This window comes from Pseudophryne corroboree, chromosome 9, assembly GCF_028390025.1.
Source record: "Pseudophryne corroboree isolate aPseCor3 chromosome 9, aPseCor3.hap2, whole genome shotgun sequence".
Classification (NCBI taxonomy): Eukaryota; Metazoa; Chordata; class Amphibia; order Anura; family Myobatrachidae; genus Pseudophryne; species Pseudophryne corroboree.
Window position 1 is genome coordinate 196,069,781 of NC_086452.1, and position 72,089 is coordinate 196,141,869.

General features: G+C 45.0%; 2 protein-coding genes and 2 pseudogenes across 3 annotated transcripts in view; 2 read left to right on the forward strand and 2 right to left on the reverse strand.

Annotated features, from left to right (window-relative positions):
- Positions 1 to 6,956: 6,956 nt before the first annotated feature.
- LOC134964487 (5S ribosomal RNA) lies at positions 6,957 to 7,075 on the reverse strand (annotated as a pseudogene).
- Positions 7,076 to 17,424: 10,349 nt separating this feature from the next.
- Positions 17,425 to 17,542, forward strand: LOC134958908 (5S ribosomal RNA; annotated as a pseudogene).
- A 22,960-nt stretch (positions 17,543 to 40,502) lies between these two features.
- On the reverse strand, positions 40,503 to 47,975 carry LOC134957846 (uncharacterized). Of its 2 annotated transcripts, none has more exons than XM_063940062.1 (2): positions 44,641 to 47,975; positions 40,503 to 43,412 (listed from the first exon to the last, which is right to left on the reverse strand). In XM_063940062.1, exon 1 carries the CDS (start codon positions 47,590 to 47,592, stop codon positions 46,372 to 46,374), a length of 1,221 nt encoding a protein of 406 aa, XP_063796132.1. In that variant the 5' UTR covers positions 47,593 to 47,975; the 3' UTR covers positions 40,503 to 43,412; positions 44,641 to 46,371. The 2 variants fall into 2 exon arrangements, with proteins under 2 accessions (XP_063796132.1, XP_063796131.1); XM_063940061.1 differs by having other exon boundaries at positions 44,641 to 45,449.
- An 18,707-nt stretch (positions 47,976 to 66,682) lies between these two features.
- SLC35A3 (solute carrier family 35 member A3) overlaps positions 66,683 to 72,089 on the forward strand; it is a 213,672-nt gene continuing 208,265 nt past the window's right edge. Inside the window, exon 1 of the mRNA XM_063940064.1 lies at positions 66,683 to 66,893. The gene's annotated coding sequence lies outside the window, so the exon portion shown is untranslated. The remainder of the gene's footprint in view (positions 66,894 to 72,089) is intronic.

Consider the following 72,089-nt stretch of genomic DNA (forward strand, 5'->3'; position numbering starts at 1 on the left):
GTTGCCCTACTTGTTAATGGCCATCAGAGAGTTCCTCAGTCCTCTACGGGGTTTTTCCATTTGATTTGATGTATGGTAGACACCCCAGAGGGCTGTTGGACATTGCCAAAGAGAAGTGGAAAGGACAGCCCACTCCTTATAGAAGCGTTGTTGAACATGTAACACAAATGCAGGATAGGATTGCAGCCGTGGTACCTATTGTCAGAGAGCACATGGAACGGGCCCAAAGTGCTCAACAGAGGGTATATAACCGGAGTGCCAAGTTACGGGAATTTGCTCCTGGAGATAGAGTTGTTGTTTTGGTACCCACTGTGGAAAGCAAGTTCTTAGCTAAATGGCAGGGTCCATTTGAGATTAGGGAAAAAGTGAATGAGGTTAATTACAAAGTATACCAAGCGGGAAAGAGAAAACCTGAACAAATCTACCATGTTAACTTAATCAAACCCTGGAAAGATAGGTTGTCTCTGAGCCTTGCCCTTCGGTGTCTTCACCTCGGTTGCTTCCCGCAGTAAAGGTGTCAGAGACATTGTCAGCTGATCAGAACAATCAGGTTAAAGAATTTCTCATCCAAAATTGGGAGATATTTTCAGAGTTGCCTGGCCGAACGACCATAATAAAACATGACATTGTCACAGAACCAGGGGTCAGGGTCCATTTAAAGCCATATAGGATTCCTGAAGCTCAGCGAGAAGCTGTTTCTAAAGAAGTTAAAACCATGTTAGAACTTGGAGTCATAGAGGAATCTAACAGTGAGTGGTCCAGTCCCATAGTTCTCATCCCGAAGCCAGACGGTAGCCTCCGCTTCTGTAATGACTTTCGTAAGTTAAATGAGGTGTCCAAGTTTGACGCATACCCCATGCCCCGTGTGGATGAGCTTATAGAAAGGCTGGGAACAGCCAGGTTTCTCACCACGTTGGACCTGACCAAAGGTTACTGGCAAATACCTTTATCTGATAGCGCAAAAGAAAAAACAGCCTTTTCGGTTCCGGAGGGGCTGTACCAGTATAAGATGTTACCCTTTGGGTTGCATGGGGCTCCAGCAACTTTTCAACGGGCGATGGATAAAATTTTGAGGCCCCATAGAAAATATGCAGCTGCCTATTTGGATGATGTGGTAATTCACAGTACAGACTGGGGGTCCCATTTGGTTAAAGTACAAACAGTACTGGACTCAATCAGAGAGGCAGGGTTAACTGCTAACCCAAAGAAGTGCTGCCTCGCAATGGAGGAGGTCATATACTTGGGCTTCACCATAGGCAGAGGTCTGATTATGCCCCAATTGAATAAAATTGATGCTATTCAAAACTGGCCTCGTCCAGTGAATAAAAAAGAGGTAAGGGCTTTTTGGGGAATAACTGGGTACTATATACGGTTTATTCCCAATTTTGCGACTACAGCAGTGCCGTTGTCAGACCTTACCAAAGGGAAGCAGTCAAATATGGTGAAATGGAACCCTGATGCAGAAAAAGCGTTCCAAGCGTTAAAACAGGCTTTGTGTTCACAACCTGTATTGATAACACCAGATTTTTCAAAAGAATTTGTGGTACAGACAGATGCCTCAGAGGTAGGGATAGGGGCTGTGCTGTCCCAAACCAGAGATGGGGACGAACACCCTATCATTTATTTGAGTAGGAAACTCAATAAGCATGAAAAAAGGTATGCCATTGTGGAAAAGGAGGCTTTGGCCCTTAAGTGGGCACTAGATACCTTGAGATATTACCTGTTGGGTAGACAATTCAGACTAGTGACAGATCATGCCCCTTTAAAATGGATGTATGTAAATAGAGGCAAGAATGCTCGTGTAACTAGATGGTTTCTAGCATTGCAGGATTTTAAGTTTACTGTCGAACATAGACCGGGTACACAATTGGCCAATGCAGATGCATTGTCCAGCATCTTCTGTTTGGGGGCTACAAGTGTTCCGGCCCCTAGGTCGAAACAGGGGAGGGGGATATGTGACAAGAACACTGGAATAGTGTTTGAGGGCTGGTATGTTTGTCCCAGGTTCTTGTCTTACATGTATTAGGAAAATGTTTTGTTTTGTTAGAACCTTTTCAGTTTATTGGAAAAGCTGGATAAGGGCCCTGAAAGAGAGATAGGGCAAGTTCCAGACATTGGGCCCAGTTTGGGTCTTTGTCCTCACAGAGGCCTAATAAGGGTTTCAGCTGTGTAAGTGGCTTATAGAGCTGCTGGCCTGATTAGTGTGTGCAGACTGCCTGGGAAGACTGCAGGATCTCTGTGAGAGAAACACGCTTCCTTACACAAGTGAGCCATACAGTGTTGGTTGGAAAACTCTGTGTTTTTTGTTTAGAGACAGTTAGGAACGTCTTATGTTTAGTTAGTGCCGGACAGGCAAGGTATTTTCTTTTGATGTTTGTTTGGTTTTCTGTTTAATAAAACTGGTCGTGGCCAGTTGCACCACACACTGGACTTGTGTGATTCCTCAGCTGCTGCATAGCTGCCATTTACCCCACGAAACAGCACCTTGTTCCCTTACAGTGTTACAACTTTTTTTATATATATATATATATATATATATAGACATTTTGTTACCGATACCATGCTTCTCTAATAGTTACCAATATAATATGGGGAAACTAATAAATGGTTTTGACCGCTAAAACCCTGAAGATGGTTCTCTGCCAGAGTGAACCTTTATAGAATAGCAATAGAACAAATGTATCAACAGGGGCGTCTAATAATGGTTACAACATACAGTAGTTTATAGATGGTTGTGCATACCTCATTTAATAGGTATTGGTCCTAATAACAGGTAAACCTTGGTATAGATTTATATGTTTCAGTACAACCAAATATCACTGAAATATATAAAAACAATTTATTAAAAAATACTTCTTTTAAAAGACATTAGACTTTAAACGCATTAGACTTTACAGGCACTACATTACATTGATACAAATCTTTCCTTAGTTCATAAGTGATGCCCTAATTAGGGCGAAGCTCTTAGATAGCTTCAGCGCTCTCAAATTGCATGTCAACCAACGCGTTTCGTCAATAGCAACTTCATCAGGGGTGTTTAAATATAAAAGATCAATCAGTTCCTGTTGATTTCTTCTAGTAAAGCTGACTTTTTGGAGCCATTAGTCCAGGATTAATTTGTACTTCCTAATGTTCTCACTTTCAATTGGGAAATTCAAATGCCTTTATTTTCTATAACATCACTTTCTATTAGACTACAGGACTGGAAGAATCAGGAGAGAAAACTTCTGCACTAAGGAGTCACTCCATTTGGATGTGTTAAGAAACCAAAGAAAGCCCTCCAAGCGCTATGATATCAGATATTGACACTTCTACTTAAAGTAATGATCATACATTTTTATGAGGAATATTTTATTTAAAATATATAGGCACAAAAAGATACACATTTATTTAATTAATATCTACAAAAAGTGAGTCCTAATACCGGTATACTACATATAAACAATGCAACATAAAACATATATTGGAGGGTGAAATGCCTCCGCAAATCTTTCACCTTAGAGGATAATTAATCCTTTATGACGTGCAGTATGATAAGTCCCAAGATCTTGCAGTGTCCTTATTAGGAACTTACTATCAAATAAAATTCATAAAAAGTCCATAAATTCTTCAAGGGCATTCATAAACATGAATTGAAAGTCACTTCTAGATGTTGGGAATCCCCGCAACTTACTTGTAAATCCGTAAGTGTCAAAGAAAGCAAAGCATCAGATGTCCGCCGGCAGACGTGGTATGGTGCTCTAGCATCAACTAGTTTCGCCTGTCTAGCAGGCTTCGTCAGGATAACTGAGTGAATCCCATGGAGACGCATCACTTCCGTCCTCATTCTTCCCATATGTTGTTTACCGTTGTCACGGCTACCATGCGTCCAGCGGAGGAGGACCTTATGAAAGAAGGGCGGAAGCTGTAAGCAGTGAAGGCGACACACAAAGCTGGAGTAAGGGCGGAAGCTATGATAAAAGTGAGACGAGGGGCGGAAGTGTCTATCCATCTCCATGGGAACCGCTATCAGAGGGGCGGAAGTGTCTATCCGTCTCCATGGGAACCGCTATCAGAGGGAGCTATAAAAGCAGGACAGAGGGTGCACTCAGTTATCCTGACGAAGCCTGCTAGATAGGACAGGACAGCTGCTCCATTCATTAGGTATTCCCAGCAGCTGCGAGGAGCGGCACTGGGGTTACACAGAGGACAGCTGATTCATTCATTAGGTATCCACAGCAGCTGCGAGGAGTGGCACTGGTGTTACACAGAGGACAGCTGCTTCATTCATTAGGTTTCCCCAGCAGATGCAAGAAGCAATGCTGGGATTACACAGAGAGCAGCCGCACCATTCATTAGATTTCCTTGGGGTCTGTGAGGAGCAGTGTTGGGTACACATGGGGGAAGAGGGGGTGTCAGTGGCTGCAGTGATTACATTTCCCCAGCAGCTGCGAGGGGCAGCACCAGGTACAGGGGAGGGGGGGTGCAGTAGCTGCAGTAATTAGATTTCTCCTGCGGCTGCGAGGAGCAGCACTGCGTACACAGGAGAGGGGGCAGTGGCTGTAGTCAATGTCAGATTTCCCACTAAACACGTGAGGCAAGTGCCTAGGGATGGGACCTGGTGGGGGCAGCACAGCAGCTCCTCCCCATCCACCCCTTATTTGGGTATTCTTTTTAATGTTGTTCATTAATGGTGGCCCGAAACCCCTCTACAATAGAGTCGCAAACCCCCTGCCACGCACAGGTCATGGAGGGTCCCGACTTGTGGGTAGGGTGTTTACAGGCTGTGTGGGGGGGGGGAGATGCGGGTCACAGATTGGGGGGTTCACGGGTTGTGGGCTGCAGGTGTGGGGGATCAAAGGCCACGGCTGGGGGAAAGTTGCAGGTCTTAGGCCACCCCCTTCCTGTTTACAGCATGTGGCTGGTGTTGCCTGCAGGGGGGCGGCCAATGTTATGGTGCCTAGGGGCAGCCTGACTCCCAAATCCACCTCTGGCTACAGTGATTACATTTGGTGGCTGCGAGGAGCAATGCCAGGTACAGGGGGAGGAAGGCTGCTGGAGTTTCTTTTTCAACAGCACACCCACAAGGTATTTCTGACTGGTTGCATCAAATGTGACCATGTCAGAGAAAGCCCAGCCTGGTGTGGTCACATCTGACCATGCCAGGCTAGAGGTTAAAATGCAACTACACAAATGCTTTCACTCTACCCAATGATATAAAAGGAGATTTATGGTAAGAACTTACTCTTTCTGCGAGGTACACTGGATTCCACAGGGAATAACATTGAGTGTAGAGTAGGATCTTGATCCGAGGCACCAACAGGCTAAAAGCTTTGACTGTTCCCCAGGATACATAGGGCTGTTTCCTTTATATCCCTGCCTCTAGGCACTGGAGCTCAATTTTGTTAACCAGTCCAATGCAGTAGCAGGTAAAAGAGACAACAACATTTAGTAGCCACAAACATCACATTCTCACGACAGGAGAAGGTATCAGCGGCTAATGCCATACCAACCCAAAGAAGCTAAGTGCGTCAGGGTGGGCGCCCTGTGGAATCCAGTGTAACTCGCAGAAAGAGATTTAGCAAGGGTAAGTTCTTACCATAAATATCCGTTTCTGCAGTGGTACACTGGTATTCCACAGGGAATAACATCGGGGATGTCCTAAAGCAGTTCCTCATGGGAGGGGATGCACTGTAGTGGGCACAAGAACCCGGCGTCCAAAGGAAGCATCCTGGGAGGCGGAACTATCGAAGGCATAGAACCTTATGAAAGTGTTCACTGAGGACCACGTAGCCCACTTGCACAATTGCTCAAGGGTCGCACCATGGCGGGCCACCCAAGAAGGTCCAACAGACCGAGTAGAATGGGCTTTGATGGTAGCAGGAGCTGGAAGAACAGCCTGTACATAAGCTTGTGCAATCACCATTCTAATCCATCTGGCCAGGGTCTGCTTATTCGCCGGCCAGCCATGTTTGTGAAAACAAAAAGTACAAAGAGAGAATCAGACTTCCAAATGGAGGCTGTCCTCTTCACATAGATACGGCGAGCCTGTACCACATCCAAAGACTGCTCTTTGGAGGACAAATCAGGAGAGATAAGGGCCAGAACCACAATCTATTGGTTAAGGTGGAAAGAAGACACCACCTTAGGTATATAACCAGGGTGCGTTCTAAGAACTGCCCGGTCACGGTGAAAAATCAGAAGGGAGACCTACAGGATAAGGCACCCAAGTCTGAAACCTGTCTAGCAGAGGCAATAGCCAGTAAAAACAAGACCTTAAACGTAAGCCATTTGAGGTCCACAGACTCAAGAGGTTCAAACGGAGACTCTTGTAGGGCATAGAAAAGAAGGGTTTTTGATCCTGCACCGACCTAGATTCTAACTACGTGATTAATACAACAATAGCCAGAAGTGGACAATGTGTATGAAAATTCCTATTTGTCCGTATGGCGGTGCGCCCAGAGTCAAAGAAAACCGTTGTATATACACAAGAAGAGAAAGTATGACTCTTGTTTGGGCGCACTCTTATCTCAAAATTAAAATGTTCGTTGTTGGGTAATATGCCCAACCTGGGTACAGTAGTCTTTTATTCTTGTTCTCTAGGATACACACAAATTCGTCCGGACATGTACACCATCATTAATAGTAAGTAAATCCTTTAGATTATGGCTACTTCAATTTTGTGGCTACTCCAAATTTATGGGATGTTCAGATCTTAATTATGCCTGGATAACCGCATATAGGAAGATAGCCACATAAAAGGCTACTTCCGTCTGCTACAGATCAGTACAAACTGTGTTTGTATTAATGAGCCCGGATTGGGTTAGATATATCGGTGGAAAAACCCACACATGGATAAACAGTTACATTTGCCGGCCAATATCATAAAGAGGTCATAACGGCTAGAGGTTCAAGTAGTAGGAATGAGTGTAAGTGGTGATACTGCTGTTGGTATTGAGTCTATAGGGAAGATAGTCTTCCTACTTCACTGGGTATTCTCTAGAAGTCGCCCATCTAGGTACTGACCCAGCCCACCTCCGTTTAGCTTCCAAGATCGGACGAGATTGGGCGTGGACGTAGGGGTATGGTCGTAGGAAGGTTGGACCCTACAGTACCAATGAGAGTGCACCGAAATGGAGGGATGGAGACCTCCGAAGGAGTGATTAAGACTGGGTAAGGAGGGAAGATAGCAGATGTTTGGATAGGTGTGAATCTGCTGTCCACGTTAGACTGAAGAGACGTGTCCCCTGAGGGGGCACACTCCCCAGAATCGTGGATGAGAGTTCACAGAAGAAAGCCAAGTTAAGAAAATGCAGAGTAAGAAGATATCTGCAGGGTAATACCAATAGTAAGTACACCTCTTGGATTATATTAAATGAATCTCTAAATATTTAAGTATCACTTATGGTAGTGGTCTAAGTTAGAGATGAGCGGGTTCGGTTTCTCTGAAACCGAACCCGCACGAACTTCATGTTTTTTTCACGGGTCCGAGCAGACTCGGATCCTCCCGCCTTGCTCGGTTAACCCGAGCGCGCCCGAACGTCATCATGACGCTGTCGGATTCTCGCGAGACTCGGATTCTATATAAGGAGCCGCGCGTCGCCGCCATTTTCACACGTGCATTGAGATTGATAGGGAGAGGACGTGGCTGGCGTCCTCTCCATTAGAAATTAGATTAGAAGAGAGAGAGAGATTGTGCAGAGTCAGACAGAGTTTACCACAGTGACCAGTGCAGTTGTTGTTAGTTAACTTTTATTTATTTTAATATATATCCGTTCTCTGCTATATCCGTTCTCTGCCTGAAAAAAAACGATACACAGCAGCAGCCAGTCACACAGTGTGACTCAGTCTGTGTGCACTCAGCTCAGCCCAGTGTGCTGCACATCAATGTATAAAAGGCAAAGCTTATAATAATTGTGGGGGAGACTGGGGAGCACTGCAGGTTGTTATAGCAGGAGCCCCCAGGAGTACATAATATTATATTAATTTAAAATTAAACAGTGCACACTTTTGCTGCAGGAGTGCCACTGCCAGTGTGACTAGTGGTGACCACAGTGCCTGACCACCAGTATAGTAGTATATTCATTGTTGTATGTATTGTATACTATCTCTTTATCAACCAGTCTATATTAGCAGCAGACACAGTACAGTGCGGTAGTTCACGGCTGTGGCTACCTCTGTGTCGGCAGTCGGAACTCGGCAGGCAGTCCGTCCATCCATAATTGTATTACAATATATACCACCTAACCGTGGTATTTTTTTTTCTTTCTTTATACCGTCATAGTGTCATACTAGTTGTTACGAGTATACTACTATCTCTTTATCAACCAGTGTACAGTGCGGTAGTTCACGGCTGTGGCTACCTCTGTGTCGGCAGTCGGCAGGCAGTCCGTCCATCCATAATTGTATTATTATTATAATATATACCACCTAACCGTGGTTTTTTTTCCATTCTTTATACCGTCGTCATAGTGTCATACTAGTTGTTACGAGTATACTACTATCTCTTTATCAACCAGTGTACAGTGCGGTAGTTCACGGCTGTGGCTACCTCTGTGTCGGCAGTCGGCAGGCAGTCCGTCCATCCATAATTGTATTATTATTATAATATATACCACCTAACCGTGGTTTTTTTTCCATTCTTTATACCGTCGTCATAGTGTCATACTAGTTGTTACGAGTATACTACTATCTCTTTATCAACCAGTGTACAGTGCGGTAGTTCACGGCTGTGGCTACCTCTGTGTCGGCAGTCGGCAGGCAGTCCGTCCATCCATAATTGTATTATTATTATAATATATACCACCTAACCGTGGTTTTTTTTCCATTCTTTATACCGTCGTCATAGTGTCATACTAGTTGTTACGAGTATACTACTATCTCTTTATCAACCAGTGTACAGTGCGGTAGTTCACGGCTGTGGCTACCTCTGTGTCGGCAGTCGGCAGGCAGTCCGTCCATCCATAATTGTATTATTATTATAATATATACCACCTAACCGTGGTTTTTTTTCCATTCTTTATACCGTCGTCATAGTGTCATACTAGTTGTTACGAGTATACTACTATCTCTTTATCAACCAGTGTACAGTGCGGTAGTTCACGGCTGTGGCTACCTCTGTGTCGGCAGTCGGCAGGCAGTCCGTCCATCCATAATTGTATTATTATTATAATATATACCACCTAACCGTGGTTTTTTTTCCATTCTTTATACCGTCGTCATAGTGTCATACTAGTTGTTACGAGTATACTACTATCTCTTTATCAACCAGTGTACAGTGCGGTAGTTCACGGCTGTGGCTACCTCTGTGTCGGCAGTCGGCAGGCAGTCCGTCCATCCATAATTGTATTATTATTATAATATATACCACCTAACCGTGGTTTTTTTTTCATTCTTTATACCGTCGTCATAGTGTCATACTAGTTGTTACGAGTATACTACTATCTCTTTATCAACCAGTGTACAGTGCGGTAGTTCACGGCTGTGGCTACCTCTGTGTCGGCAGTCAGCAGGCAGTCCGTCCATCCATAATTGTATTATTATTATAATATATACCACCTAACCGTGGTTTTTTTTCCATTCTTTATACCGTCGTCATAGTGTCATACTAGTTGTTACGAGTATACTACTATCTCTTTATCAACCAGTGTACAGTGCGGTAGTTCACGGCTGTGGCTACCTCTGTGTCGGCAGTCGGCAGGCAGTCCGTCCATCCATAATTGTATTATTATTATAATATATACCACCTAACCGTGGTTTTTTTTCCATTCTTTATACCGTCGTCATAGTGTCATACTAGTTGTTACGAGTATACTACTATCTCTTTATCAACCAGTGTACAGTGCGGTAGTTCACGGCTGTGGCTACCTCTGTGTCGGCAGTCGGCAGGCAGTCCGTCCATCCATAATTGTATTATTATTATAATATATACCACCTAACCGTGGTTTTTTTTCCATTCTTTATACCGTCGTCATAGTGTCATACTAGTTGTTACGAGTATACTACTATCTCTTTATCAACCAGTGTACAGTGCGGTAGTTCACGGCTGTGGCTACCTCTGTGTCGGCAGTCGGCAGGCAGTCCGTCCATCCATAATTGTATTATTATTATAATATATACCACCTAACCGTGGTTTTTTTATACCACCTAACCGTGGCAGTCCGTCCATAATTGTATACTAGTAAACTATCCAATCCATCCATCTCCATTGTTTACCTGAGGTGCCTTTTAGTTCTGCCTATAAAATATGGAGAACAAAAAAGTTGAGGTTCCAAAATTAGGGAAAGATCAAGATCCACTTCCACCTCGTGCTGAAGCTGCTGCCACTAGTCATGGCCGAGACGATGAAATGCCAGCAACGTCGTCTGCCAAGGCCGATGCCCAATGTCATAGTACAGAGCATGTCAAATCCAAAACACCAAATATCAGAAAAAAAAGGACTCCAAAACCTAAAATAAAATTGTCGGAGGAGAAGCGTAAACTTGCCAATATGCCATTTACCACACGGAGTGGCAAGGAACGGCTGAGGCCCTGGCCTATGTTCATGGCTAGTGGTTCAGCTTCACATGAGGATGGAAGCACTCAGCCTCTCGCTAGAAAACTGAAAAGACTCAAGCTGGCAAAAGCACCGCAAAGAACTGTGCGTTCTTTGAAATCCCAAATCCACAAGGAGAGTCCAATTGTGTCGTTTGCGATGCCTGACCTTCCCAACACTGGACGTGAAGAGCATGCGCCTTCCACTATTTGCACGCCCCCTGCAAGTGCTGGAAGGAGCACCCGCAGTCCAGTTCCTGATAGTCAGATTGAAGATGTCAGTGTTGAAGTACACCAGGATGAGGAGGATATGGGTGTTGCTGGCGCTGGGGAGGAAATTGACCAGGAGGATTCTGATGGTGAGGTGGTTTGTTTAAGTCAGGCACCCGGGGAGACACCTGTTGTCCGTGGGAGGAATATGGCCGTTGACATGCCAGGTGAAAATACCAAAAAAATCAGCTCTTCGGTGTGGAGGGATTTCACCAGAAATGCGGACAACAGGTGTCAAGCCGTGTGTTCCCTTTGTCAAGCTGTAATAAGTAGGGGTAAGGACGTTAACCACCTCGGAACATCCTCCCTTATACGTCACCTGCAGCGCATTCATAATAAGTCAGTGACAAGTTCAAAAACTTTGGGTGACAGCGGAAGCAGTCCACTGACCAGTAAATCCCTTCCTCTTGTAACCAAGCTCACGCAAACCACCCCACCAACTCCCTCAGTGTCAATTTCCTCCTTCCCCAGGAATGCCAATAGTCCTGCAGGCCATGTCACTGGCAAGTCTGACGAGTCCTTTCCTGCCTGGGATTCCTCCGATGCATCCTTGCGTGTAACGCCTACTGCTGCTGGCGCTGCTGTTGTTGCCGCTGGGAGTCGATGGTCATCCCAGAGGGGAAGTCGTAAGCCCACTTGTACTACTTCCAGTAAGCAATTGACTGTTCAACAGTCCTTTGCGAGGAAGATGAAATATCACAGCAGTCATCCTACTGCAAAGCGGATAACTGAGTCCTTGACAACTATGTTGGTGTTAGACGTGCGTCCGGTATCCGCCGTTAGTTCACAGGGAACTAGACAATTTATTGAGGCAGTGTGCCCCCGTTACCAAATACCATCTAGGTTCCACTTCTCTAGGCAGGCGATACCGAGAATGTACACGGACGTCAGAAAAAGACTCACCAGTGTCCTAAAAAATGCAGTTGTACCCAATGTCCACTTAACCACGGACATGTGGACAAGTGGAGCAGGGCAGGGTCAGGACTATATGACTGTGACAGCCCACTGGGTAGATGTATGGACTCCCGCCGCAAGAACAGCAGCGGCGGCACCAGTAGCAGCATCTCGCAAACGCCAACTCTTTCCTAGGCAGGCTACGCTTTGTATCACCGCTTTCCAGAATACGCACACAGCTGAAAACCTCTTACGGCAACTGAGGAAGATCATCGCGGAATGGCTTACCCCAATTGGACTCTCCTGTGGATTTGTGGCATCGGACAACGCCAGCAATATTGTGTGTGCATTAAATATGGGCAAATTCCAGCACGTCCCATGTTTTGCACATACCTTGAATTTGGTGGTGCAGAATTTTTTTAAAAACGACAGGGGCGTGCAAGAGATGCTGTCGGTGGCCAGAAAAATTGCGGGACACTTTCGGCGTACAGGCACCACGTACAGAAGACTGGAGCACCACCAAAAACTACTGAACCTGCCCTGCCATCATCTGAAGCAAGAAGTGGTAACGAGGTGGAATTCAACCCTCTATATGCTTCAGAGGTTGGAGGAGCAGCAAAAGGCCATTCAAGCCTATACAATTGAGCACGATATAGGAGATGGAATGCACCTGTCTCAAGTGCAGTGGAGAATGATTTCAACGTTGTGCAAGGTTCTGATGCCCTTTGAACTTGCCACACGTGAAGTCAGTTCAGACACTGCCAGCCTGAGTCAGGTCATTCCCCTCATCAGGCTTTTGCAGAAGAAGCTGGAGGCATTGAAGAAGGAGCTAACACGGAGCGATTCCGCTAGGCATGTGGGACTTGTGGATGCAGCCCTTAATTCGCTTAACAAGGATTCACGGGTGGTCAATCTGTTGAAATCAGAGCACTACATTTTGGCCACCGTGCTCGATCCTAGATTTAAAGCCTACCTTGGATCTCTCTTTCCGGCAGACACAGGTCTGCTGGGGTTGAAAGACCTGCTGGTGACAAAATTGTCAAGTCAAGCGGAACGCGACCTGTCAACATCTCCTCCTTCACATTCTCCCGCAACTGGGGGTGCGAGGAAAAGGCTCAGAATTCCGAGCCCACCCGCTGGCGGTGATGCAGGGCAGTCTGGAGCGACTGCTGATGCTGACATCTGGTCCGGACTGAAGGACCTGACAACGATTACGGACATGTCGTCTACTGTCACTGCATATGATTCTCTCAACATTGATAGAATGGTGGAGGATTATATGAGTGACCGCATCCAAGTAGGCACGTCACACAGTCCGTACTTATACTGGCAGGAAAAAGAGGCAATTTGGAGGCCCTTGCACAAACTGGCTTTATTCTACCTAAGTTGCCCTCCCACAAGTGTGTACTCCGAAAGAGTGTTTAGTGCCGCCGCTCACCTTGTCAGCAATCGGCGTACGAGGTTACATCCAGAAAATGTGGAGAAGATGATGTTCATTAAAATGAATTATAATCAATTCCTCCGCGGAGACATTGACCAGCAGCAATTGCCTCCACAAAGTACACAGGGAGCTGAGATGGTGGATTCCAGTGGGGACGAATTGATAATCTGTGAGGAGGGGGATGTACACGGTGATATATCGGAGGGTGAAGATGAGGTGGACATCTTGCCTCTGTAGAGCCAGTTTGTGCAAGGAGAGATTAATTGCTTCTTTTTTGGGGGGGGTCCAAACCAACCCGTCATATCAGTCACAGTCGTGTGGCAGACCCTGTCACTGAAATGATGGGTTGGTTAAAGTGTGCATGTCCTGTTTTGTTTATACAACATAAGGGTGGGTGGGAGGGCCCAAGGATAATTCCATCTTGCACCTCTTTTTTCTTTTCTTTTTCTTTGCATCATGTGCTGATTGGGGAGGGTTTTTTGGAAGGGACATCCTGCGTGACACTGCAGTGCCACTCCTAGATGGGCCCGGTGTTTGTGTCGGCCACTAGGGTCGCTAATCTTACTCACACAGCTACCTCATTGCGCCTCTTTTTTTCTTTGCGTCATGTGCTGTTTGGGGAGGGTTTTTTGGAAGGGACATCCTGCGTGACACTGCAGTGCCACTCCTAGATGTGCCCGGTGTTTGTGTCGGCCACTAGGGTCGCTAATCTTACTCACACAGTCAGCTACCTCATTGCGCCTCTTTTTTTCTTTGCGTCATGTGCTGTTTGGGGAGGGTTTTTTGGAAGGGCCATCCTGCGTGACACTGCAGTGCCACTCCTAGATGGGCCCGGTGTTTGTGTCGGCCACTAGGGTCGCTAATCTTACTCACACAGCTACCTCATTGCGCCTCTTTTTTTCTTTGCGTCATGTGCTGTTTGGGGAGGGTTTTTTGGAAGGGCCATCCTGCGTGACACTGCAGTGCCACTCCTAGATGGGCCCGGTGTTTGTGTCGGCCACTAGGGTCGCTAATCTTACTCACACAGCTACCTCATTGCGCCTCTTTTTTTCTTTGCGTCATGTGCTGTTTGGGGAGGGTTTTTTGGAAGGGACATCCTGCGTGACACTGCAGTGCCACTCCTAGATGGGCCCGGTGTTTGTGTCGGCCACTAGGGTCGCTTATCTTACTCACACAGCGACCTCAGTGCAAATTTTAGGACTAAAAATAATATTGTGAGGTGTGATGTGTTCAGAATAGGCTGAAAATGAGTGTAAATTATGTTTTTTGAGGTTAATAATACTTTGGGATCAAAATTACCCCCAAATTCTATGATTTAAGCTGTTTTTTAGGGTTTTTTGAAAAAAACACCCGAATCCAAAACACACCCGAATCCGACAAAAATAATTCGGTGAGGTTTTGCCAAAACGCGTTCGAACCCAAAACACGGCCGCGGAACCGAACCCAAAACCAAAACACAAAACCCGAAAAATTTCAGGCGCTCATCTCTAGTCTAAGTATCACTTATGGTAGTGGTCGAGAGTTACATGTATGGTCCATACAGTTTGTTATTTGCCTTAGGCAGATTATGCGCGAGACAAGGACCTTGCAAATCCCCAATTTGAACGTCAAACAAATGAGTATCTACAAAGGATATGGTAATCAGCCACGCTGGAAATGTCAGCTAAATTGATTGCATGATTTTTGTGAAAGATACAAAGAAATGCATTCAAAGGTACAGACTTGTACTACTATGGTTTACAATCTAGTATGAAAGGGCTATACATATCCCCCATTCAAACGTCCAACCGGTAAATGCTCACAGGGGGTATATGGGTGGTCACCCTCACTGAATCAGCAAAAATGATTGTATGAATTTTGTTAAAGCATAACTTCTTAAACAATAAGATATCCAAAAAAAATCAGCTAGGAAAAAAGCACAGGCAATAAACTGCAATAGAGTTAATTGAATAAATGCTTGCAAGATTACATAAATACACAAGCATAAAGATTGAAGGAATCAAATGTCTCCCAATCCCACATCAAAAGTTAGTTGAATAAATAAATGCTAACAAGAATACATAAATACACTGCTCAAGCATTGAGATTGAGAAAATTAGGGATCTAATGTCACCCAATCCCACATCAAAAAGGCTTGTGCCCTAGAGAGACTGCTGAAGCATGAAATCTGAAACAATACAGGATCATCAAATAGGCATGTGCCCTAGGGAGGCTGTTGAAGCATGAAATCTGAAATGATAACAATGGATCAAATATCGCCCATTCAATATCAGTCAGGCATGTGCCCAGGAGGAAAGCATGAAAACTGAGATAATAATAATAAAGGATCAAATATCACCCATTCAGTATCAGTCAGGCTGTGCCCAGGAGGAAAATCTGAAATAATAAAGGATCAAATATCACCCATTCAGTATCAGTCAGGCATGTGTCCAGGAGGAACAGGATCATCAAATAGGCATGTGCCCTAGGGAGGCTGTTGAAGCATGAAATCTGAAATGATAACAATGGATCAAATATCGCCCATTCAATATCAGTCAGGCATGTGCCCAGGAGGAAAGCATGAAAACTGAGATAATAATAATAAAGGATCAAATATCACCCATTCAGTATCAGTCAGGCTGTGCCCAGGAGGAAAATCTGAAATAATAAAGGATCAAATATCACCCATTCAGTATCAGTCAGGCATGTGTCCAGGAGGAAAACGCGTTTCACCCAGTATGGGCTTGTTCACTTCCTGTCTGTGCAGAAGTGAACAAGCCCATACTGGGTGAAACGCGTTTTCCTCCTGGACACATGCCTGACTGATACTGAATGGGTGATATTTGATCCTTTATTATTTCAGATTTTCCTCCTGGGCACAGCCTGACTGATACTGAATGGGTGATATTTGATCCTTTATTATTATTATCTCAGTTTTCATGCTTTCCTCCTGGGCACATGCCTGACTGATATTGAATGGGCGATATTTGATCCATTGTTATCATTTCAGATTTCATGCTTCAACAGCCTCCCTAGGGCACATGCCTATTTGATGATCCTGTTCCTCCTGGACACATGCCTGACTGATACTGAATGGGTGATATTTGATCCTTTATTATTTCAGATTTTCCTCCTGGGCACAGCCTGACTGATACTGAATGGGTGATATTTGATCCTTTATTATTATTATCTCAGTTTTCATGCTTTCCTCCTGGGCACATGCCTGACTGATATTGAATGGGCGATATTTGATCCATTGTTATCATTTCAGATTTCATGCTTCAACAGCCTCCCTAGGGCACATGCCTATTTGATGATCCTGTATTGTTTCAGATTTCATGCTTCAGCAGTCTCTCTAGGGCACAAGCCTTTTTGATGTGGGATTGGGTGACATTAGATCCCTAATTTTCTCAATCTCAATGCTTGAGCAGTGTATTTATGTATTCTTGTTAGCATTTATTTATTCAACAAACTTTTGATGTGGGATTGGGAGACATTTGATTCCTTCAATCTTTATGCTTGTGTATTTATGTAATCTTGCAAGCATTTATTCAATTAACTCTATTGCAGTTTATTGCCTGTGCTTTTTTCCTAACTGATTTTTTTTTGGATATCTTATTGTTTAAGAAGTTATGCTTTAACAAAATTCATACAATCATTTTTGCTGATTCAGCGAGGGTGACCACCCATATACCCCCTGTGAGCATTTACCGGTTGGACGTTTGAATGGGGGATATGTATAGCCCTTTCATACTAGATTGTAAACCATAGTAGTACAAGTCTGTACCTTTGAATGCATTTCTTTGTATCTTTCACAAAAATCATGCAATCAATTTAGCTGACATTTCCAGCGTGGCTGATTACCATATCCTTTGTAGATACTCATTTGTTTGACGTTCAAATTGGGGATTTGCAAGGTCCTTGTCTCGCGCATAATCTGCCTAAGGCAAATAACAAACTGTATGGACCATACATGTAACTCTCGACCACTACCATAAGTGATACTTAGACCACTACCATAAGTGATACTTAAATATTTAGAGATTCATTTAATATAATCCAAGAGGTGTACTTACTATTGGTATTACCCTGCAGATATCTTCTTACTCTGCATTTTCTTAACTTGGCTTTCTTCTGTGAACTCTCATCCACGATTCTGGGGAGTGTGCCCCCTCAGGGGACACGTCTCTTCAGTCTAACGTGGACAGCAGATTCACACCTATCCAAACATCTGCTATCTTCCCTCCTTACCCAGTCTTAATCACTCCTTCGGAGGTCTCCATCCCTCCATTTCGGTGCACTCTCATTGGTAGTGTAGGGTCCAACCTTCCTACGACCATACCCCTACGTCCACGCCAATCTCGTCCGATCTTGGAAGCTAAACGGAGGTGGGCTGGGTCAGTACCTAGATGGGCGACTTCTAGGGAATACCCAGTGAAGTAGGAAGACTATCTTCCCTATAGACTCAATACCAACAGCAGTATCACCACTTACACTCATTCCTACTACTTGAACCTCTAGCCGTTATGACCTCTTTATGATATTGGCCGGCAAATGTAACTGTTTATCCATGTGTGGGTTTTTCCACCGATATATCTAACCCAATCCGGGCTCATTAATACAAACACAGTTTGTACTGATCTGTAGCAGACGGAAGTAGCCTTTTATGTGGCTATCTTCCTATATGCGGTTATCCAGGCATAATTAAGATCTGAACATCCCATAAATTTGGAGTAGCCACAAAATTGAAGTAGCCGTAATCTAAAGGATTTACTTACTATTAATGATGGTGTACATGTCCGGACGAATTTGTGTGTATCCTAGAGAACAAGAATAAAAGACTACCGTACCCAGGTTGGGCATATTACCCAACAACGAACATTTTAATTTTGAGATAAGAGTGCGCCCAAACAAGAGTCATACTTTCTCTTCTTGTGTATATACTCTTGTAGGGCATTCAGAACAACCGACAAATCCCAAGGAGTCACAGGCGGAACATAGGGAGGTTGAATCCAAGAACACCCTGAGTGAATGTGTGAACATCAGGAAGAGTCGCAAGTTTTCTCTGAAGTCAAACCAACAAGGCAGAAATATGAACCTTGAGGGAGGCCAGACGAAGGCCTAAGTCCAGGCCCTGTTGCAGAAAAGCCAAAAGATTGGCAGTACTGAACTTGAAAGCATCACAATTCTTAGCGGCACCCAGGTGAAGTAAGAATTCCAGACCCTATGATAAATCCGGGCAGAAGCCGGCTTACAGGCCTTCAACATAGTTTGAATGACCACCTCAGAAAACCTTTGGCTCTCAGGACTGAAACTTCAAGAGCCACGTCATCAAAGCAGCCGGGCCAAATCCTGGTAGACACAGGGGCCCTGAACAAGGAGATCTGGTCGTTGTGGAAGCAGAAGAGGATGCTCTAACGAGAGACCCTGTAGGTCTGAGAACCAATGCCGCCTGGGCCACACTGGAGCGATCATAAGTAGGATTCTTCCTTCTTGATTGAACTTCCTTATTACTCTGGGCAGGAGTGACACCGGAGGGAACACGTACAGCAGCCAAAAGTTTCATGGAATTGCCAGTGCATCCACGAATGCTGCTTGAGGATCCCTTGTCCTTGCTCCGAAGACCGGAACCGTGTGATTTTGTCGAGACGCCATCAGGTCTACATCTGATAGGCCCCACTTGTCCACTAGGAGTTGAAATACTTCCGGATGAAGGCTCCACTCTCTGGCATGTACGTCCTGACGACTGAGGAAGTCCGCTTCCCAGTTGAGGACTCCCGGAATGAACATTGCCGATATGGCTGGCAGATGGTGTTCCGCCCAGCGAAGAATCTTTGACACTTTCAACATTGCCATGTGGCTTCGAGTGCCGCCTTGATGATTTATGTACGCCACCGTGGTGGCGTTGTCCGACTGTATTTGAACAGGCCTGTTCCATACCAGAGACAGGGCTAGTGTCGGTGCATTGAATACTGCCCGTAATTCCAGAACGTTTATCGGAAAGCGAGACTCCTCCCAGGTCCACCGACCCTGAAGAGAGTGTTGCTCCAACACCACTCCCCAACCCCTCAGACTGGCATCCGTCGTAAGAAGGACCCAGTTGAAGATCCAAAAGGGACAGCCCCTGCTCAACTGCTGGTCCTGTAGCCACAACATTAGCGACAGACGGACCTCCGGAGACACGGAGATCATGTGAGACCTGATTCGTGAGGCAGGCCATCCCACTTGGCCAGAATCAGTTTCTGGAGAGGGCAGGAATGAAATTGAGCGTACTCTACCATGTCGAAACCCGACACCATGAGGCCTAGTACTTGCATCACTGAGTATATCGACACACGCTGGCGAGACAGTAAGCATCTTATTCTGTCCTGAAGGTTCAAGATCTTATCCTGGGACAAGAACAACCACTGGTTGTGAGTGTACAACAGTGCCCCCAGATGCACCATGCTCTGAGCAGGGACCAGGGATGATTTCTTCCAGTTGATGAGCCACCCGTGGGCTTGCAGAAACTGGACCGTCAGATCCAGATGACGGAGAAGAACTTCTGGTGAATTGGCCAGGATCAGCAAGTCATCCAGATACGGCAGGATTCTGATACCCCTACAGCGGACTAGAGCCGTCATCACCGCCATGACTTTGGTGAAGATTCGCGGAGCTGTTGTCAGTCCAAAAGGCAAGGCCCGGAATTGATAATGTAGGTTGCCAATAGCAAACCGCAGGTACAGCTGGTGCGACATGGCAATAGGAATATGTAGGTAAGCATCCTGTATGTCCAGGGATACCATATAGTCCCCGGGCTCCAAAGTCAGAACAATAGAGTGAAGAGTCTCCATATGGAACTTGGATACTTGCACAAATTTGTTCAAAGACTTGAGGTTGAGAATGGGCCGTGAGGACCTATTCGGTTTCGGGACTAGGAACAGCGTTGAATAGTACTCCCTGCCTCTCTGAGTCAGAGGCACCGGCACTACCACTCTTGTGTCCAGGACGGATCGTACCACCACCTATAGAGCATTTGCTTTCACCAGATCCGAAGGGATGTTTGTTGAGCAAAACTGACGAGGGGGGCGCTTCTGGAAGGAGATGACGTATCCGTGAGGGACGACTTCTCGTACCCAGGCATCCAAAGTGGTCTGTAACCATGCCTGAGCAAACCCTAGAAGTCAGCCTCACACCCTGGGATCCCCAAGAGGGAGGCCCGCGCCGTCATGCAGCAGGCTTGTCAGATTTGGAAGCAGGCTGACGGGCAGCCCAGGCTCTTTTAGGCTTGGGCTTACTGGACTTGGAAGTGCGTGACTGTTTCGGGTACGCCTGACCCTTTGCTTTACCTGGAGGTTGAAAGGAACGAAAGGAAGTACTCTTAGCCTTCGGAACTGAAGAGCAGTACTAGGCAGACATGCAGTCTTAGCAGAGGCAAGATCAGCAACAATTTTGTTGAGGTCTTCCCCAAAAAGAATATTCCCCTTAAAAGGGAGAACATCCAGCATTTTCTTAGAGTCCAGATCCACAGACCAGGACCGTAACCACAGGATCTGGTGAGCCAGAATGGACGTAGTAGCCATTTTGGCTGCCAGAACACTAGCATCAGAAGCTGCCTCCTGAATGTATTGAGAAGCAGGTCCGCTTCCACCTCCTGAACCCAAGCCGTGATGGCTTCAGCAGCCCAAGAGGCCACAATAGTAGGTCTATGCACAGCTTCAGTGTGAGTATAAATAGACTTCAAGCAATCCTCCATACGCTTATCCATCGGTTCTTTCAGAGTAGTGACTGTAGTGACAGGCAGAGCAGAAGAAACTACCAGCCGTGCGACTTGTGAGTCCACTGGAGGCGGTGTTTCCCAATTTTTACTTAGCTCTGTGGCAAGAGGATAGCAAGCTAGCATCTTCTTATGAGGTGTAAACTTTTTCCCTGGACACTCCCAGGATTCCTGACGTATGTCAACCAAATGGTCAGAATGAGGTAAAACAAGTTTAGTGACATTCTGACGTTTGAACCTATCAGGTTTCTTAGAGGCCTCTTGAGGTTCTGTGTCATCATCGATTTGGAGAATCAGCCTGATAGCCTCCAAGAGATCCGGAACATCCACCTGAGAAACAGATTCCCCATCAGAAGTATCTGCATCAGTGTCTGAGGGGGTCAGTATACGCACCCTCTTCATCAGAAGAGGTATCCGGAACATGAGTGGATTGCGAGGAAGTAAGGGCCCGCTTAGAGGGCCCCTTGGCCTTAGGCAGGCGAGGGCCAGGTATCTGCTTAGCCATTGTCTGATGGAATTGCTGTAACTGAGTGGACAGAGTATATGCCCATGGCGGACTAATGCAGGGACAAATTGTGGTTGTAAAGGCACAGGTGGTCCCATAGGGGGCGTGAGTCTAGTTACAAGCGTATTCAGCAATGTAGAGAAAGTAGCCCAAGGTGGGTCTAAATGCGACCCCGTTGCTACAACCTGACTGGGAGGTAAAAAGCCCCCAGCACTTGAGCCCTCAGCTGCAATGTTATCCTCTAAGGGGTCCATGATGTCACCACCGCGACTGGCGGGATCAACCACGGAACCGTCACCCCTTGTAGCCGACATGATAGGAAGGCTAATCCAAGGGCAACACAGTACAATTTATGCAGACAATTTACCCAAACAAGAACCCCCTGTACAGTGTAATGCACAAACAGAGGCAAATATAGGGTTAGCACTTATGAGATAGATACATGGAGTAGATATCACACAGCAGCTATATGCACATACACAGTCACATATACAATGCAGAAGTTAGGACAAACAATAAAACTGCACTGGACTAGCAATACTAAGTAATACTGAGTAAAGCTATATATGTCACTAGATATAACAATGCACAGTATAGACTGGATGTATATCACAGGGAACTCGTACCAGATTACCCTGTTACAATGCACTGTTTCTTAACTAACACTGCCAAAAGACATGTAGAATACTTAAGTGTCCTGCAAATGCACAGCGCTAACTACAGAGGCGGCTTTGCACAGAAAGTTTTGCCCATGCAGTCGCAGAGCAGCTCCAGCATGTGTGATGGCGCCAAATACTGCCACAGGGAATGAGGGAGAAGATATATGCAGCTCCAGGGCGGGAACATTCATATAAAATGGCGCCTGGGGGAGGGGCTACAGGCCAGAGCCATATCCCCTAGCTGGATTTCCTCACTGGGGGGCAGATTTATTAAGCTCGGTGAAGTGATAAAGTGGAAGCTTACAGCCAATCAGATCCTTACTGCCATGACACAGGCTAGGTTTGAAAAATGACAGTTAGGACCTGACTGGCGTGTCCTTTATCACCTTCCATTTTATCACTTCACAGAGCTTAATAAATCTGCCCCTGGGTACTGCGGGCCCTTGTAAAACGAGTTAAAACCCGACCTGTGCCCTTGCCCTGGTGGTCTAGTGGGGTTCTGACTTGTACCAACACAGTGCGCACGCCATCGCACCCGGCCCACCTCCCACAGGCCGCGCTGGATCGCGGTTTGCGGCGGGTCCCACCTGGGGGACTCTCTTACCTCCCAACTGATGTGACCATGCTATCCTAGAGAACAGTGGTGGATGTGTGTGCTATGCGCCAGGAACCGAAGACCTCCGCTGTAAGTACCCGGCAACCAGGGACACGGGGGTGTACAGTGCCGCCAGGGGAGGTGATGGAGCTATGTGCTATGCTGCGGCCCATGAAGTCTTCAATCTTCAGAGAAAAAGCTCTTTTCAGGGCTGCTTGGAGCAGCCCACCTGTTAGTGATCCTGCCTGCAGGGCACCAACTTACAAACTGAGCTCCAATGCCTGGAGGCGGCAATATAGAGGAGGCAGCGCTATGCATCCTGGGAACAGTTAAAGTTTTTAGCCTGTTGGTGCCTCGGATCAAGATCCTACTCTACGCCCCAATGTTATTCCCTGTGGAATACCAGTGTACCCCGCTGCAGAAAACTAGATTATTGCAGGGTGACACTCCAATTGCCTTTGCTTAATGTTCCTTTTTTTGTTTTTCTTATTCCCACTTTACCTGTTTTTTGACATTATGGGCAGAATTCAAATGTAATTTGTGCTGACAGCCAGCAGATAGCGCCCAATGGGGTCTATTCAATTGTAGCTCCGTTCGGGCGCGATCAGCTGCCGGTACTGACATTTCAGCTCACACCACCAAAATGTGTGAAAAGTGGCCTGTTTGGGTGCCCAAGCTGCACGTTTACGTGGCTAGACCCAACTAAACAAATGGGCGCAATCACAGTGATCAATTAAATGTTGCCCCCTGCAATCTCCCATCACTTTAGATTGGGGCGCGATTACAATTGAATTCCCCCCTATGTCTGATATTTGTACAATCCAGGGGGTATATTTACTAAGGTTTTTTTTTTCTAAGTGTCATCTCGGGTATTTACTAAACGCAAATCTCGGCAGTGTTGGGGCTATTCGTATTGATTTCCCCGGCTAAGTTCACAAATACGAATGAATACACCATCTGTCAAACACGCCTGTTATTTGATACAACTCGGTAATTTACTAAGAATTTGTATTCTCAATCACTGCCGCCAATAGTCAAACACTGCTGGGAAAGCATAGACTTCTTACAAAAAAGCAGTTTTAAAATAGACCTGCTTTTTCCAGAAGTGTTTAGATAGTCATGCACGGATCAGTGAGCTCTGTGCATGCTTATCTGTGTAAAGGGGTGTGAAAGTGTTAAAAATCAAAGAAAAAAATTGCGTGGGGTCCCCCCTCTTAAGCATAACAAGCCTCGGGCTCTTTGAGCTGGTCCTGGTTGTAAAAATACAGGGGGAAAATTGCGTAGGGTCCCCCCCATATTTATACAACCAGCACCGGGCTCTGCATCCGGTCCGGGTTCACTATGGTATGCCGGCGGTCAGGCTCCCGGCGACCAGCATACCGGCGCCGGGAGCCCGACCGCCGGCTTACCGACAGTGTGATGAGCGCAAATGAGCCCCTTGCGGGCTCGCTGCGCTCGCCACGCTACGCGCGCCACACTATTTTATTCTCCCTCCAGGGGGGTCGTGGACCCCCAGGAGGGAGAATAAGTGTCGGTATGCCGACTGTCGGGATCCCAGCGCCGGTATACTGTGCGCCGGGATCCCGTCAGTCGGCATACTGAAGACCACCCATCCGGTCCTGGTCCCCTGTATTATTTAAACCAACACCGGGCTCCACTAGCCAGAGAGATAATGCCATAGCCGGGGGACACTTTCATATAGGTCCCTGCGGCCGTGGCATTACCCCCCCACTTAGTCACCCCTGGCCGGGGTACCCTGGAGGAGTGGGGACCCCTTAAGTCAAGGGGTCCCACCCCTCCAGCCACCCAAGGACCAGGGGTGAAGCCCGAGGCTGTCTCCACCATCCTTGGACGGTGGATGGGAGGCTGATAGCCTTTGTGTAAAAAATAGAATATTGTTTTTTTGTAGGAGAACTACAAGTCCCAGCAAGCCTCCCCCACAAGCTGGTACTTGGAGAACCACAAGTACCAGCATAAGGGAAAAGAACGGGCCCGCTGGTACCTGTAGGTCTACTACAAAAAAAAAAAACAGTAGACAAACACCATGAAAGTAAAATTTTAATTACACACACTTACACATTCACCTACTTACCTACATCCAACGCTGCGATTCACGTCCACTTGTCCAGTAGCATCCACAGGGTACCTGGAAAAATAAAATGATACTTACAACCAATCCAGTGAAGATCTGTCCTCTTCTTTCTTGACGTAATCCAGGGACTTGTTTAAAATAATAAACCAAAAACCAGATCCACGCTACTAAAGGGGTTCCATGTTTACACATGGAACCCCTTTCTCCGACTGCCGGGACCCCCCGTGACTTCTGTCAGTGAAGGTCCCGCCCGCCAATCAGGGACCACCACGTCATCGCGCTCTCCTGATTGGCTGTGTGCTCCTTGCCTGGCTCAGTGCAGCGGCTAGAATGGAGGATCGTGGTCCTCCATTATAGCCTATGATGGGAACTTTGTGGTCTGCGGTTAACCGCAAAGTTAATTGGGGTCACTCTTGGCACTAACACAAATATTAGTAAATATACCCCCATGTTTTATATGTCTTTTCTTCCATGTGGTACTTTCAGTGTACAAGAAAAAAAGAGAAGAAAGAATTCGAAATGCCCTATGGTGGTGCACACAATCTTGTATTAAGATATAACTTTTATTGAATTATATGTTAAAACCAGCGAATATTAAAAGGAAAGTAGAATCGTGTAAATAGAAAAGAAATAGTGTTTAAAATAAAAGTGCTGCGCACTAGATGTCACCGGATTCGCTTATGTATTGCTAGCAAAATCTATAGCTGGTCACGAGTGTGTCAAAAATATTCCATGTCTATGTGTGTTATATTACACTTTTTAGATAGCTGAGAAAGCTGCAAGAATAAATGTCCCACAAATTAATTGTATTCCTTCCCAGGATTCCAGATGTGGGATCGTTGAAACCAAATTCCAGATATCACCTTATGTGGTGCTAATGATTTACTATATATTTTGCTAAATTGTCTCTCAATAAACTGATCAGAATGCTAAATGTGTACTGTGTCTCTCTGTATCTCAGAGTTAATATACAAGCTCAGTCATAAGGTCTCAGTAATGTCTGTGTGTTCTAGCTCCATGAGCAGTGTTGTATCCACTGAGAAAGGAGCATATGAAACATTCAGATACAAATGTATCCACTAAAGGGAAACAGTTATTAAGCTCTGACAGTATCCAATCTTTTACTTGTCACAAGATTTTATCATAGCTTCGCTATGGCTCATAGAGAGCTGTGACAATTAATGATAATAAATGATCAGAAATCTTTTTAACCAGATATTGTTGTACATCATATTTGTTCCCTTGGGATCCTTATATTCAAATAGATGTTTAGTGATCTAATTCGGATCATAAGAGTGGTTTATTCCTCTGTGTTATAATAGGGATGTTAAGGGCTCAACACACTCTTATTTGGATGTAGGCTCAAAGTATCAATATAAACATGGTTCGTTAATGTATCATGTTAAGCCTTCAAGGTGTGTATATGATAGTGAATCTTACACCAGGTGCCTAAGTATATTAGGCGCCCTCTGCTGCCCTTTTATTTGGGAGGATTATATATACAGTGAGTATATAGCACTTGCTGTGAATGGGTCTGCGATCACTATAGAGTTAATGTGAGTGTAAAATGTGTCATTAATATCCTGACACACATCCAGCTTTTTATTAAATAATTTTTGATGTGGATGTTATATACACATTAAACATCTTTTGGTGTGCGTATCAGGGCTTTATTATTCAGCCTTGTGAACACCATTTAATACCATTCATAATACACAGTGTTATTTCGGCATGGTGAATTATTATCATCAGCATCTAGTTGTGCAATTTCCTCCCTGTAACTCCCTCACTTTGCCTGAACTGAAACACTTGCAAAATCAATGATTTCTGATATAGATACATATGCACATTAAATGTCTATTGACCATATGGATTAGAACCTTAGTGTACTGCCTTAGTATAGGGTTCAGTATGGTTCATTACACATGGTAATTACTTGCACAGCAGCATCTAGTTGTGCAATTTCCTCCCTGTAACTCCCACACTTTGCCTGAACTGAAACACTTGCAAAATCAATGATTTCTGATATAGATACATATGCACATTAAATGTCTATTGACCATATGGATTAGAACCTTAGTGTACTGCCTTAGTATAGGGTTCAGTATGGTTCATTACACATGGTAATTACTTGCACAGTATGGCATTCTGTTAGCAGCTATTAGTATTGTATGCTTTAGACAAGCCTCACAGCTAACACAGATCAGACACTCTCAGCTTCAGTATACATTTTTCCTAATCTATCTAGCTGAGCATTGTCCGGTGACTACCTAAAGTGCGCAGCTAGCCTGACGCACGCTTCGCTGTTTGCTTCATCAGAGGTTTTACAAAACCCACTTCTATTTATTACTCCCTAATTATATAACTACATGGATTAAATACATGAGGAGTGTCCTTTGTTTCTGTTTCTATCGGTGTTAATTAGGGGATCACTATATAATATATACAGTGGTGATAATTTATACACCGCTACGCAAGACTTACATTGATATTTAGTAGGTGACAATTTACACACCACTACACAATACTAACATTGATATTTGGATCGATTATTGAGCATTAATAGGAGCAATATCAGGTGTCTCAGCGCCAGAATTTAATATTTCATCTCTTACTATCTTCTAGTTTTTAATATTTCACTTTTTTGATTGGTGGGGAGTTTATTTAATTTGAAATTACCACAATAAAAGTTACGTTTTAATTGATTAATAAACAGCTAATTTTTGACCTTGTGCACCACAATGCTACCCTTTTTCTTTTTTTATAAAATACAGCATCTCTATGAGCAAGAAGGGTGAGGGAGGAGCAGGGCGGGAAGACTTTAGCGGAATGGCACCCTGGGCAGGGGGAGGGGCGACTGGGGAAGGGCTGACTTCCCTTTGCTGACATCTACCACCGGTTCCCTGGCCTATAATAATGATTCCCAAAGCCAGTAACGTTAAGCCCTGGTGGTTTAGTGAAGTCCAAAGTCATGCAGTGGTCTGGGACCACATCAGCACTATCAGTTCATCCTAGTTGAGGCTGGTGTTGAGCCCCCTGTTGGGGGTGATGGAGCAGCGCTGGCGTCCAAGGGACTGCCTAGGACTGCTTGATCAAATGTAAAAGTAAAATGTAGAATAAAAATTACAAATTAAAAGCTTGTGCTGCAGTATGCAGCCCCACTGTTAAACGGTGACCAGCTCCTGCTGGCACCAAACAAAAACTGTAGAGCCCAAGCTGTGGGTGGGGAATGAGGGGAGAGGGACCCAGTATATCCTTGGAGGCTCAAAAGCTTTGTTGTTCGGTGCATGATCCTGGTCTCCACCAAGCATACTCCAAGGTTAACCCTGGACCCTGAAGAAGAAAAAAAAAATATTTAAAAGTAGACCCTCCATTTAAGTAACCTGCAAGAAACTACGTGAAATAAGACAATTTGATTGACCTTTCATGATTTCATGATTTGTGGGGGTTTTTTTTTACATACTCTATGGTGTATACACGGTCGAGTAACATTATTATCACCACCAGCTAATAGCCAGATTAACCGCCGTGAGTAGCACGGACAGCAGCTAAACAGGCTGGGAGTGACTCAATAAAATGCTGGTAGGTTGGCACAGGTATTTGAAGCCATGCTGACTGCTGTGCATGCTACAGCTGCTGGAGTGTGCATGGCGGAGGATCCATAGAGCGAACACAATGATTGTTGCAGAGTGTTGGTTCTCCAATGTTTCATGCCAGACATGCCAACATCCATTCATTCGATATAGCAGAAAACGTGACTCTTCGGAGAAAGCAGCCCTTTGACAATCAGTGGAGATCCATTTCAGATAGAGCCGTGCCAATTGTAGCCTTTTCCGCCGATGCACCTTTGTTAGCATAGGTGTAGTGACCATCTGTTTGCTTCGAAGCCCAACATGCAGCAGGGTTCGCTGATCTGTCATTTTAGACACACATCTGGTAGCCCCCAGTTTCATTATGATGGTGAGCTGCTTCACTGTTGGGTGTCGGTCAGCCCTCACGCAGCTTTGTAGCCGACGTTCACCTCTCACATCAGTGGAACATGGTGCTCCGCAGTTTCCACATTGGTTATTCGCAATGGTGCCATTTGCCAGTCATGACGCACCTTCACCACAGCATCCGAACAGTTCACAAACTGCGCTGTTTCAGAAATACTGCCACCCTTGGCCTGAGAGCCGATAATCATCCCTTTTGCAACTCTGATAAATCGCCCCTTTTACCTATGACAGCAACGAGTGATATGTGTGCAGATGGCCTATTGCACACCTTATATACCCACCAAGCTAGCACACAACACGTGATGTACTTCATAAGCTATGCACTGCCAACGTCAAATGTAGGAGGCGGTCATAATAATGTGACTCGACCATGTATATGAGAATATAACAAGATGTCTTTACCTACTGAATTTCAAATTATATTTTAACTCAAGTCAGTGCTGGGTCTGTGCTGGCCCCTTCTCCCGAACAGTCTCTGGATGATAGATAGACAATGTCTAGGTAGACAGTCAATAGGTCAACACCACATGATCGACAGGTACAAAAGGACAACAGATGAAAGGTTGACATTGCATAAGGTCAACAGGTTCAAAAGGTCAACATGAAAATGGTCGACACACAAATGGTTGACACATGTTTTTTGGGGGTTTAAATGTGTCCCAACATTTTCATGATTTACTATCCATGTGGACTACAATTGGGAAAAGTAACCTTGCCCGAAGTGTGGCACACCAGGTGAACCCGTGAGCCCTTGCCGAATTGTGGGGTACCACACACCGGACTTAGACTTAGTATTAAGGACCCCCGGTACTCAAAGATGACTTGATGGTGGCCTGGGGTCTTACAATGTCTTTGCAAATATATGTAACTGAGATCTCTGAATTATCTACCACCATGTAGTTTTCAAATCCTGTTGCTGATGTTATCCCGAGTGCTGGGGGATATTTGATTTTTGTTTCTTGCTCAGAATAACCCCCTCCCTTTCATGAACCTGGATGATATTACTAATTGGACTTTGCAGTTACCATAATTTCTTGCTGCTGTTCTGAGAGGCATGGATGGGACCAACATTTGGAGGGCATGCTGGTTCCTGTAGTGCATAGGAGAACCTAGAGGTGTATCCAGATAAGCCTGCTCCCAATTAGATTTGTGTATGTGCCATTACCATGTGGCGCTATATTAAGCAATTATATGCTGTTATTAGTTTTGAGGATGAGTTTGGGGCATGGTGCTCCCTGGACTGGTAGGGCTTGGCAGCTTTGGGGTAGCGCACTATAATATTTCATTAAGTACTTTTTGCAACACTTTCAGTTAATTTTCTACTAATACTACTCCTTTAAGTTTTTTAATTACACTTTTTACTTGTTTATCCCATTTTGTACATAACTTATGCTTTGTTCTTATTAACATTCACTAACACTTTAGCCTCTCACTGGTGTGCTGCCCTTGCCGGTTTGTGGGGTACCTCACCCCAGACTTAGGGGTCTATTTACTTATCCTTGCATGGAGATAAAGTCCCAACCAATTAGCTTCTAACTGACATTTTTCAAACACAGCCTGTGACATGGCATTTAGGAGCTGATTGACTGGCACTTTATCTCCATGCACTTTATCTCTACCCAAGGCTTAGTAAATATACCCCTTAGACTTAGTATTAGGGACCTCCGGTACTCAGAGATACCTTGATGTTTGCCTGGGGGTTTACCATATCTTTCTAAATATATGCCACTGAGATCTCTGAATTATCTACCACCATGTAGTTTTCAAATCCTGTTGCTGATGTTATCCCAAGTGCTGGGGGATACTTGTTTTTTGTTTCTTGTTCAGAATAACTACTCCCTTTCATGCACCTGAATGACAACACTAATTGGATTGAGCAGTTACCAAATTTCTTGAACCCGTGAGGGTATACATTTTTACTGGTGGAGGTCACATGTTACTAAACATACAAGATTTGACCAAAAAACCCTGAAAAAACTTGTGTTGACCATTTGTGTGTCGCCCTTTTGTACCTATCAACCATGCTCACCATCAACCTTTCATCTGTCAGCCTTATGTACCTGTCAACCTAATGCATGTTGACCATTTGGTGTTAACCTAAATACTGTATATCTTCTATGCACCCCCCCCCCCCCCCCCTGAACACTTGATATCATGTGTCATGCAGACGAGGCAGGCACCATGACCTAGAGCACCTCCCAAAGCATCCTAAGTATACTCTGGGCGGCTCTACAAGCTGTAGGGCAGTGTTTCCCAACCTTGGACCTCACGGCACAGTACCAATCCAACTTTTAAAGATATCCATACTTGTGTGCAGATAGTTCAATCCCTAAGGTACTAATTGAGCTACCTGTGCTCAAGCATGTCTATCCTTTAAATCAAGACTGTTACTGTGCCTTAAGGACCGAGGTTGGGAAACACTGGTGTAGCGTGTGTGTGCCCGGAGTTTCCTAGATCTTCAGCAACGCTACTGGTTGTAAGGTGCTCTTCCAGGCATTCTGCAAGCCAAATGCAGGTGCTGTGGGATAGTGATGATGCCACCACCGGGGCCCTGCACCCTGGGAGCCAGTACCACTCATACATCCCTAGTTCAGTCCCTGGCTCAAGTGGAACTTCAACCAGAATATTTTGTTAAGCTAATGAAACCTGCATATATTGTAAATGCATGGCTTCCTGTACATCATATAAAATGGTGTTCAGTCATTTTTGAGGACTTTGTACTACTTACAACTTAATTGGTGTCATTATGACTGAATCAGGTACTGTGTGTGAAGTATACTTCACACCCAGATGTAAATGTATAAATTATATTTATTAGCTTGCACAGAGAGAAGTATTTAAATCAATTGTAACATTTATGAGTAACTTATATTTACTTTAGTACCTTTCATGTATAATTACAGTCAGCAAGGTTGCATAAAGAACAAAAAGTTTAACCTTTTCTAAGTTCTAGCAGACAAATCAAACTCCTGTCAGGATTTACCAAACACGTTCATCAAGGCACCCTAACTGTCCAGGTATTAAGGATGGTTGTGCACAGATGGTATAATAATTTTATGTGATTTTATGTGACATTTTATAGATTAAAACTTATATTACTGCACATGTTAGTGCGCTCTCTGTTCATATAATCAAACTGACTGGGGTACTTATTTAGGGGTCTAGGTACTAAGCTGTGGAGAGAGATAAACTACCAGCCAACCAGCTCCTATCATGTTACAGGCTTTATTTAAAAAATTACAGTTAGGATCTGGTTGGTTGGTACATTATCTCTATCCACTATATCTCTTTCCAAGGCTTACTACATAATGCCTAAGTCAGACCCGAATGCAGCTGCGTGTCTCTACGCAGCGGCTGCATTCCAGTGGTCTGCACTCGCACACTGGCCACAGTCTGCGTGCGTGAAATTACATGATTGAGAGCAGTGGGTGTCGGGGGCGTCGTCATGGCATTTTGGGGGGGGGGGACATTTCAAACTGGGGCGGGGCAGGACCTTCTTCGTGATGGCTGTGTGATGTCACACGCAGCCGCTCCGATTAAAAAAATGGCAGCAGTCCGCCAGGGGTCAACCTTAGTTACAGTGCATCCGCAATCTAATTGCGGTTGCATCAGGAGCCAGCTTCACAGGTGATGGGTGGTCTTGCCCTGTGCTGGGCGGCCCTCAGCATGTGAGGAGATAAACGCATTCATCTCTGAATAACCCACAAAGAACCAAAGTCAAATGTGCTTAAGCATTGATATACTTAAAACTTGGACTGTGAGGGTGCCTTGAGGACTGTGTTTGGGACCCACTGTCCTAAATGATGCAGTTGCAAAGTTAATATTGCAATGGTAAATTTTCCTTCCTGACCCATCAATATCAATTGAGTACATTTCTTTTATCTATCAATGCAATAGTCTTGAAATTTCACTTACAGATAATCTTTTTTTTGTCAAGCAGGAATCTAATCCTTTTTTTTTATATTGTTAAAATTGGGTTTTGGTGCATACCGATAAATCAGTTTTTCTCATTCCACAGGGGACACTGGATATACATTACACTTGGGTATAGACGGGTGGTTAGTGGGAGCTGGCACGTTAACAAATTTAGAAGTGTGAAGGCTTCTCCCCCTCGATGCCATATCAGCTCCTTCAGTTAAGAAATGAGCCGACAGGAGACGGAAACAGAGGAAGTACAGAGGAGAACACACAACAACAAACAACCCAGGCAGGTGCAGCATTGCTGGGAGCGCGTCCAGTGTCCCCTGTGGAATCAAAGAAAATAATTTATTGCTAAGTACCAAAATCCTATTTTCTCTTTCATCCACTAGCGCAGTGGTGCTCAACCACGGTCCTCAAGTACCCCCAACAGTTCATGTTTTCCATGTCTCCTCACAAGTGAAATAATTTGCTCCACCTATGGGTCTTTTAAAATGTGTCAGTGAGTAATGAATACACCTGTGCACCAGCTAGGTGACCTGGAAAACATGAACTGTTGGGGGTACTTGAGGACCGAGGTTGAGAACCACTGCACTAGGGGACACTCGAAATACATCATACTGGGGACATCCCAAAGTTACCCCCATGGGAGGGAGAGCTCTGTGGAACCTGCAAAACAAGGCGTCGGAGGCAGATGAAGCAAAGGTATCAAAATCGTTAAAAAAAAAAAAAAAACGACAGACATTGGACCAACTGCGCATAGTGGTGCCACCACAATGCAGCTTTGACGTGCAAAGCTGCATTGTGGAGGCACCACTATGAGCAGCCCATGACGTACCCACCCGAACGAGTGGAGTGCACTGTTTTTGTACAGGGCGGTTGCACATGCGACCGCATACTTGCACAGCTGAAATACACTCCCCTATAGGCGGCGACTATGTGATCGCAGCGCTGAAAAAACTAGCTAGCGAGCAATAAGATCTGAATTAGGCCCTTAGGCAACAACACCGTCCGGGCAACGTAAATACATAGAGCCCAAACAAAATCCATGGAAGAAAGAGCTCCAGAGTCCTCAAGCGAAGCAGGATCCACAATACACTGATTAATGTAAAACAAGAACACCACCTTAGACAAGAAAAAAAACAACAACCTGAATGTGTGTGGAGCTCTGCATGATCCTCATGAAAAATGAGAAATGGTGACCAACACGACAGAGCATTCAACTCCGAGACTCACCAAGCCGAGGCCAAAGCCAAAAGGAGGATCGATTTCCAAGATAGACTCTTTAGAGCCACCTCCTCCAATGGTGCAAAGAAGGAGGACTGCAGGAAGGTGAGAACCAAGGGGCTAATTCAGACCTGATTGGTGCTGTGCGTTTTTGCACAGCACCAATCAGTTCTGAAGTGCGCATGCGCTGGCGCCTCAGTGCGCCGGCACATGCCAGACAGCCGACGGCTGTTGTAGGCCAGCGATCGCCTCTACATGATTGACAGGCAGAGGCGACCACTGGGCAGAAGGGGGCGGGCCGGTGGCGTTTAGCCGCCATTTAGGAGGCGCAGTCCGGGCAATGCAGGTGTGCCCGGACCGTTGGGTGGGCGGGCCGTGGTGGCTGCGTGATGTCACACGCAGCTGATGCGACCCAGGCAGCGACGTAAATTTAGCACATCTACGATCAGGTCTAAATTACCCCCCAAGTTCAGGTCTCACTGAGCAGTGGGCGGAACAAAAGGCAGCTGGACTCGAAGCACCCTTTGTAGGAAGGTCTGAACCTCCAGAATATATGCCTTCCTGCGTTGGAAGAAAATGGACAAGGCAGAAACCTGTATTTTAAGAGACCCCAAGCGAAGACCCGCATCCAGCCCCGCCTGAAGAAAAAGCAATAGATGCAACAGATGGAAGGATGCCGTTGGGAATCCCCGACCTTCGCACCAAGCCACATGCCATAACCAAATGCAATGGTAATGAGCAGCCGTGACAAGCTTCCGGGCCCATAGCATGGTGGGAATAACAGACTCCGGAATATCCTCAAGTCTCAGGACGTCAGTTACAGCAGCCCACCCGTTAAACGCAGTCGCGTTAAGTTTGATTGGACGAACGGTCCTTGCTGCAGTAGGTCCGAATGAAGAGGCAGCAGCCACGGATCGTTTGTGAGAAACATGCGAAGCTCAGAGAACCAGGCTCACCGAGGCAAATCTGGAGCCACCAAGATGACCTTGGTGGTCTCACGCTGGATGCGCTTCAGAATGTGAGGTAGAAGAGGAATGGGCGGAAAAAGATTTACCAGGTCGAAGGGTCAGGGAGTCCATGAGGTCAACCTGCAGATATCCCCATTGCCTACTGAGGGCCTGAAATCCATCCAAATAAAGAGCCCATTCTCCTGGATGAAGGTCCTGGCGACTGAGGTTGTCTACTCCTGGGATGAACACAGCAGAGAGAATTTCTTGATGAACTTCGGCCAATCAGAGAATCCAAGTTACATCTTGCATGGCCATGTGACTTTGCGTTCCTCCTTGTTGATGGGGAGAGCCAGTTCCGGATGTGACCAACTACCCTGGAACTGACGATCATTAAGATTATCCAATCCCACACCCCAAAAAGTCTCCCCGCAATGAGGTTGCTGGTTGGAAGCCACCAGAGGAGGGACACTCTGGCTCGAGGAGATAAGCATACAATCCGGTGGAGTTGCAGATGATACCCCAACCATAGAGACAGCTGGACTTGTAGCTGGATTCGAAGCACCCTCTGTAGGAAGAAATGGAACCTGCACTGGAAGAAAATGGACAAGGCGGAAACCTGTATCTAAAGAGCCTCCAAGTGAAGTCCTGCATCCACTCTGCCTGGGGTGCGGAGAAACACGTTGAGGGTACAGAGAGAAGGGGTCGCCAATACCTCTATTGCCCACAAGAACAAGACTTTGTCCTCACAGCAGCTGACTACAGCATTTGCCGGCAATTGCTCATCTCTAATGAGACTGCACCACTCACTTTCCTCCATTACACTGGGAACGCCTTATACCCTGCCCTGCCGAGCACTACTCCGTTTGTGCTGGGGGTGCAGAACGGCGAACTGGTGCATCTACATTGTGCCGGACGGTGGAGAGCGGCCCCCTGCTTGATTGCGCCGCTGACGGGCTGTGCCACTGACGGACTTTGCCGCTGACGGATGTCTCACACGTGCCCAGGGTGATATAGAGCGGCTCCATACAGCACATGAGGTGCAGCAAGGACACTTCTATATATACTGTGAGTAGCAGTTATCATACAACTTCATATTTCTGCACCGTTTATACATCCAGTGGACCTCTAAATTGATGAACTTTTTCCAGCTGTGATTGAACCCGTATAATTGAGGACACTTATATGTACGGCCGTGTAAGATTCTTTGTGCTTATATCGTGGGCAATTATTTAAACAGAGATAAAATCAAACAGAGAGTTATTCCCATTCAAGGTTTTGCGACTGCCTTCTAGTGCTTACAATTAGTGTATATTATTGCTTATTTTAGAGGTTTCAGATACCTCAGTTGTATATGATCACTATGTTGTGGACTTACCAATTTTAAATTGTTATATGTTTTTAGTTTGTCTAATAAACTGTTTTTTATTAATTTTGTGTACATCATTGGCATTAGGCACTGACCTGGTAATTTTCTGCATCCAACTGGAAGGGGCAGGAATGGAAGTGACCGAATTGCAGAGCCTCGAAAGCTGCCACCATCTTTTCCAGCAGACGAACACAAAGGTGCAAGGAGAAGCCGAATGCTAAGGTCCTTGTCTTCTGGGAGAAATACTCTCTGTGATCCTGTATCTAGGATCATTCCCAGAAACAAGAGACGCTGTGACGGAAGGAGGCTAGATTTCTTGAATTTGACAATCCAACCTGGCTGTAAAAGAATCTGGTAATGTCAAGATACGGGAGTATTGATACCCCCTAAGAACGAAGATGGGAAATCATCACAGACATCACCTTCATGAACACTTGGGGGCTGAGTACAGACCGAAAGGTAGTGCCCGAAATTGAGAGTGGTCGTTGAGAATGGCAAATCACTGGAACGTCTGATGCGGCTCCCAGATTGGGATGTGCAGATAGGCATCTTTTATGTCTAAGAACACCATAAACTCTGCCGGTTCCTGGCTGACAGAGTGCAGCGACTCCATCATGAACCAGTAATCAATAATTAATGGTTTAACCACATTAGGTTCAAGGTGGGTCTGACTGAACTGTCTTGTTACAGAACAACAGGTTGGAGTAGAACCTCTGGCCACGTTGATGCATTGGAACAGGGACCATAACCGATGAATCCACGAGGGACTATATTGCACCCGAAAGGATGACCTTCTAGTCTGCAGATACTGGCAGACCTGTTGTGAAAAACCGATATGGAAGAAAAACTGCAACGCTGCTACGTTGAAAATGCACACATCCATGGACATCCGGAACCAACCTCTTACAATTCCAGGAGGCATGGAAGATCCCAAGTGGGAAGGGAGCCCGTCATGCCACAGGCTTATCAACAGGCTTTGAGTCCTGGTGACGAGCCGCGGTCTGTTGTTGACCTCAGTCCCTACCATGTCTAGTCTGCAAGGCAGCACCTCTGGTGCAACCAAGAAAGACCTATGGGGCACGAAAGGAGTGAAAAGAGGGTCCCTGTATAGGTCTTTCTGGGAGGGGGTGTAGCTGACAGTAAAAAAATGTACTTTCCCCCTGTGGCCTGAGAAATCCACTTGTCTAATTCAGGACCAAAGAGAATGTTAACTGCAAGTGGTAATGTCCAAAAAAACAGACGACTCTTTAATGTATTCAGCTAAGAGAACAAGATCAGCCTGAGAAACTCCAGATTCCAGCCCCTTTGACCAACTCGCCAGCCCAGTACTCTATGGCCTTGTTGACCCAAGAATCGATGAGAGATGGCCCGAGTAAAATATTAGCAGCAGTATACATAGACTTGAGAGTAGTCTCCAACTTACATTCTGAAGGATCCTTGAGGGACACAGCTCCAGTAACTGGTAACGTGATTTTCTTGGACAGTCTGGAGACTGACGAATCCACGAGTGGATAAGTTTCCCACTTTTCCGTCATGGACGTCGGGAAAGGATAAAGGGACAGATAGCATTTAGGTATATGAAAATGCTTAACCGGATGCTTCCAAGCTGCTAACAGTTGGTCATCTAGCTGTTGAGAAAAAGGGAAAACAGAAAAGCGCTGTCGCTTATCAAACAACAGTGCTGATTTTGGCACGGCCGTATCAGGAATCTTTTACACATGAGGGACCGGTAGAATGAGTGAGAAAACTCCTTGAGCACCAGCATCCAGATCCTGTCGTGAGGTTTCCTCCCACTCCGACACCTCTCCAAGTTCACTGTCTTCCTCCTCAACAATTTGGGACAGGAATTCTGCATCTGAGTCATCCGATTGTAGGAGTGCCAGAATGGATCTTTTCTTAGAAGGACGGTGGGAAGCTGCATACGTAGACCTGGCATAAGAACCAATAGCTTTCACAAGGCCTTTTGCCGACTTGGCTAGTCCTGTGGCTCAAGCTGGTTCTGTAGAGAATGGAAAGAACAAGGGTCCCAACGGCGGGCCCTCAGTTTTGGACGATTCCCGTTCCTTACGGGAAGTAGCCGATTCCGAAGTTAAGTCAGCCATAACAGTGGCCAGGGACATCAGCACTATCCTCCCACATGCTGTCACAACTGTAAAGTGTGCAGCCTGGTCAGAGCTAGCCCCGCACTGCTAACTAAACATGAGGGGAGAGGGAGCTAGAGTAAAATAAATATAAAATGTAAAAAATAAAAGATGAATGGGCTGGAATTCAACCCGGAGTGACCGGCTGATGGGGCACTTCTAAATTTGTGTCAGCTCCCACTAACCACCTGTCTATACCCCAGGGTAATGTATCTCCAGTGTCCCCTGGTGGATGAAAGTGAAAAATGTGTTATCATCTTTCTTGATGAAGAATTTTATATTTTTAATACTCTTAAGTGAAGAATTCCTGTCTGCGCAGATGGTGAAACTAGAGATGGAGCTACATTTTCTCTTGTCATATCCACAATCCATGGTATGGATGATTTCTTAGAGAAATAATATTAATTAATTCCTTTCTTTTACGGAAATTTTCCATGAGAAAAAGAAACTAGTCAAGAGTCACTGTCACATACTATCAGTCTCTCTATTCTGTCTGACTACAGCATTCCTGTGACTATTCATGAGTAGAGGCGGCTTAAGGCTCTGACAATTGGTATCCGGATGCTAGGTTGACACTACTAAGGTCGACAGTCAATAGGTCGACCACTTTTAGTCGACACACATTATGTCAACATGGACAAAAGGTCAATCTTGTAAAAAGGTCGACATGGCAATGGTTGACACAGAAAAAGGTTGTCATGAGTTTTTTTTCATGGACTACGATTGGGAATAGCAATCTGCAGCCACAAGCCATGCAAGGGGACACGGTGCACTAATTGGGATTTTTGGTGACTTTACAGAGTAAACTATACAAAAAAAAAACGCATGTCAACCATTTCATGTCGACCATTTTACCATGTTGATTTTTTTCACATGTCGACCTGTTGTCTATTTATTAATAAATGTACAAATTCAAAGAGTAGTTGAGCATGTATAGCATTTGCGACAACTCCCTTCCAAGGTGCTGCATACAAAAATCCACCAGTCTGGGTCAAGAAGGAGACTAATTGATGCTAATTGCTGGTTCTTCCATACCATTGCAGCAGCACCAATACCCACTTTTGTTGAAAAAGTTTAGAATTATATATTGAACATGGAATTAATACAATAATTACTTTATTATAGGCTGCTCTCTGTACAAAGACCCTTCTGTGCTGTGTGTAATATATTTGTACATAACTAGATCAAAGGCTGCTATATTATAAATTGCTTCTGACTAGGCTTATGATACTAATTAGCTAGTGACATGAATCATACTTGCCTACACTCCTGAAACGGCCGGGAGGCGCCTGAAAATCGGGTGCCCCCCCCCACCCCTGAGTCCCTGGAAGGGTACACAATCTCCCAAAATTTCTGAACATCCCTGTACCCAGCCGCTCACTTTGCAAATAAAGTGGGTGGTCCAAGCAGCTGATGTTGTGATTCTTGCAGAATCTCATCATCCTAGCCATGTCCCCTGCTGTATGATGCCGATTGCGCAGGCGATTACCCTGGGCTAGAGAGATGTGCAGCAGCAGCACTCACTGATCCTCTGGACTGGAACCGGTATTACTTGGAACTGAACTGGAACTGGTATTGCATAGAGCATGGCCGGAAGTAGCAGTACTTGAAAAAGGGTTGAACCAGTATTACTTGGAACCAGGCTGGAACCGGTATTAATTGGAACCAAGCTGGAACCGGTATTAATTAGAACTGAGCAGGAACTGGTATGGCTTGCAACCAGGTTGGATCGGTATTATTTGGATTCATGCTGGAACCAGTATTACTTGGAACCAGGCTGGAACCAGTATAACTAGCACTAGATACTAGACAGGAGCTTGCTTTCCCAGAAGAAGACTCGGAATGAATGCTGTTCATTCCCTGAGTCTTCAGAAAGCACAGAGGATCTGTATACAGAACAGGCTGTGAGAAACATTGCACTGGCAACCTACCAGCACTACAGGAAGTTCTTTGATACTGCTTGCTGCTGATTGGCTGAGTCCTCTGGAGAATCAGGAACTAAGCTCCTATTGGCTGTGTAGTGGTCAGTTGACTGGAAAGAAGTTGGCTGCGCCCATAGACCCCGGAAGACAGGGGCAGTGGGAGTGTCTTGCTGTATAGAACTAGGGTGTGTGAGATTGCTCAATACATTCTGCGCTCACTGTTGCCCAGAACAGGCTTACACTTTAATGCAGCAAAACAAACAACACTTATATGTCTCAATAGTAAATAATTTATTAGTTCTTATAGTATTTTCGTCAGGTATTAATACATAATCATAAATATAGGTATAATATCAAGAAACTACACCAATATCTTACCGAATATTGTAGCATCACTTGAGCACTCTGGATCGGGGAATCTCAGGACGATCGTCTCAAGGGGAAATTCGGTATTCACACGCAGCACGTCTGCTAGCGTCTCAGGTGGATTCCGAAATTCCCCTAACATTCCCCGTCCTTTATACAAAACTAAAAACACAATCTATCCATATGTGGGTACATTCCGGGGTTCTGAAACATCTTATCTAACTGAAAATAACAACACGAGTCCTTGTCTATAACAAACTGAAAATAACAACACGAGTCCTTGTCTATTCTAAGAATCCTTCTTCTAGCATGAGACAAACACCCTTTCATAAGACAAACACCCTTGCTATTCTCTTGTCATTATGTGGCATAGTTACTGCGGCACAAAATGGAAGTCAGTCAGAAAACCCCACTCTCACCCTTTCATATCATACTCGTATCACAAACGGCCCTTGACTGATTCCAATTATAACGCATAACTTGCCATTACAACCTTTTGTCGTTTACAACATATGCGGTAAAATACCACACAGTTCCAAATAGATAAAATTATTATTATTATACACAGTATGAGAACAGGATGTATCAGAAAATTTAGCATATTGGATGCAGACGGAGAATATCCAGTAAACAAGTCCCACCAATGATGAGAAGTTGCATCCTGGACATCAGAACCAATTTTCTGTAATTGATCAGCAATTATTGTTGTTGTCACTTGATGAGTTACAATAGATTGATTTAGATATTTGATATGATCTTCAATAACTTTGGATTGTTTCATAATTTTATGTAGTTTTTCTAACTTCAAATCCCATTGGGGAATACTTAAATTTTGTGGACTCCAATATTTTGTAACATGTTCTTCACGGTCAGCATACAATATAAATGTCTCATTTTCCCAGGTTAAGGAACTAACATTACTAATACATCCGGAAAATGGAACTACCATTCCAGGTATGGCTGGTGTATCAGTTACCAAACATACTTCTTGTGGGGCTACCTCCATCATCATTGTATATGACAAAGGTAAAACTATCCATTTACATAAATTTACTCCATTCTCTAATAAGCAAGGTTCATAAACTGCAGATTGTACTCTACATATCTTGCCTTGTAAAGTGGGTGTACAAATACTCAAATCATGAGTTCTATTATTCTCATCTATATATTCTCCTTTCATAGTGGGGAACCAGTACCATTCTCCACCAGATGGTCCTAACAACAAAGGCATTACAATATATTTACACATTTGAATAACTTTGGTTACATTATACATAGTTAAAATACCTTGGCATATGGTGTCATTACAAATCATTTTAGCAGCTTCCAAGTGTATCCAAGCGTCCCTAGACACACTTGTATTAAAAATTGTTCTCCATACTTGTTCATTTCCGGTCATTAGCATAGTTTGCATAACGCCTTTTTGTTGTTGCTCATACATAGTCTGTAGTGTACAGACGGTCCAATTTATACATTTAGTAATGTTGGTATCAAATCCAACAGCAAAATCATTACTAGCATTAATTAGCTGGTTCATTAAAGTATCTATTCCAGCCGATATTTTGGCTGGCTCAAAAATAGTAGGCATCCATTTTGCTTGTAATGTAAGTCCGTCATTTAATTTACTACCGGCGCTATGCATCCTATTGGCTAATGTTTCAATATCTATCCCATTTAATACTCCTGTTAGAGTCCCATATCCTCCCAACAATGTATCATACCAGGCACGTCGTTGCCGGGATATACATTGTCTATTATTGGGAGGGAAAACAACATGTGTGACTAACACAGTCTTTTGAGCTTGTGTACCTACATTTTCACATGTAGATGGTAATCTTTTAACATGTCCAATATCGATTCGTGATGCATTGATATCAATAAACATTAAATCTTGTGCCCACCACGTTCGATTTTTTATTTCAGTAGCATTATGACATACAAAAATTAAAACGTCTTTTACAGCTAACCGAAATGTGGTTGCTCCTTGTTTAGAACAATTCTTATACAGGTTGAGTATCCCTTATCCAAAATGCTTGGGACCAGAGGTATTTTGGATATCGGATTTTTCCGTATTTTGGAATAATTGCATCCCATAATGAGATATCATGGTTATGGGACCTAAATCTAAGCACAGAATGCATTTATGTTACATATACACCTTATACACACAGCCTGAAGGTCATTTTAGCCAATATTTTTTATAACTTTGTGCATTAAACAAAGTGTGTCTACATTCACACAATTCATTTATGTTTCATATACACCTTATATACACAGCCTGAAGGTCATTTAATACAATATTTTTAATAACTTTGTGTATTAAACAAAGTTTGTGTACATTAAGCCATCAAAAAACAAAGGTTTCACGATCTCACTCTCACTCAAAAAAGTCCGTATTTCGGAATATTCCGTATTTCGGAATATTTGGATATGGGATACTCAACCTGTATTCTTTATTCTTCTCTTCTTTAGGGAGAAATCGGAACCTATAAGGTTTAGAGCAGCAACTTATATTTACTGCAGCATTAATTGTGATATTGCCTTCTGACTGATGTAAGGCAAATGTAGGTCGATATCTGTTTCTTTGTGGATCAGGAGGTCCAGCCCACATCGTTCCTGGAATTGTTATATTTACTATATTAGTACAGCGCTGATTGGCCTGACAAGTGAAATTATCTTGGGTTCTTGGTATGGTGGCATTGTTCCATCCCCACCGTACAGTATGCAACTCTCGTTTCTCTATCTTCAATCCAGGTGTCCATGTACTAGAGGGGACGACCAATAATACAATTCCAAGGATTCCAAGACTGAGCCTCACGACAATCTATAGGTACAAAATCAGTGTAAGTTACTCTCGCAAATAAAATTTTTCTTGAGGTACATATTCCCATTTCTCTTGTCCTGGTTTCATTATTAAGAGTACTCTGTCTTTTCCCACAGCTATAACCTCAGCCGGTTCAGGCGGCCCTTGAGGCTTCTGTACCCAGATTTTTGCTCCTACATTCACAGTGTTAGATGAACCAAAACCTTTGTCTCCTCGAACAGTAAGTTCGGTTGGAGCTTCTCCCAATTGGATAGGCTCTATCAAAATGGGTATTATTAACAATTGTGCCACTCGGTCCCCTTCACAGATTACGCAGGGGTCTGGGCTCAAATTCATCACAACTATTTTAATTTCTCCTTGATAGTCGGGGTCAATTACTCCTCCTATCACTATTATTCCGTTCTTGGCCATACTAGAACGGGTTGACAACTGTCCATAATGATTAGAAGGCATTTTGCAACCTATCCCCGTAGGTATAACCTTAATCCCATAAGGAACAATAACATCAGGGTTTATAGCATACATGTCTAACCCTGCCGACATTGGCGTAGCTCTTTACGGTTCTATCGCCTTTTCGTGAATTTTCCAATAAATAAGGCTTTCTACTTTATGTGCTGCCTTGATTGATAAATTGGGGGTCAACATCCTCATCAGAGGAGTTGTGGATTCTGTCAATGGTCGGTTATTTATTATCTGTAAAGCTTCTGAGATATTAACTCTCCATTGCCCAAACTTATCAGATCCATTAACTTTTTTCAGAGTGGATTTTAATAATCCATTCATTCTTTCTATTAACCCTGCCGCTTTCGGGTAATAAGGTATGTGGTACAACCACTCAATATTATGCTCAAGAGCATAATTTTTTACTTGTTGTCCTGTAAAATGGCTACCATTGTCTGTTTGAATCTGTAAGGGCATACCATAATATTGTACTATAATCTCAAGTGTCCTAATAGTACTCCATTGTGTAGCAGTTTTACAGGGGAAAGCTACCATTAATCCTGAGTATGTATCTACTGCTGTACATGCAAATTTACACCCTCGACTTTCTGGCAGGGGTCCAATAAAGTCCATCTGCCAGATTTGTCCAGGTAACTTACCTCTTCCAATATGACCCATTACAGTATGGGGCACTTCCCTCTTTTGAGAGTGTTGACACAAGGGACACCGTAAAATCACAGATTTCACAATGTCCAATGTGAGGGGAATACCCCTTTCTTGCGCCCACCTGTAAGTTGCCTTTTCTCCCAGATGTCCACTCTTTTGGTGTGCCCAAAGGGCTGTACCCTGTAACCATGATTCCAATTCCTTCGTCTCTCCTGCCACTGGCTCCTGAGATGACTTAGCAATGGCGGCTTGTGCATCTGCTTGTGAATTAAACAAACGTTCAAGTGAGTCTAATGGTACATGTGCATCAACATGGAATACAGTTACTTTTGTTTGTTTAGTGATAACTTCAATGTCCTCCCAGACTTCCTTTCCCCATAACTCTTTCCCATGAATTTTCCAATCATGTTTCTTCCAGCTCATCATCCCTGCACCTTGGCGGGATTAATCTCCCACCCTTTATTTTTCATGTGTTTTATTAACAAGTCTAATTGTTCTTTGACCTGTTCTTCAGTATTTCCTTGAATCATTATATCATCGATATAATGTGATATCTGCATATTAGCTGGTAACTTGAATTCATCTAAATGTTCCCCTACTACTCTCTGGCAGATTGTGGGACTGTGTATCCATCCCTGCGGTAATCGGCAAAAAGTGTACTGCCTACCCATCCAAGAGAAGGCAAACTGGTCTTGTGCCCTCTCTTCTATAGGTATTGTAAAGAACGCATTGGCCAGATCTAGTACGACATACCAGGTCCCTGGATGCACCTGTATTTGTTCTATAATAGTTATTGTGTCCGGTACCGCGGCTGTCAATGGGGGTGTATATTTATTCAGTTCTCTATAATCCACAGTCATGCGCCAGGAGCCATCGCTCTTTTTCACTGGCCATATCGGATTATTCCAAGCAGTAGTGGTATATCGTACCACCCCTGTATCCATTAATTCTTTAATGGTTTAGCTTATTTCTTGATGGCCCCCCGGTATCCGATATTGTTTCATTGCAATTAATTTAGTTGCAGGTGGGACATGTACTGGGGGCATTTTTACTTTTCCCACCACAATAGGTCTGGCCTGAATACAATTACTTCTGACTCCAAAACTAAATTTTCCTGTATCTAAATAAAGGGTCAGTCCTTTTAAAACATCAATGCCTATAATATATTCTCTAATGGGTACTATTAGTACTCGGCATTTCTTAATAGGTAAATTTCCTATTTTTAGAGGTATTTCCACCTGTACCCCTTCAGTTACTCGACCCCCCAACCCTGCAATTTTAATTCGGGTCCTTTAAATCTATTGGGATTTCCATATATTAGGGTAGCCTCCGCCCCTGTGTCAATTAACGCGGGGACCTCTTGTACATTGCCCCGTGACCAATGGATTCCTAATTTGACATAAGGTCTCTCATCATGACGAATCCATACAGGGGCTTGGCTGGCTACCTATGCATCACCCTCTGAATCTTCCTGTTCCTCGGGAGGAGCAGTAGGCTTCAAACATGTTGCTACTTTAGCGGCAATATCCTCCCAGGGATATAATTTTTCAAACATCTCCCAGTCAGGCAATTTTCCTCCCTTAATTGCTTTTTCTTGATCCCTAAATTCTTTTACCTTTTTCTCACTGGTATTCCCTGCAAAAGCAATTTTCTTGCCCGACAAAATTTTTTGCTTATACAATTTCCATAAATAGGGAGTATCTTTTCCATCTATGGTTTCTTTATCTATTCCTGCTTTCAAAAGAGCTTGGAACATTTCCCGTCTGGATACTCTATTATCTGCATTGCCGGTTTGTCTGTATCCCTGTTCTCCACTCCCTCCTCTAGTGTTTGACTCTGCTCTATCCCTATTCTATTCTCCCATGTCCTGCAATTCCCGCATCTTATCGATTACATCTTCCCATCTTTGATCTGTCATAGAAATTAATAATGTCAGAACCACTGGCTTATATGCAGGGGGAGCTGTCTTCACAAGCCTAGCCCGAGCTGCTACTGAAACCGTTCCTTGTAAATATTCAGCGGCTTCTTCTAAAAGCACAGCGGCTTTCATAGCCTCTTCCTTACATCGTTGAACACACTCTCTGAGGGTTGTCCATGGTTTGTCAGAGGTAGGTATCTCATCAGTGTACCGGGAATTTACCCCGTATGCAACCACTGTTAAGAGATTAGTTTGTACTTGAGCATTACCCTCTCTGGCGAACCATAACTGTGCGTCCCTCATAATTGTCCTATCTTTGGATAGAGTTCCAAATTTTGCAACATCTTGTCTATCTACATCAATCCCTCCAGCGCCATCCTCTACCAAACGGACCAGCCAGGTAAGGACGCCTTCCCCGGGGCGTTGTGAAAATTTGGTCAATAGTTCCATAACTTCATTTTGAGTGAAATCTTGCAGTATCATTTTCTCTTTGAGGACTGCCTGCCCTCCACCTTCTGCAACCTTAGTTAATTGCCTGCGCGAGACAGGACAAGCATTTGCCCCAGGAGGGTCAATGACAGGATTGGGAGGATCCCATCCCCCCTTGTCCTCTTCCTCCTCCTCTCTACTACTATCCCATACATCACCATCCCATGTATCGGGATCCCATTGAAGATCGGCAGAAGCAATAATTGCTCGTACTTTTCGGGTGTTTACCCTTCCCTTTCTTTTTTTATATTTGTTCTGGGCTACTTTAACAGCAGCCTTCTCGGCAACAATCTGATATTTCTGGGCTTTTTCTGATAACATCTGATTGCTACACTGTAACAATCCTATCTTTCCTTGTTGTTCAATTACTGTTTGTTCTATATCTAAATAACGTGATTGTAACTGCTCATATCTTTGGTGCATTTTACGGTATGCTGATACTAGTATCCAGCACCGTCTTCCCAGCGCCATTACATCACCTGCCTTGGCAGGGACCCCCTCGAGTACCTGTACAACATCGAGGGGTTCTGCATTCTTGAGTCTACCATCCCATGATTCTGCTAAACCTGACGTTAATAACTCCTGTGCTATAATATTGTAGGGACTTTCAGTCCACCCTGGGACGGTGATTTGCTCCGCTCCAGCCTTTTTTCCCTTACGAAACATCCTTACCGTGCTATGTTGTTATATATCGGCGAAAACTTGGCAACCTGCCAATTGACAAAACTTTGCACAGAGGTAAGTCTGGCCAGGACCCACCACTGTACAAAAGCGTTTTACACTATCAGTATCCTACACCTAGATATAAGAAAACATAGATCCTGCCGACTACGCCAAAAATGTCTCGCTGTATAGAACTAGGGTGTGTGAGATTGCTCAATACATTCTGCGCTCACTGTTGCCCAGAACAGGCTTACACTTTAATGCAGCAAAACAAACAACACTTTTATGTCTCAATAGTAAATAATTTATTAGTTCTTATAGTATTTTCGTCAGGTATTAATACATAATCATAAATATAGGTATAATATCAAGAAACTACATCAATATCTTACCGAATATTGTAGCATCACTTGAGCATTTTGGATCGGGGAATCTCAGGACGATCGTCTCAAGGGGAAATTCGGTATTCACACGCAGCACGTCTGCTAGCGTCTCAGGTGGATTCCGAAATTCCCCTAACATTCCCCGTCCTTTATACAAAACTAAAAACACAATCTATCCATATGTGGGTACATTCCGGGGTTCTGAAACATCTTATCTAACTGAAAATAACAACACGAGTCCTTGTCTATAACAAACTGAAAATAACAACACGAGTCCTTGTCTATTCTAAGAATCCTTCTTCTAGCATGAGACAAACACCCTTTCATAAGACAAACACCCTTGCTATTCTCTTGTCATTATGTGGCATAGTTACTGCGGCACAAAATGGAAGTCAGTCAGAAAACCCCACTCTCACCTTTTCATATCACACTCGTATCACAAACGGCCCTTGACTGATTCCAATTATAACGTATAACTTGCCATTACAACCTTTTGTCGTTTACAACATATGCGGTAAAATACCACACAGTTCCAAATAGATAAAATTATTATTATTATACACAGTATGAGAACAGGATGTATCAGAAAATTTAGCATATTGGATGCAGAATATCCAGTAAACAAGTCCCACCAATTATGAGAAGTTGCATCCTGGACATCAGAACCAATTTTCTGTAATTGATCAGCAATTATTGTTGTTGTCACTTGATGAGTTACAATAGATTGATTTAGATATTTGATATGATCTTCAATAACTTTGGATTGTTTCATAATTTTATGTAGTTTATCTAACTTCAAATCCCATTGGGGAATACTTAAATTTTGTGGACTCCAATATTTTGCAACATGTTCTTCACGGTCAGCATACAATATAAATGTCTCATTTTCCCAGGTTAAGGAACTAACATTACTAATACATCCGGAAAATGGAACTACCATTCCAGGTATGGCTGGTGTATCAGTTACCAAACATACTTCTTGTGGGGCTACCTCCATCATCATTGTATATGACAAAGGTAAAACTATCCATTTACATAAATTTACTCCATTCTCTAATAAGCAAGGTTCATAAACTGCAGATTGTACTCTACATATCTTGCCTTGTAAAGTGGGTGTACAAATACTCAAATCATGAGTTCTATTATTCTCATCTATATATTCTCCTTTCATAGTGGGGAACCAGTACCATTCTCCACCAGATGGTCCTAACAACAAAGGCATTACAATATATTTACACATTTGAATAACTTTGGTTACATTATACATAGTTAAAATACCTTGGCATACGGTGTCATTACAAATCATTTTAGCAGCTTCCAAGTGTATCCAAGCGTCCCTGGACACACTTGTATTAAAAATTGTTCTCCATACTTGTTCATTTCCGGTCATTAGCATAGTTTGCATAACGCCTTTTTGTTGGTGCTCATACATAGTCTGTAGTGTACAGACGGTCCAATTTATAAATTTAGTAATGTTGGTATCAAATCCAACAGCAAAATCATTACTAGCATTAATTAGCTGGTTCGTTAGAGTATCTATTCCAGCCGATATTTTGGCTGGCTGAAAAATAGTAGGCATCCATTTTGCTTGTAATGTAAGTCCGTCATTTAATTTACTACCGGCGCTATGCATCCTATTGGCTAATGTTTCAATATCTATTCCATTTAATACTCCTGTTAGAGTCCCATATCCTCCCAACAATGTATCATACCAGGCACGTCGTTGCCGGGATATACATTGTCTATTATTGGGAGGGAAAACAACATGTGTGACTAACACAGTCTTTTGAGCTTGTGTACCTACATTTTCACATGTAGATGGTAATCTTTTAACATGTCCAATATCGATTCGTGATGCATTGATATCAATAAACATTAAATCTTGTGCCCACCACGTTCGATTTTTTATTTCAGTAGCATTATGACATACCAAAATTAAAACGTCTTTTACAGCTAACCGAAATGTGGTTGCTCCTTGTTTAGAACAATTCTTATATTCTTTATTCTTCTCTTCTTTAGGGAGAAATCGGAACCTATAAGGTTTGGAGCAGCAACTTATATTTACTGCAGCATTAATTGTGATATTGCCTTCTGACTGATGTAAGGCAAATGTAGGTCGATATCTGTTTCTTTGTGGATCAGGCGGTCCAGCCCACATCGTTCCTGGAATTGTTATATTTACTATATTAGTGCAGCGCTGATTGGCCTGACAAGTGAAATTATCTTGGGTTCTTGGTATGGTGGCATTGTTCCATCCCCACCGTACAGTATGCAACTCTCGTTTCTCTATCTTCAATCCAGGTGTCCATGTACTAGAGGGGACAACCAATAATACAATTCCAAGGATTCCAAGACTGAGCCTCACGACAATCTATAGGTACAAAATCAGTGTAAGTTACTCTCGCAAATAACATTTTTCTTGAGGTACATATTCCCATTTCTCTTGCCCTGGTTTCATTATTAAGAGTACTCTGTCTTTTCCCACAGCTATAACCTCAGCCGGTTCAGGCGGCCCTTGAGGCTTCTGTACCCAGATTTTTGCTCCTACATTCACAGTGTTAGATGAACCAAAACCTTTGTCTCCTCGAACAGTAAGTTCGGTTGGAGCTTCTCCCAATTGGATAGGCTCTATCAAAATGGGTATTATTAACAATTGTGCCACTCGGTCCCCTTCACAGATTACGCAGGGGTCTGGGCTCAAATTCATCACAACTATTTTAATTTCTCCTTGATAGTCCGGGTCAATTACTCCTCCTATCACTATTATTCCGTTCTTTGCCATACTAGAACGGGTTGACAACTGTCCATAATGATTAGAAGGCATTTGCAACCTATCCCAGTAGGTATAACCTTAATCCCATAAGGAACAATAACATCAGGGTTTATAGCATACATGTCCAACCCTGCCGACATGGGCGTAGCTCTGTACGGTTCTATCGCCTTTTCGTGAATTTTCCAATAAATAAGGCTTTCTACTTTATGTGCTGCCTTGATTGATAAATTGGGGGTCAGCATCCTCATCAGAGGAGTTGTGGATTCTGTCAATGGTCGGTTATTTATTATCTGTAATGATTCTGAGATATTATCTCTCCATTGCCCAAACTTATCAGATCCATTAACCTTTTTCAGAGTGGATTTTAATAATCCATTCATTCTTTCTATTAACCCTGCCGCTTTCGGGTAATAAGGTATGTGGTACAACCACTCAATATTATGCTCAAGAGCATAATTTTTTACTTGTTGTCCTGTAAAATGGCTACCATTGTCTGTTTGAATCTGTAAGGGCATACCATAATATTGTACTATAATCTCAAGTGTCCTAATAGTACTCCATTGTGTAGCAGTCTTACAGGGGAAAGCTACCATTAATCCTGAGTATGTATCCACTGCTGTACATGCAAATTTACACCCTCGACTTTCTGGCAGGGGACCAATAAAGTCCATCTGCCAGATTTGTCCAGGTAACTTACCTCTTCCAATATGGCCCATTACAGTATGGGGCACTTCCCTCTTTTGGGAGTGTTGACACAAGGGACACCGTAAAATCACAGATTTCACAATGTCCAATGTGAGGGGAATACCCCTTTCTTGCGCCCACCTGTAAGTTGCCTTTTCTCCCAGATGTCCACTCTTTTGGTGTGCCCAAAGGGCTGTACCCTGTAACCATGATTCCAATTCCTTCGTCTCTCCTGCCACTGGCTCATGAGATGACTTAGCAATGGCGGCTTGTGCATCTGCTTGTGAATTAAACAAACGTTCAAGTGAGTCTAATGGTACATGTGCATCAACATGGAATACAGTTACTTTTGTTTGTTTAGTGATAACTTCAATGTCCTCCCAGACTTCCTTTCCCCATAACTCTTTCCCATGAATTTTCCAATCATGTTTCTTCCAGCTCATCATCCATGTGGCTAATCCATTAGCTACTGACCATGAATCAGTATAAATATTACATTCACCTCCAATTTCCTGTCTAAGGGCCAAATATACTGCAAATAATTCGGCATATTGGCTACTCTTTCCTTCCCCTTCTATTTCTAATGTCTTAGACATGCGGGGATTAAACGCAACTGATCTCCACTTCCTTCTTCCCGCAACATACCGTGCAGATCCATCTGTAAACCATGTGTGACATTGAGATTTGTCGCTTAACTCAGAATAAGGTTTACCCCATTTTACTGGTGATTCTTCTAGCTGTTCTTTAGGAGAAGCTGTACTCACTCCATCTACTGGAATATCTGCAATTTTTTCATGTAAGGATGCCACACCTCCCTCTCCCTGTTTTGCCCTTTCTGAAATATACCATTTCCATTTTATAATACTCTGTTCTTGGGCATGCCCTATCATATTTGACTTTGAATTAGACATTATCCATTGCATAATTGGTATGCGTGGTCTCAACAATACAGAGTGTCCTATTGTTAACTGTTCAGTATCCACTAATGCCCAATAGCAAGCTAGTAACTGTTGCTCCAAAGGAGTGTACTTCTCTCCTGCATCGGGTAATTTTCTATTCCAAAATCCTAGTGGCTCTCTCTTGCCACTTTGCTTTTGCCACAGTGACCAAGTAGCAAATTGTTCCTGTGCTGATACATGTAATTCTACCTCTCCATCTTCCATGGGCCACAAATCTACTGCTTGTTGAATTGCTTGCTTGGCATCTTCAAATGCCTGTTGCTGTTCCTCCCCCCAAGTAAATGCATATTTCTTGCGTGTCACCTTTCGCAAGGGGGAAAGTAACTGTCCTAAATGAGGAATATGCTGCCTCCAAAAGCCAAACAGCCCAATATAAGATTGGGTTTCTTGTTTGTTTTTGGGGGTAGGGAAATCTAGGATCTTCTGCCTGGCTTTAGGGAGGATTTCCCTATGTCCTTTATTCCACTGTATCCCCAAAAACTTCACCGCTTGTGCAGGTCCCTGCACCTTGGCGGGATTAATCTCCCACCCTTTATTTTTCATGTGTTCTATTAACAAGTCTAATTGTTCTTTGACCTGTTCTTCAGTATTTCCTTGAATCATTATATCATCGATATAATGTGATATCTGCATATTAGCTGGTAACTTGAATTCATCTAAATGTTCCCCTACTACTCTCTGGCAGATTGTGGGACTGTGTATCCATCCCTGCGGTAATCGGCAAAAAGTGTACTGCCTACCCATCCAAGAGAAGGCAAACTGGTCTTGTGCCCTCTCTTCTATAGGTATAGTAAAGAACGCATTGGCCAGATCTATTACGGCATACCAGGTCCCTGGATGCACCTGTATTTGTTCTATAATAGTTATTGTGTTCGGTACCGCGGCTGTCAATGGGGGTGTATATTTATTCAGTTCTCTATAATCCACAGTCATGCGCCAGGAACCATCGCTCTTTTTCACTGGCCATATCGGATTATTCCAAGCAGTAGTGGTATATCGTACCACTCCTGTATCCATTAATTCTTTAATGGTTTCGCTTATTTCTTGATGGCCCCCCGGTATACGATATTGTTTCATTGCAATTAATTTAGTTGCAGGTGGGACATGTACTGGGGGCATTTTTACTTTTCCCACCACAATAGGTCTGGCCTGAATACAATTACTTCTGACTCCAAAACTAAATTTCCCTGTATCTAAATAAAGGGTCAGTCCTTTTAAAACATCAATGCCTATAATATATTCTCTAATGGGTACTATTAGTACTCGGCATTTCTTAATAGGTAAATTTCCTATTTTTAGAGGTATTTCCACCTGTACCCCTTCAGTTACTCGACCCCCCAACCCTGCAATTTTAATTCGGGGTCCTTTAAATCTATTGGGATTTCCATATATTAGGGTAGCCTCCGCCCCTGTGTCAATTAACGCAGGGACCTCTTGTACATTGCCCCGTGACCAATGGATTCCTAATTTGACATAAGGTCTCTCATCATGACGAATCCATACAGGGGCTTGGCTGGCTACCTATGCATCACCCTCTGAATCTTCCTGTTCCTCGGGAGGAGCAGTAGGCTTCAAACGTGTTGCTACTTTAGCGGCAATATCCTCCCAGGGATATAATTTTTCAAACATCTCCCAGTCAGGCAATTTTCCTCCCTTAATTGCTTTTTCTTGATCCCTAAATTCTTTTACCTTTTTCTCACTGGTATTCCCTGCAAAAGCAATTTTCTTGCCCGACAAAATTTTTTGCTTATACAATTTCCATAAATAGGGAGTATCTTTTCCATCTATGGTTTCTTTATCTATTCCTGCTTTCAAAAGAGCTTGGAACATTTCCCGTCTGGATACTCTATTATCTGCATTGCCGGTTTGTCTGTATCCCTGTTCTCCACTCCCTCCTCTAGTGTTTGACTCTGCTCTATCCCTATTCCATTCTCCCATGTCCTGTAATTCCCGCATCTTATCGATTACATCTTCCCATCTTTGATCTGTCATAGAAATTAATAATGTCAGAACAACTGGCTTATATGCAGGGGGAGCTGTCTTCACGAGCCTAGCCCGAGCTGCTACTGAAACCCTTCCTTGTAAATATTCAGCGGCTTCTTCTAAAAGCACAGCGGCTTTCATAGCCTATTCCTTACATCGTTGAATACACTCTCTGAGGGTTGTCCATGGTTTGTCAGAGGTAGGTATCTCATCAGTGTACCAGGAATTTACCCCATATGCAACCACAGTTAAGAGATTAGTTTGTACTTGAGCATTACCCTCTCTGGCGAACCATAACTGTGCGTCCCTCATAATTGTCCCATCTTTGGATAGAGTTCCAAATTTTGCAACATCTTGTCTATCTACATCAACCCCTCCAGCGCCATCCTCTACCAAACGGACCAGCCAGGTAAGGACGCCTTCCCCGGGGCGTTGTGAAAATTTGGTCAATAGTTCCATAACTTCATTTTGAGTGAAATCTTGCAGTATCATTTTCTCTTTGAGGACTGCCTGCCCTCCACCTTCTGCAACCTTCTGCAACCTTAGTTAATTGCCTGCGTGAGACAGGACAAGCATTTGCCCCAGGAGGGTCAATGACAGGATTGGGAGGATCCCATCCCCCCTTGTCCTCTTCCTCCTCCTCACTACTACTATCCCATACATAGGTGTGCGCAGGGGGGTGCCTGGTGCGCACAGGTACCTCCTAATGTCCGGCACCCCGATCTCACAGGCTAATTACTGTCCCCTCTGTGCTGCACCCTGTCAGGACTGCATTACTGACCGGATGCCTGGGTTAATCAAGGGTACCACTGCCACCGGCTTTCAAACTCCTGGCTCCATCTCCATGTACAAAAACAGCGTGATGTGACGTGATTACGTGATGCTGCTCGCACGCCCACCCGTCACACCCGCCACACGCCCACCTCTCTCCTTGGATGCTATGCCAACGCCAGCCACTGATGAGGATCAGCATGCAGCCAGCGTTCCTCTTAGGAAGACAAATTCAATACTGGCAGGCGGTCAGCAGCAACATTTACACGTCACTCGTTTTTCAGCAGGAGTACTAGGCTGCGACTGTCAGTGTCAGTGAGTGACTGACTTGTACTGTAAGTAAGCTGCTGCAGCTTGCAGGAGAAATAGAGGGGGGACCAGACCAGGCTGAGGAGGAGCAGTGTAATTGCAGTGAGTGCAATCAGGGATGTTTGTTTGGAGCACACCACAACATCTGACAATGTATCTGCTTTATTAGGATTGGTACAAGGGTGGATATTTTATATTGCGTTTACCATCAATAGATGGTGCTAGACACGCCCCTCCGACAGTGCACCCCATAATAAAATGTGCTGCGCACACCATTGATCCCATACATCACCATCCCATGTATCGGGATCCCATTGAAGATCGGCAGAAGCAATAATTGCTCGTACTTTTCGGGTGTTTACCCTTCCCTTCCTTTTTTTATATTTGTTCTGGGCTACTTTGACAGCAGCCTTCTCGGCAACAATCTGATATTTCTGGGCTTTTTCTGATAACATCTGATTGCTGCACTGTAACAATCCTATCTTTCCTTGTTGTTCAATTACTGTTTGTTCTATATCTAAATAACGTGATTGTAACTGCTCATATCTTTGGTGCATTTTACGGTATGCTGATATCCAGCACCGTCTTCCCAGCGCCATTACATCACCTGCCTTGGCAGGGACCCCCTCAAGTACATATACAACATCGAGGGGTTCTGCATTCTTGAGTTTACCATCCCATGATTCTGCTAAACCTGACGTTAATAACTCCTGTGCTATAATATTGTAGGGACTTTCAGTCCACCCTGGGACGGTGATTTGCTCCGCTCCAGCCTTTTTTTCCTTACGAAACATCCTTACCGTGCTATGTTGTTATATATCGGCGAAAACTTGGCAACCTGCCAATTGACAAAACTTTGAACAGAGGTAAGTCTGGCCAGGACCCACCACTGTACAAAAGCGTTTTACACTATCAGTATCCTACACCGAGATATAAGAAAACATAGATCCTGCCGACTACGCCAAAAATGTCTTGCTGTATAGAACTAGGGTGTGTGAGATTGCTCAATACATTCTGCGCTCACTGTTGCCCAGAACAGGCTTACACTTTAATGCAGCAAAACAAACAACACTTTTATGTCTCAATAGTAAATAATTTATTAGTTCTTATAGTATTTTCGTCAGGTATTAATACATGATCATAAATATAGGTATAATATCAAGAAACTACATCAATATCTTACCGAATATTGTAGCGTCACTTGAGCACTCTGGATCGGGGAATCTCAAGACGATCGTCTCAAGGGGAAATTCGGTATTCACACGCAGCACGTCTGCTAGCGTCTCAGGTGGATTCCGAAATTCCCCTAACATTCCCCGTCCTTTATACAAAACTAAAAACACAATCTATCCATATATGGGTACATTCCGGGGGTTCTGAAACATCTTATCTAACTAAAAATGACAACATGAGTCCTTGTCTATTCTAAGAATCCTTCTTCTAGAACATCTTGTTTCATGAGACAAACACCCTTGCTATTCTCTTGTCATTATATGGCATAGTTACTGCGGCACAAAATGGAAGTCAGTCAGAAAACCCCACTCTCACCCTTTCATATCACACTCGTATCACAGCGGGCCGGCGGCGTTGGGCTGCCATTTTGGGGGCACGGTCCGGGCAACGTAGGTGTGCCCGGGCCGTGCTGCGGCTGCGTGATATCACATGCAGCCCCTGTGACACGGAGAGCGACGGCTAGCTCCCTGCCAGCGCACAGGAGATGCACTGGTAGGGAGCTACACTTCAGTTACAAAAGCATTGCCGCTGTGCAATGCTTTTGTACCTGTGCGGGGGGGGGGCAGAGCCAAACATGTGGGGCGGACTAGCCCAGTGCTGGGCGTCCCCCTTCATGTCTGTGAAAGTGATCGTAGATGTGCTAAATTTAGCACATCTACGATCAAGTCTGAATTACCCCCTAAGTCTCCAGGAGAGCAGGTAACTTACTGTGGCTAGTCCGGAGTTTTAAATACCATTCCACAGTGGACTCATAGACCAAATTAAATCAAGTGGTGAAAGCTAGTATACTGTTAATACCCAGTCCTGATCTCCAGGAATCATATGTAATATTGTGGCTGCTCCGGAAATTTAGTTCACCATACACCAGCAAGCAGTTTCATATATGTGAAGTAGTTCTCAACCATAATATGCAGTTGGATAGAAAGCTGCTTATGCGCTTTCACATTTAATTCAAGGATACCACATAGCCCCTAAAATATATTTATAATATTCAATACTCACATTACACTAATAGCCCTCACAAAACATTCAGATTCCCAACCAGTCCTCACACATTTACATCTCTAATACTGTAGAAGGCTACTTCCATCCTTTTACCATGAATTCTCCCCCACCACTGACTGCACTACTTGAACTTCTGTCTCTTCAGCAATACTTCTTAACCACTGACTAGCCGCTTAACCTTTCTCTCGTCCAACCCAGGTCATTGCATCTTCTATACTATGCTCCACAGTATAGAGCAATGGTTCCCAAACTTTTTTGAGTCACGGCTCCCAGTCCCTAGAGTATCAGAATTGTTTTCACGGCACCCATAGGCCAAACGTTTCTTATTGAGAAATTCAGAAAAAAAAATGAAATAAAGTAGTGTGTGTAAATGTCATCCTTAGGTTCAGTTTGTTCACATTTTTTTGATTGGAAGCTACAAGCACTGGTTTTGCCTGTTATTATTTACATTGACCATAAATAATTTTAATTGGTCCTGGACCACCAACGCAGGGCACCCCTGCAAGTACTCCAAAGCACCCCAGGGTGCCACTGGTATAGGGGTCATTTATGAGCCACAAAAACAGATGAACATGCACAGCACTTTGTGAAAATGCACTTGTTTGCAGAGCAAATATTTAAGGAGCACACCCAATTGGAAGTGTATTTATTTTTGTGGGATTGCAGTTCCACATGAAAACATGCAGGGTTATTAAAAAGTAACTTTAAAGTGCAATGTTTTGTCAATTTAGCGCCATTTTGCTTGAATTCCTTATTCCTGCTCTATGTTCTGGCAGATGACTGAATTTGTAGATCAACAGCAAACAGTGAGAAACAGCGTCTTTAATACTTCCTACCAAGGAAATGTTATGTATACTGAACACCAGTGGTTCCCAAACTTCCTTGTATAGTGCCAGGGTGCCTTAAGGTGGGTACACACTGGTAGATATATCTGCCGAACAATTGATCAGCAGATATATCTATGGATGAATCGGGCAGTGTGTGGAGCATACACACTGCCCGATCCGTCGGGGACTGACGTCATGAACTGGGCGGGCGTGTACACATGACACCCAGTTCAGCTGTCAATCACCGCCGGCTGCCGTAGCATGTGTACGGGCAGTCGGCCGACCGCCCATACACACACAGTGACGCACCAATATATCGGTAGATATATTGGCCGTTGGCTGTGCCGCGGGGCCGACGCGATACGTCTGTGAACGACGGAGTTCACAGACGTATTGGCCGTACAGTGGCAAACGCAGGATTTCCAGAGGGGGGTTTCCAAATGCAATCCACAATCTCCCACTCTGCAGAACATTGGAGCAAGAGCGGGAGTCTGGGGAAGTGGTAGAAGAATCCATTAATGACCCTGGACATTAATGTAAACAATGATCTTTTTATATACTGCATACTGTGTTAAAATAAGAATTTACTCACCGGTAATTCTATTTCTCGTAGTCCGTAGTGGATGCTGGGAACTCCGTAAGGACCATGGGAATAGACGGGCTCCGCAGGAGACTGGGCACTCTTAAAAGAAAGATTAGGTACTATATCTGGTGTGCACTGGCTCCTCCCTCTATGCCCCTCTTCCAGACCTCAGTTAGGGAAACTGTGCCCGGAAGAGCTGACATTACTAGGAAAGGATTTGGAATCCAGGGTGAGACTCATACCAGCCACACCAATCACACTGTACAACTCGTGATAACCATACCCAGTTAACAGTATGAACAACAACTGAGCCTCAGTAACAGATGGCTCATAACAATAACCCTTTAGTTTAGCAATAACTATATACATGTATTGCAGAGAGTCCGCATTTGGGACGGGCGCCCAGCATCCACTACGGACTACGAGAAATAGAATTACCGGTGAGTAAATTCTTATTTTCTCTGACGTCCTAGTGGATGCTGGGAACTCCGTAAGGACCATGGGGATTATACCAAAGCTCCCAAACGGGCGGGAGAGTGCGGATGACTCTGCAGCACCGAATGAGCAAAGGCAAGGTCCTCCTCAGCCAGGGTATCAAACTTGTAGAACTTAGCAAATGTGTTTGAACCCGACCAAGTAGCAGCTCGGCAAAGCTGTAAAGCCGAGACCCCTCGGGCAGCCGCCCAAGAAGAGCCCACCTTCCTTGTGGAATGGGCTTTTACTGATTTAGGATGCGGCAATCTTGCCGCAGAATGTGCTTGCTGAATCGTGTTACAGATCCAGCGCGCAATAGTTTGCTTTGAAGCAGGAGCACCCAGCTTGTTGGGCGCATGCAGGATAAACAGCGAGTCAGTTTTCCTGACTCCAGCCGTCCTGGCTACATAGATTTTCAAAGCCCTGACTACATCTAGTAACTTGGAGTCTTCCAAGTCCCTAGTAGCCGCAGGCACCACAATAGGTTGGTTCAAATGAAACGCTGATACCACCTTAGGGAGAAATTGGGGACGAGTCCTCAATTCTGCCCTGTCCATATGGAAGATCAGATAAGGGCTTTTACACGACAAAGCCGCCAATTCTGACACACGCCTAGCCGAAGCTAAGGCCAATAGCATGACCACTTACCACGTGAGATATTTTAGCTCCACGGTCTTAAGTGGCTCAAACCAGTGGGATTTCAGGAAATCCAACACAACGTTAAGATCCCAAGGTGCCACTGGAGGCACAAAAGGGGGCTGAATATGCAGCACTCCCTTAACAAATGTCTGAACTTCAGGCAGTGAAGCCAGTTCTTTTTGAAAGAAAATAGATAGGGCAGAAATCTGGACCTTTATGGATCCTAATTTTAGGCCCATAGTCACTCCTGACTGTAGGAAGTGCAGGAATCGACCCAGCTGGAATTCCTCTGTAGGGGCCTTCCTGGCCTCACACCAAGCAACATATTTTCGCCATATACGGTGATAATGTTGTGCTGTCACGTCTTTCCTAGCCTTTATCAGCGTAGGAATCACTTCATCTGGAATGCCCTTTTCCGTTAGGATCCGGCGTTCAACCGCCATGCCGTCAAACGCAGCCACGGTAAGTCTTGGAACAGACAGGGCCCCTGCTGCAACAGGTCCTGTCTGAGAGGCAGAGGCCATGGGTCCTCTGAGATCATCTCTTGTAGTTCTGGGTACCAAGTTCTTCTTGGCCAATCCGGAACGATGAGTATAGTTCTTACTCCTCTCTTTCTTACAATCCTCAGTACCTTGGGTATGAGAGGAAGAGGAGGGAACACATAAACCGACTGGTACACCCACGGTGTCACTAGTGCGTCCACAGCTATCGCCAGAGGGTCTCTTGACCTGGCGCAATATTTTTTTAGCTTTTTGTTGAGGCGGGACGCCATCATGTCTACCTGTGGCCGTTCCCAACGATTTACAATCAGCGTGAAGACTTCTGGATGAAGTCCCCGCTCTCCCGGGTGGAGGTCGTGCCTGCTGAGGAAGTCTGCTTCCCAGTTGTCCACTCCCGGAATGAAGACTGCTGACAGTGCTAGCACGTGATTTTCCGCCCATCGAAGAATCCTTGTGGCTTCTGCCATCGCCATCCTGCTTCTTGTGCCGCCCTGTCGGTTTACATGGGCGACCGCCGTGATGTTGTCTGACTGAATCAGCACCGGTTGGTTTTGAAGCAGGGGTTCTGCTTGACTCAGGGCGTTGTAAATGGCCCTTAGTTCCAGAATATTTATGTGAAGGGAAGTCTCCTGACTTGACCACTGTCCTTGGAAGTTCCTTCCCTGAGTGACTGCCCCCCAACCTCGGAGGCTTGCATCCGTGGTCACCAGGACCCAGTCCTGTATGCCGAATCTGCGGCCCTCGAGAAGATGAGCACTCTACAGCCACCACAGCAGAGACACCCTGGCCCTCGGGGACAGGGTGATCAGCCGATGCATCTGAAGATGCGATCCGGACCACTTGTCTAACAGATCCCACTGAAAGATCCTTGCATGGAACCTGCCGAAGGGAATTGCTTCGTAAGAAGCTACCATCTTTCCCAGGACTCGCGTGCAGTGATGCACCGACACCTGTTTTGGTTTCAGGAGGTCCCTGACCAGAGATGACAATTCCTGGGCCTTCTCCACCGGGAGAAACACCTTCTTCTGTTCTGTGTCCAGAATCATGCCCAAGAACAGCAGACGCGTCGCAGGAAACAGCTGCGACTTTGGGATATTCAGAATCCAGCTGTGCTGTTGCAGCACTTCCCGAGATAGTGCTACGTTGACTAACAACTGTTTCTTGGACCTCGCCTTTATAAGGAGATCGTCCAAGTACGGGATAATTATAACTCCCTTCTTCCGAAGGAATATCATCATTTCGGCAATTACCTTGGTAAATACCCTCGGTGCCGTGGACAGACCAAACGGCAACGTCTGGAATTGGTAATGACAGTCCTGTACCACAAACCTGAGGTACTCCTGGTGAGGTGGGTAAATGGGGACATGCAGATAAGCGTCCTTGATGTCCAGCGACACCATAAAATCCCCCTCTTCCAGGCTTGCAATAACCGCCCTGAGCGATTCCATTTTGAACTTGAACTTCCTTACATAAGTGTTCAAGGATTTTAAATTTAGAATGGGTCTCACCGAACCGTCTGGTTTCGGTACCACAAACATTGTGGAATAGTAACCCCGTCCCTGTTGAAGGAGGGGAACCTTGATTATCACCTGCTGAAGTTACAGCTTGTGAATAGCCGCCAGCACTACCTCCCTTTCCCTGGGAGCCGCTGGCAAGGCTGATTTGAGGTAACGGCGAGGGGAGTCGCCTCGAACTCCAGCATGTATCCCTGAGATACCACTTGTAGAACCCAGAGATCCACCTGTGAGCGAACCCACTGGTCGCTGAAGTTCCGGAGACGTGCCCCCACCGCACCTGGCTCCACCTGTGGAGCCCCAGCGTCATGCGGTGGACTTAGTGGAAGCAGGGGAGGATTTTTGTTCCTGGGAACTGGCTGTCTGGTGCAGCTTTTTTCCTCTACCCCTGCCTCTGGGCAGAAAGGATGCGCCTCTGACCCGCTTGCCTTTCTGAGGCCGAAAGGACTGTACTTGATAATACAGTGCTTTCTTAGGCTGTGAGGGAACCGGAGGTAAAAAAGTCGACTTCCCAGCTGTTGCTGTGGATACGAGGTCCGAGAGACCGTCCCCAAACAATTCCTCACCCTTATAAGGCAAAACCTCCATGTGCCTTTTAGAATCAGCATCACCTGTCCACTGCCGAGTCCATAATACTCTCCTGGCAGAAATGGACATTGCATTAATTCTAGATGCCAGCCGGCAAATGTCCCTCTGTGCATCCCTCATATACAAGACGACGTCCTTTATATGCTCTATGGTTAGCAAAATAGCATCCCTGTCGAGGGTATCAATGTTGTCTGGCAGGGTATCAGACCATGCTGCTGCAGCACTACACATCTATGCTGAAGCAATAGCAGGTCTTAGTATAGTACCCGAGTGTGTATATACAGACTTCAGGATAGCCTCCTGCTTTCTATCTGCAGGCTCCTTTAGGGCGGCCGTATCCTGAGACGGCAGTGCCACCCTTTTAGATAATCGTGTGAGCGCCTTGTCCACCCTAGGGGATGTCTCCCAGCGTAACCTATCCGTTGGCGGGAAAGGGTACGCCATCAGTAACCTCTTAGAAATCACTAGTTTCTTATCAGGGGAACACCACGCTTCTTCACACAATTCATCAGATGGGGGAAAAGTCACTGGCTGCTTTTTCTCCCCAAACATAATACCCTTTTTAGTGGTAACCGGGTTAATGTCAGAAATGTGCAACACATTTTTCATTGCCGAAATCATGCATCGGATGGCCCTTGTGCACTGTACATTTGTCTCATCCTCGTCTACACTGGAGTCAGACTCCGTGTCGACATCTGTGTCTGCCATCTGAGCTAGCGGGCGTTTTTGAGCCCCTGATGGCCTCTGAGACGCCTGGGCAGGCACGGGCTGAGATGCCGGCTGTCCCAAGGCTGTTACGTCATCGAACCTTTTATGTAAAGAGTTGACACTGTTGGTTAATACCTTCCACATATCCATCCACTCCGGTGTCGGCCCCGTAGGGGGCGACATCACACTTATCGGCTCCTGCTCCGCCTCCACGTAGCCCTCCTCATCAAACATGTCGACACAGCCGTACCGACACACCGCACACACGAAGTCCTTTGGGGAGACAGAGAGTATGCCAGCACACACCACAGCGCTATATAACACAGGGATTTTCACTATACTGAGTGATTTTTCCCAATAGCTGCTTATTAACACAAATTGCGCCTAAATTTATGTGCCCCCCCCTCTCTTTTTTACCCTTGTTGTACTGGATACTGCAGGGGAGAGCCTGGGGAGCGTCCTTCCAGCGGAGCTGTGAAGAGAAAATGGCGCTGGCTGTGCTGAGGAAGATAGCCCCGCCCCCTCAGCGGCGGGCTTCTCCCGCTTTTTATAATGTTAATGGCAGGGTTTTTTGCACATATACAGTGTTGTACACTGTATTATGTGCTATTTGTGCCAAAAAGGTAAACTAATTGCTGCCCAGGGTGCCCCCCCCCCAGCGCCCTGCACCCTGCACCCAACAGTGACCGGAGTGTGTGGTGTGCTATGGGAGCAATGGCGCACAGCTGCAGTGCTGTGCGCTACCTTGATGAAGACAGGAGTCTTCAGCCGCCATTTTTCATCTTTATCTTCCGTCTTCTGACTCTGCAAGGGGGACGGCGGCGCGGCTCCGGGAACGGACGATCGAGGTCGGGCCCTGTGTTCGATCCCTCTGGAGCTAATGGTGTCCAGTAGCCTTAGAAGCACAAGCTAGCTGCAAGCAGGTAGGTTTGCTTCTCTCCCCTCAGTCCCTCGTAGCAGTGAGTCTGTTGCCAGCAGATCTCACTGAAAATAAAAAACCTAACAAATACTTTCTTTTCTAGTGAGCTCAGGAGAGCCCACTAGGTGCATCCAGCTCTGGCCGGGCACAGATTCTAACTGAGGTCTGGAGGAGGGGCGTAGAGGGAGGAGCCAGTGCACACCAGATATAGTACCTAATCTTTCTTTTAAGAGTGCCCAGTCTCCTGCGGAGCCCGTCTATTCCCATGGTCCTTACGGAGTTCCCAGCATCCACTAGGACGTCAGAGAAATACAGTATTACTATTTAAAACTATAGATTGTCTATAGTATTGGCTGTATCGAACATATTTAAATCATATTATTATACTTTATTTATATGGCGCCACAAGGGTTCCGAAACGCCCAATTACAGAGTATATATAAATTGGTCAGGAAAAGGTTAAGCATACCGTAGGAAATAAATACATAAACCTAATAGAACCAGTACTGCACCCCCTAAGCACACATTCTCCCACCTCATGATAAGGCTCCTGTCTCTTCTTCCTGGTAGCTACTATCTGGTCCAGTACACTGATTCTCAGATTCAAACACACAGAAAACTTGGTAGAAGCTGCCACACTGGGCATATGCAGTAGCTGTGCTCTGTCCATTAAACTGCATAATATGGCAGCAGTTCTAGTAACCGAATTATATACCATTGGTATTGTCATAATTTTAGCCACTTGCCAAGAGGATGGGGGTTTCCGTGCAACCGGAAACCCCCCTGCGTTTGCCTATGCCGTACACACTGGCCGACGGACCCGCGATATATCGGCCGTTCAAGAGAACGGCCGATATATCGGGCAGTGTGTACCCACCTTTAGGGCACCCCTAGGCCAAAAGTGTCTCAGTGAGAAAGTCATCCAAAAATATGAAATTGTGCTTCGCTGTCATCCTTAGGTCAGTTGTGTTTTGTAGACAGGGTTGCGCTTCTGTTTCTCCATGTATTTTACGGGTGTAGATCATCAAATAAACAGTGTCTAGGTCGACAGTCACCATGTCGACAGGTCAAAAGGTCGACATGAGTTTTTTTATTTGTGTCGTTTTCTGCTTAAAGTGACCGGGAAGCCGAATTAGTGCACCGCTTTGCTCGCCATGCTTCGGGCAAGGTGCGTTGCTTCGCTCGGCACAGATTACCGTTCCAATTGTAGTCCACGTGGATCGTTAAGCATGAAAAAGTTCAAAAAAAGAATTTTTTTGGGAAAAACTCATGTCGACCTTTTGACCTAGCACACGTCAACCTAGAAACCCTGTCGACCTAGCGACTGTCGACCTAAACAGTGTCGATCTTCAGACCGGATCCCGTATTTTACGACAGGCAGCCACCAGCACTGCTTTTGTCTAAAACATGGACCATAAATAATTTTGGGGCAGATGTATTAACCTGGAGAAGGCATAAGGAAGTGATAAACCAGTGATATGTGCAAGGTGATAAAGGCACCAGCCAATCAGATCCTAACTGTTAATTTACATATTGGAGCTGATTGGCTAGTGCCTTTATCACCTTGCACATATCACTGGTTTATCACTTCCTTATGCCTTCTCCAGGTTAATACATCTGCCCCTGTAATTGGTACTTGACCACCAACCCACGACGGCACCCAGTATGGGAACCACTGCTGTATATTCAAATAAATAAAATTACAAACACTGACCCATCAATTTATATTTGTGCAGGAAAAAAGGTGTGCACTGCGCTACAAAAGATGTGTCCGTCTTTCGGGATTGCGTGAGACGACAATAAACAGCGCACCACATGGCAGTTTCCTATTCCAGGGACAGGTTGTTTCCACGGTGTTTGTCCTGGTGGGTTTTTTATAGAAGTATGGCGTGGAACCCTCAGGGAAAACCTGAAGAACCAGTCAGTTCAGACTCATCTGTGCTATAAATGCCCTGTAACATGTGCCTGTGCGGCATACTACCCCTTCTGTGGGAACTGTGCATGCTTTGGATAGGAGATATCGTATTCTATGGCCAGGTAAAGCCGGATCTGCTGTTCTTATTGTCAGGAGAAATCCTTCCAGGAAATGTGTAACTCCTGGACGCCCATCAGCTGAGCCGTGACGAGGTGTGCCCTCTGTGTGCTGGTAACTGAGGAACAGAGCCGTCATTACACCCCATTCCTCCCCCACACTGTCACACCCTCCTCGCACTACACCTGGCAGCACATCGGCCGCCCGCTTTCATCATGACTGTACCTGTAACGTGAGGCGGTTATACTTATAGCATGGTGGGCGGGGTTACAACCATTATGGGCGGGTCTTTCTCTGTGAAGACTTCTTCTCTAGGCGCAATGGAGAGAGGAGGCGGGGCCGGATCCCGGAAGTGTTGTGTGTATGTGTCAGGCTAAGCCAGCCAAGGCAGTGAGCTGAGAGTGTCATCCAAGCTACTGAGTGAGTACACGCTATGTCTGTGTATAGTCATCATACTAAGCCAGCGCTTTCTCATGTGTACCCTGTGCAAGTCTGTGTTCCTTGTCACATCTGCCAGCCAGCTAGCTGTGCTCACACGTTGTGTTATTCTTGTGTCTCTCATTTATACAGTGTTCTCTCACATTAGAAGGGAAACTAATGATATCAGGATGTCTGCTTCTCTGACTGTGGGGTATACTTAATTAGTGACGCCCCCTCCCCCTCCTCCTCCTTCTCCTCCTCTTTAGATTTGCTGCTTTGAATATTATATTCATATGTCCTGTATGTATGTATGTGTATATATATATATATATATATATATATATATATATATATATATATATAATGTGTGCAGTATGCTTGTATATCTTCTGTCCAGGTGATCTACAGTTGCAGAAATGGCATAAAATGACTGTGATAAACTGTGGGTCTCATTCAGAATCAGTGGCAAATGCAAATAATAATGAGCGATTATCAGCACACTGCGCATGCGTACACAACCAAACAGAAGATGGTGCGCACGCGCCAAGCTTAGTTTCCATGATCGTACCTAGGTATCTGCGAGCATAGTAGCAATCACATTTAGCAACGATAAAAAGGAGTGGTGGAGGTGTGTCACTGGGTTTGGTATGCAGTTTCCGCGATGCGGGGCGCATAGTGGGTGTGTTGTGGGCGTTGCAATTGCAGTATAGGCAAAACAGATTGCAGAAATGGTAAACGCTTCATCAGCACAGGCTGAGTACATAGAGAGCTATGCAGACTGTGGAACTACTGATAGCAGCAAAGGTTCCAATGCTCAAGCTAATAATTGCAAAATCACAGGCGGGTTCAGTATGGATTACCGGTGGGTGGGATGCGGGGTGTCAAAATCCTGACAACAGCATCTCGCCTGCCAGAATGCCAGCAGCGGGGCGAGCGCTAAGTGTCTTCTTGTGGGCTTGCTGCACTTGCCATGCTGTGGGCTCGGTGGCTTGCTGCACTTGCCATGCTGTGGGCTCGGTGGCTTGCTGCACTTGCCATGCTGTGGGCTCGGTGGCTTGCTGCACTTGCCATGCTGTGGGCTCGGTGGCTTGCTGCACTTGCCATGCTGTGGGCTCGGTGGCTTGCTGCACTTGCCATGCTGTGGGCTCGGTGGCTTGCTGCACTTGCCATGCTGTGGGCTCGGTGGCTTGCTGCACTTGCCACAGGATCTATTCCCACTCATGGGTGTCGTGGACACCCATGAGTGGGAATAGCCGAGTTGCGCCGGGATTCCGTCCGGTGGCATTCTCAGCTGTCGGGATTCTAGCGTCGGTATCCCGACCGTCGGTAAATTAAGCGCTTTCCTCACAAGCAGCTGATGGCATTCACAGTGATGCAGGGATTGCTGTTTAGTGTGCTGCATGCCTAATTAAATAAATTTGTTTGTTTTTTTAAATCAACAAAATGACACTTTTTTTTATAGGTATGTATGTTATGTGTATGCCCATTTTAGCACAGTGCTTGTGTATAATTTATTACTATTGTGTATTACTTTAACATTTTACATGTATGTATTGTGTTTACACCATGACCCTTAATACCTGCCTGACATTGGGGGTAATTCCAAGTTGATCGCAGCAGGATTTTTGTTAGCAATTGGGCAAAACCATGTGCACTGCAGGGGAGGCAGATATAACATGTGCAGAGAGAGATAGATTTGGGTGGGGTGTGTTCAATCTGCAATATAATTTGCAGTGTAAAAATAAAGCAGTCAGTATTTACCCTGCACAGAAATAAAATAACCCACCCAAATCTAACTCTTTCTTCACATGTTAAATCTGCCTCCCCTGCAGTGCACATGGTTTTGCCCAATTGCTATCAAAAATCCTGCTGCGATCAACTTGGAATTACCCCCATTATTCTGACAGAATAGAGCAATCATAAACCATCCCAGTTTTGTGCTGACATCGATGTGTAAGAACTGCGTTTATTCTCGTAATGTTGATTGAATGTACGCAATGTTGCATTTGTAGCTATGCGCGCAGTGGGAGTGGGCTAGATTTGCAATGGGGTTGTATAATCACAGATGAGATTATGGGTTTGGTTAGAGGTCTTCGCAGATTGTGTTCGGTCGCAATTGCAGTCTGTGCTGAATGAAGCCCAGTGGCAATGGATCACCGTGGTCATTTTAAGTGTAATGCTGTTTTTTTTGTTTTGTTTTTGTTAAGGGGAAAACACAAGTGCAAATTGGTGATTGTTGTGATATAGCTACAGATTTGTAGTAATTCATTCTTTGTGTGCAATCTCCTGTTTTGTGAGTGCCAAAATGAGGGCAGTGCCCAGTGTACATAAAAGAATGTGTTTAGTTTGTTTTAACCATTAAACATGGACTCTGTATTTTATTTGTGTGCACTTCCTGCTGACTTGCATTACCAGTTCTGTCACAAGTTCACTGAGTTTAAAAACCCAAAAAAACACCAAGAGGCCTATTTTATGAATTGATGCTGTGTACTAATAGCCTAATGCAGGAGATTTCACAGATATCTCCTGCAGAACGCTAGTACGGATGGAGATTCTGACTTTCCATCGTCCCGCCGTATTCGCCACCCAATAAGTGAGATAAGACTGAGTAATTTTGGGCAAATAAATCAGTCACAGCTTTATTTCATCACAACACAATAACAACTGGAAAGCAGTGTGCAAGGCTTTCGTGACAGTGCACCACCTGGGCCGTGCTCGGCCCAACCTTGTAGGCATGCACGCTCCCTACTATATTTTCCATCTAGGACAGGCACACAACCACGCCCCCTATCATTGTGTCCAGCTACCATGCGCATAACACCCTCATCTAGTGTCCACATGCCACATTTTGCTGGAACCAGGCATCCGGCCGACTAACACCCCTTTTCCATTAGCTCAAAAAACACGGGTAAATGCACGGGGGCGCGCATTTACCCGTGTTTTTTGCAAGTGGAAAAGGGTCAACCCGGATCAAGTGACCCGTGAATCCTACCCGGCTATCTACCTGGGTAGGACACGGGAATGATCCGGGTAGGGTTGTAGTGTAAACGGGAGCCGTGTCGATGCGACACGGCCCCCGTTTACACTGTATGGAAGGGCGGCGCCGGGAGATCATGTGATCTCCCTGCGCCGCCCCTGCCGCATCACTAGAAGCGTCACCAACCCGGCATATGCCGGGTTGTGACTGTTGATGGGAAAGGGACCGAGCACGGGTCGCAGCAGGGGGCAGCTCCCGTATCAGGCACCCGGCTGCGACCCGTGCTCGTAGGTGGAAAAGGGGTATAATTTGTGCACTGCTCCTTCCCTGCCACACAAAGTTCCAGCGACCTAAGGACTGAAGCCCCACCCTGCTACCTCAAACCTTCCAGGGTGTCCTGTAGACATTGTTGAATATGTCCAGGCCTATGAGCACTCCATCGCACCTGTACAACTCTAAACCTTATCACTAGATGTTTATGCTGAATGGTGCTTCCCCCTTTAGCTGCGACCAATTTACTGATGGCTGCATTTACTTTTTTCCTGGCTTGGTCTATCCTGGCCCCCACCTCGGCTCCTCTCCACGAGAACATTGGGATTATTTTTGACCATATTATGTGCACATTGCTCAGTGCCGTAACCAGATATTTTGGTGTCCTAGAAAGAGCAGTGGAGTCCCCCTCCCCCCTATATTATGAATAGGCACTGCGTACGCTGAAAGCACGCACCCCCCAAAATGGGCATAGGTAAAGGGTGTGACCACACAGTAGTACCCCCGATTAAAATTATGCCACACAGTAATGCTTATTTCTCTTACATCCTTGGGGATACTGGGAATCCATTTAGTACCATGGGGTATAGACGGGTCCACTAGGAGCCTTTGGCACTTTAAGAATTTGATAGTGTGCGCTGGCTCCTCCCTCTATGCCCCTCCCACCAGACTCGGATAGAAAATGTGCCCGGAGGAGCCGGTCACATCGCTGGAAGCTCCTGAAGCATTTTCTGCATTTATTTTGTATGTTTGTTATTTTCAGGCAGAACTGGATGGCTCCAGCCTGCATGCTTCGTGGGACTTAGGGTGGGGGGGGGACAGCCCAACCTCTTGAAGGGTTAATGGTCCCATTCCCCACTGACAGGACACTAGCTCCTGAGGGAACTATTCACAAGCCCCACCACGGCGAGCGTACATTCCCGCAGCACGCTGCCACCCCTAACAGAGCCAGAAGCTAGAAGAGTGGTGAGTACTAAGCTGGCATCCCGGTTAGCGGGTCGCCGGCTATTATGGCGGCATGATAGCACGGAGATGCACGGCTTTGACATGGGGCGGCTGGGTCTCCAGACTCGGTACACAGTGCAGACGCACCGCTTCTGAGGTAGCGAACTGAGTCTAAGTACACTACGTGTATACACAGTACCCAGACTGGCATTACAGACTTAAATGGGTGGCTGACTTTAAGCACTAAAATTACCTCAGCCACTATAAAAAAGTGCGGCAAGATCTCGTGCCATTGTAAGGGCGGGGCTTCACTGAGCGGATCCAGCAGCTCACCAGCGCTATTTTCCCTCTGCAGTGGACACAGATGCTGACTGACAGGGACGCCCAGCTTCTCCGGAGGGACTCCAGATTACCTCATCGGTACCAGGGGGTCATAGCAGGGGATGAGAGCTTACTAGTGTTCTAAGTCCCCAATCTGGGTACTTAGTCTGCGACCCAGCTAAGCTTGGCATTAGCAGTAAGGGTGCTGTGTGCTGGCTCCATACTATCTCTGTGTCTCTCTGGAAGGGCACTTTGTGGGTTAACTGTGCATTTAACCTGTTCCTGTGTGTGTGTGCGGTCACTTTCACAGTATGTCAGACAAAGAGTGTGTTTCATGTAAGGCACAGTGTTCCTCTTCTCCAGGGGGTTCACTGCAGTGTACTCAGTGCAGTGTACCTTCCCAGGCTAGCGGGGCAGAGCCAGCTTGGCTGGATTCCATTAGGGGAATGATTTCCATTATTTCTACTAAATTGTCCCGTAATGAGAAAAAGATGCAATACTTAAGACAATCGATGACCTGAGTTTTTGAACAGAGACTCAGTACCCAAACCAGCGTCTCAGTCCCCTGCTATTTGTCCGCATAAACATCCTTTGGCTCATATCCTGCAGTCTCACTCTGATTATGAGGGGTCAGACATGGAGGAGGGGGAGGTGGACTCAGAGGTGGGGGAGGCTATTCTGTC

Excerpts from the sequence above, each read along its gene's own strand:
- LOC134957846 (XM_063940061.1), bottom strand. The coding sequence starts at position 42,473 with ATGTTTATTGATATCAATGCATCACGAATCGATATTGGACATGTTAAA.